General features: G+C 31.3%; 5 protein-coding genes across 7 annotated transcripts; 4 read left to right on the top strand and 1 right to left on the bottom strand.

Moving 5' to 3' along the window:
• Positions 1-1,117: 1,117 nt before the first annotated feature.
• Positions 1,118-4,104, bottom strand: LOC103497478 (probable WRKY transcription factor 51). Its single transcript, XM_008459684.3, has 3 exons — positions 3,702-4,104; positions 3,399-3,545; positions 1,118-1,505 (listed from the first exon to the last, which is right to left on the bottom strand). The coding sequence occupies exons 1-3, from the start codon at positions 4,019-4,021 to the stop codon at positions 1,334-1,336; spliced, it is 639 nt and encodes a 212-aa protein (XP_008457906.2). The 5' UTR covers positions 4,022-4,104; the 3' UTR covers positions 1,118-1,333.
• Positions 4,105-13,470: 9,366 nt separating this feature from the next.
• Positions 13,471-16,101, top strand: LOC103497479 (ras-related protein Rab7-like). Of its 2 annotated transcripts, XM_008459685.3 has the most exons (7): positions 13,471-13,896; positions 13,999-14,025; positions 14,174-14,273; positions 14,351-14,497; positions 15,172-15,252; positions 15,330-15,475; positions 15,813-16,101. In XM_008459685.3, the coding sequence occupies exons 1-7, from the start codon at positions 13,838-13,840 to the stop codon at positions 15,886-15,888; spliced, it is 636 nt and encodes a 211-aa protein (XP_008457907.2). In that variant the 5' UTR covers positions 13,471-13,837; the 3' UTR covers positions 15,889-16,101. The 2 variants fall into 2 exon arrangements, with proteins under 2 accessions (XP_008457907.2, XP_050935304.1); XM_051079347.1 differs by lacking the exon at positions 13,999-14,025 and having other exon boundaries at positions 13,502-13,896.
• Positions 16,102-16,749: 648 nt separating this feature from the next.
• Positions 16,750-19,315, top strand: LOC103497480 (uncharacterized). The gene is made up of 2 exons (XM_017046660.2): positions 16,750-17,171; positions 17,846-19,315. Exons 1-2 carry the CDS (start codon positions 16,875-16,877, stop codon positions 19,136-19,138), a joined length of 1,590 nt encoding a protein of 529 aa, XP_016902149.2. The 5' UTR covers positions 16,750-16,874; the 3' UTR covers positions 19,139-19,315.
• A 4,069-nt stretch (positions 19,316-23,384) lies between these two features.
• On the top strand, positions 23,385-31,631 carry LOC103497482 (S-adenosylmethionine carrier 1, chloroplastic/mitochondrial). 2 transcript variants are annotated; one of them, XM_008459688.2, is made up of 12 exons: positions 23,385-23,478; positions 23,799-23,873; positions 24,484-24,566; positions 25,023-25,099; positions 26,247-26,337; positions 26,575-26,628; positions 26,700-26,795; positions 27,427-27,516; positions 27,842-27,893; positions 28,546-28,607; positions 30,683-30,763; positions 31,310-31,631. In XM_008459688.2, the coding sequence occupies exons 1-12, from the start codon at positions 23,403-23,405 to the stop codon at positions 31,430-31,432; spliced, it is 960 nt and encodes a 319-aa protein (XP_008457910.2). In that variant the 5' UTR covers positions 23,385-23,402; the 3' UTR covers positions 31,433-31,631. The 2 variants fall into 2 exon arrangements, with proteins under 2 accessions (XP_008457910.2, XP_008457911.2); XM_008459689.2 differs by lacking the exon at positions 27,427-27,516.
• A 19,602-nt stretch (positions 31,632-51,233) lies between these two features.
• Positions 51,234-53,820, top strand: LOC103497483 (probable WRKY transcription factor 13). Its single transcript, XM_008459690.3, has 4 exons — positions 51,234-51,763; positions 51,901-52,137; positions 52,905-53,072; positions 53,449-53,820. Exons 1-4 carry the CDS (start codon positions 51,426-51,428, stop codon positions 53,450-53,452), a joined length of 747 nt encoding a protein of 248 aa, XP_008457912.1. The 5' UTR covers positions 51,234-51,425; the 3' UTR covers positions 53,453-53,820.
• The last annotated feature ends 7,128 nt before the right edge of the window (positions 53,821-60,948 follow it).

The raw sequence follows: 60,948 nt of genomic DNA, 5'->3' as shown, positions 1-60,948 counted from the left end.
ATGTCTAAACTCTCTTCTTAATTAGATTGGTTTTATGAAAACTAAGTTTTATTCAACTCTAGACTAGCCATGGAAATAAACTTAACAAAAGCAAATTAATAGTGCCTAAGGGAATGAGAAAAGTTACTTTTAATTTACATATTAAATTGTCTTGATCCATTCAAACCCTACCTGTTGTGTCTTTCTTCTACACTGTCTTTATTCTTGTGATATATGGTTGTAAATAGTTTAAGAGGATTGGGAGCACTACCACAAAAAATATGTCATAAAAAACGAGTCAGCTTTTTCTCAGGTCAACTTAATTTTATTGTCAACAGTAACATAATGTCATCAAAGAATATATGTATTTACTATAATTTTTATATGCGTCGTTGACAGCCTTTTCTTTACAAGGGATACAAGGAACAACATTACCAAACTAGGATTCAACGTCAACTAATAAGTGGTCACGAACAAATTTTGTGATAGTGAGTATTTTGAAATACTTTCAATCCAATAATGGAAATGGTTCTCGCAAGGCTACTCAATTATATATATGGTCGGCTTATCGCATGTGTGCTTACATTTGTGTCAAGTTGTGTATAGTTCAAGCGAAATCCTACCCTTAATTATGTGTTCAGATCCAACCCTTATGACACTTAAACTATGGATTACGTTTAATACCTAAGAAAAAGGTTCATAAGATCCTAAATTTTAAGTACACATATTTAGGACTAATTTATAACAACATTTTTGTGACTCTAAAGTTAATTTCTTGCCCTATTTATTGGTACAACAAGTAAACTATGTTAGCCTAATTGATGTGTCTAAGCTAACAATAATAAAAACTTAAATTAAACTTGAAGAGAATGGTCAAATTAAACCCATAGCAAAAACATTGGGTGTGCCTTTTGATTTTATTTTGAATTAAACAAGGATACAAGGGTTAAGAAAATAAATGACACTTTAATTAGGAGTCATCCTAACCACTTCTCGAAATAGTAACGTATAATTTGATTTAACTCTTAGAATCTCTATTAGTGATAGACTATATCTTTATATCCCTAAAGGAGTCTGTCAACAATAAAGTCTACCGATCAATTGATTTTATTATATTTATATAAAATAATGTTGCTAATTATTTCAAAAAGCTTCCGCATCTATATATTTATCTATGTAGATTTTATACAAAATACAAAATTGATCCTATACATGGAAATAAAAATGGACGTATTATACTTTAGGGTATGCTCGGATCAACCCACTAAATGATTAAAAAAATGATATTTTTAAACACTTAGAAAGTCAATCTAAACCTAATCCAACGACTATAAGTTTCAGAAAATAGGGTTTGCTAGGTGGGTGCAGAGGTTGTAAAGGATGGCAATTGATTGTAATACACAACAAAGGGGCTTTCATGGTTGTGAATTCCCTCATAAGTAGTAATCACATAGTTTGCATCCTCTCTGTCTCTTTCCACCTTCTTCTTCACATTGCATCCTTCACTTGAACATTTATAGTAATTTCTGTACCCAAATTAAAACCATACTTTCATATTAATACATATGTATATATATATATATATATGTTATATACTGAATTTGCATATTATATTTAGACTTTTAAGTAAATTCTCTGCTACGTGTGTTACAAGATTTTACAACTTCTTAAACTCCATAACTTATTAGTAGAATTCGAGACCAAGAGTGAAGTTGTAGACTTCTAGATCATAGGATTTGAAGTTAATAATCTCCCTCTTTCTTGACAATAAAAATTATTATACTCACTTATTACATATGATGTCTATCGATGTCTATCAAAATAGAAAATATTTAAAAAATATAATAAAATTTTAAATTCTATTAATAATAGACACCGAAAGACTTCTATCAATATCTATCAATGCACTAATAGGTTAATAGGTTTTCGTGAATATGTTAGGTTCATTAATTATGCTATATTTGAAAACCTTCTAAATGTTGTATATTATTTTTACAATTAGTTTTTAAAACAAGCATTAAAGTTAAAAATGAAATATTTTATTTAAAATATGCCCATGGGTCCTTTAAAGTAATTTGGGAAAGAATGAGAAATATAAAATAATGAAGCATGCTTGTATACATTACATATACAATATCCTAAAGCGATAAGAACAAAAGTTGCAACCACTAAACTCCAAAAGATAAAAATAAAAAAATAAACACCAAAATGATTACCTATTTATTATTGTTAATAAATAGGATAATTGCTATAAATACTTTAAATCCATTTTTCTTTTATTGATATTGGTTTTATAATATAGTCCTAAAGTTACAATATTCTGTTTTAATTTTAGAATTTATATTAAAAAAATTAATTTAGTTAATGAGGTTATTCTGTTTTTAATTATTTAAATTTCATATTACTTTTTTTTTTTAAATTTTCAAAAATAAAACATTTGGTGTAATATAAATTTTGTCTTTTAATAATTTTGTTCAAAATAATTGTCAATTTTTCTATTTAAAAAAAAATTCAAAAGAGATTTCTATCTATAAATAGTATAGGCTCATTTTTTTAAAAAAAAATCACAAGACTAAAATGTTTTTTTTTTTTCCTATTTCAACTTTATAATAAAGAACTTAGTTGGATATAATATGTCTTTTTTAGTCCTCTACTTTAAAAATTACGCTTTCTTGCTATTTTTTTGTTATATTTTTTTTTTTCACATTTCTAAATACATTTTTTTTCCGAACCAAACCAGATAGTTTGTTTAATTTTTAAATTATTTTTAAAAATTAGAAAAAATAAATACAACAAATGGGTATTTACGAGCTTAATTCTAGCTAGAGACCGAAATTAAGCCAATGAAATTTAAGTTTTGAACAAGTTTATAAATGCTCCTATTGACCAAATTTCGTATAAAGAAAAAAGATCTTTTTTTCTTTAACAATTCTACACTCTCCAAAATCTAATGTGAATCACATACCAAATATATATATATATATTATCTAAAACTCTACTTGAGTACTGGTTTGACTACTGAAGCCGCCTCCAATATGGTCCATGACAGCTGAATAAGACATCTAATTTTACATGTCTAAATCAAGAGGGACCATATAAACTCAACTTTTCTAAATAAATTAAAAATACACTCAAACAAATCAAATTCTAAATTTGATCTAGCTAACACATAAACATACTTCAACGATTAGTCTAATTATATCTTTGATATATATATATATATATATATATATATATATATATATTATAACTTTTACAAGTATATTACATGTAGTTCAATTAGTTATAACATTATATTCCAATTGAAAGGTTAAAAGAGTTTAGTATCCATAGTAAGATAGAAAAGAAAAAGGCTTTCTTGATAGTATCTTTGGGGTTTAATTTGATGTGTATGATATTGAATTAACTTAATTAATTACCTGGGATTAGGACTATTCTTCACAGATTTTTTCCCATACTTCCTCCACTTGTAGCCATCATCCATAATTTCTTGCTCTGATTTGGTTCTAAATGCAACTCTACATCCCATTTCCCCTTTCCTTTTCTTCTCCCCATTTTTGCTTCTTCTGCAAAACACAAAAGACACAGAAGAAAGAAAAAAAAGAAAAACATACCTCTTTTTAATTAACTCTCAACATATATTATATTAAAACAAACAAAATTGAAAAAGTTGAGAGAAAAGGGGGGTTTGGATTTAAAAGCTAATTAGTTAAGACACTTACATAGATGTCGTTGACGCTCCCGATGAAACTACTATGCTAGATCCGGTATCGATTACAGTAGAGCTGCCACTACTATCGACTCCTCCTCCACCAGTGATCTTCTCCGACGAAGTCATACTTGGCGAGGACGATGCAGCTTGGTCGACGATATTATTATTATTGTTGTTGTTGTTATCGTCAAACAAAAGGAAATCGGAGAGCTCAAAATCGAAGAAAGAAGCGGGATCGAGAATCGGAGGAAAAGGAGTATAATAATGATTAGGGTTAGGGTTAAGATTATTAGGGTTAGGGTTTGAATCTTCATAAGGGAAGCTGGCCATTGGGGGAACAATAGACTTGGTGTGAAAAGAAAACAAGCAGCTGGTTGTAAGGAGTGGATGAGTTTTTATATACAATATCTTTTCTTTTAAGAAAAAAGAAAGAAAAAAGAACTATAACAAACAAAAACAAATATATTTGTTTTTATTCTCTCTCTTTCATAGCAGCTTCCTAGTAGGAAGATGGTTTGAAAGTTCTTCATTGGGGCCACGTGGCAACCTATAGTGAGTGAGTGACGTCACCATGCTGACGTGTGTTGGACACTTTATGGTGCAATTATGCATTACTTTCCTTTTTTTTTTTTTTTTTTTGCTTTTTTCTTAATTGAGTAAATATTTATTTATTTATTTATTTATTTATTTATTTATATATTCAATTAAAAATTTTAAAGATGAATCGTCAAAAAATGGAAAATCCGATGAAATATTGATTGATAGATATTGATGTATCGATATACTTATGTTAATCATATTGTATACAATAATAAAAATCTATTAGTGTTTATCATTGATAGAATCTTAAAATTTGTTGTATGTGTCGTAAATATTTTAGTTTATTTTATTATATTTATCTTAATTTTAAAATTTTTTAATTTTGGTTTTTATATTCTTTGAAATCGTCCAATTTTATTAATTAATTTATTTACTTCTGCGTATGAATTTGTATTGTTATATACTTTAATAGTTAAAAGCTTTTCAATCTAACAAAGCTAAGGAGAATTTAGTTTATTTTAGTCTTGTAAGAATCTGACATAGTCACATAGTTAATATATATATATAAAGCAAGAATATTTGTAAAACTTTAAAGAAACAAATTAAACCATTTTGATTTGAAAATAAGATGAGAAAGTTAGAGCTTGTTTAATTTTGAAATGGGTGGATTATCTTAGAGTGCGAGCTAAGCACACATATAACATTATAATTATTATTCTTAAACATTACTACACTCGTTAATATTTTATAAGTTTGTCTATTGTGAAGATATGATCATGACGTTGTGATCGTTTTAAAATTTACTAAAAATATTGTAGATATAGCAGTCTATTGGTAATTGTTAGGACGACAAACCCCATAAGTTATCTCCACAATGATATGATATTGTCCACAGGTATACACCCTCATGGTTTTGCTTTTGGTATCATCTTAAAAAGTCTCATACCAATGAAGATAGTTGTCCTCACTTATATATCCAAGATCATCCCCTTTATCTAACCGATGTGGGACTATGGTCGGATTCACAGTAATAAACATTGATATACATCTAGCAATGTGTATCAACATCTGTCGGTGATTGAGTTGAACAAATTTGATTCTTTCACCGTTTTAGTTAAAGTTGAATAATGTTTGAATTAGATGACTCTATACTCAAATTAACTTTTAAAATATTTAATTTAGCGTTGAATTTTTTACTTCGTCGAAAAAAACCATTCATAGTTGGTAACTGTGACTATTAAGACTTTTCAAATAGGTCATTTATCACCCAATCACGCTTCAAAACAACTCTTTACCGATCTATTTTAAAAAAAACTAGAAATAATAACAGCAAATAATCATATTAATTGATAAAAAAAACGATAACTAATTATGAATAGTCATTTTGTGAAGGATTGGCATGGTTTAATTATTTATGATAAACATAAAAATGTGTTCTATTTGTGATAGACATAACAAGAACCGTGTAACAAATATGTAGAAATATCAAACAGTTTCTTTTAGTACAATAAAGGTGTAAAGATTCGAACCACAATTATATATTAGTTGAGCTATTGCTCACTTTGAAAAAAAAATAATAGTATAGTAATAATAAAAAGTAATCACCTATGAACATATTAATGATTTATCAATAATATACATAAAAAATGATTAACAACGAACATAAAACTAGTTGAAGTGATAAACATCTATTAGTGATAAAATGTAGAAATAATCTATCAATAGTAGATAAAGGTCTGATAGTGATAAGAGTCTACTTATAATAAACTATTATTATTAAATGATTTGTGAGCGAGAGAGATATATGTTAAGTGATAAAATATCAAAAGGGAAATTTCATAAATAAAATAAATTGGTAAAATATTTACGATCTGTGTAACAAAATGAAAAAGTCTACGAAGGTGGTCATTTTATTTTAAATATTTCAGATTTGACCTTCCTTTTTATCGTCTTTCTTCTCTTCTTCCTCTGCAATTTTATTTTCTTTCTTTCATTTTTCTTCTCTTTCTCTTCTTATTTTTTTTGTCAAAGTGTTATTTGGTTCAAGATCATGTATCAATTATAACATATTTATTTTTTATTTTTTCTGAAACTGTTATTTGGTTGTTCAAAATCGTGTACTAAATATAAAAGATCTTGAAAAAAACGTAGTTTAGATCATTTGGGTAGCCAAATCTAAACAATCATGCACACAAAAATAAACAACTGTGTACCAAAAGAATCTTGAAAAAAATCGTTTAGCAAAATCTAAACAATCATGTAAGCCATCTAAACGATCTGTAAGCCAAATTTAAACAATTGTGTAACCAAATAAATGATCGACTATAAAGAGTCTTAAGAAAATCAATTAGATTTGGCTATCCAAATTTAAATGATTGTGTACCAAACAATAGTCACGTAAACGATCGTGTACCAAATACATTATGCGCATTGTTGACGGAACACTTTTGGTATTTTTCATTGTGGACTTGTGAGTTTTTTCCATTTTCGAAATTGTTCTATATAGTGTAAATATTTTGCTAATTTGTTATAATTTTTAAAAGACCCCATATTAAAATGGTATATCAATGATAAAGGTCTATCCTTGATATACTATTAAATTGTATACTAGTAATATACAAGTTCTAAAAAAATATTGATTGTTTTTAAATGGCAAAACTGTTAAAAATATTTATAATTAAAGCAAAATGTCATTGTCCATTAGAGATAGACATTAGTAAACATTTATAAATGTTTATCAGTGATATACAGATCATAGTAGTCTATCGTTAACAGACAATATGCCCCCTAAACTTTATATGCTCCTAATATTATTATGTTATATATCGGTATCTCTTTTATTTCTTTTAGACCCTAAGTTCAAGCTTCATTTTTTTTTCATTCTTGATGAGTCAACACTTAATACCATTTTATTACATTTATAAATATTTTAATTAATTAATCCAAAAATATAACTAACTAATTTTCCATTTAAAAACCAAGTGATTGTGGAAAGAAACCTAAATACAAAATGCCTTTAATTTTGTGATTTAATTAATTCATCGATTTGAATATATTTTAGGTCGCCACAATGAAATAAAACGTGATTGTTAAAAAAAAGAAAGAAAATCAATAAACAAAACATGTGGATAGAAATTAGTGGTTGGATATTTATTTGTTTATATAAATTTGATAGTTGTACTTAATAAAAAGTAACATTAAATGATAACAACCTATTTTGGCACTTAGCAAACACTCACAACTTAGAATGAAAGATATAATTTGGTCTTCTCTTTAATTCATTAATATATATAATTCTTCTCACTTAATTAATTAAAATTGTTCTACATTAAATAAATGTCTCTAACAAAGATCACAACACTTAATTAAAATTTAAGTGACAATTTTATTTTGCTTACTATTTGAGTCACAATTTCACAATTTTGTTTTTGAAAAAAATCAACATCAATTTAGACTCTAATAATAAAAGTCTTAATTAAAGTTATACCAAGATGATTTAAAAGTTTAATTGACTCAAACTATAAATTTTAGAGAAGTTTAAACCGATAAAAATATTAGTCTAGGGTTTTAATTTATACATAGCTTAAAAAATTTTATAGTATAATTTGATATTCAACGAAAGTTTTTAAGTTAAAATTGATATGTCTTAACAAGTTTGAGAAGAAATTTGATTCTTTTTTTTTTTTTTTGTTTCGAACTCGTCGACAACACAAAATGAGAGGGTGCCAAATTTTGGTCAAAGAGTTTCAATTTTAAACTAAGGAAAATCAAAGTTATATAAATGGCAAAAATGGGTCAAAAAAGAGAAATGAAAGGTTGATAGTGTAACACCCATATTGTAAGATGTTGGGGACAAAAAGGCAATAAAATGTTAGGTTTTTCAAATGAAGTTTTTGGTGGATTTTAGAGAGTGATGTGATGTGGGAAAGAGGTTGGAAATATCCAAAAGGGTTAAGTGATAAGATTTTTCTCTTGACTTTCTCTCATCATGCTTTGGCTAGTCAATGTACTTAATAGCCTAAGTTTTATTTTTTGCACATTTTGTTTTATAAATTATTATTTTTATGAATTTGTATAGGAAACTTCCAAGAAGTGAGCCACAAAGTATTTAGGGTTGAGATTTAAATCTAAGACTTGTGGAGCAAAGTTATTGGCATGCATCTTAATCACTTGAGTTGTATGCTTAGCTGTTGATGATAGTTTTTAACTTATAATAATTATATAGATGGTGATCCAACCATCAATATAGGATATGATAATTGATGCCTTATGTAAGGCCTTAAGCTAAGGATTTGAAACCAAATTTAATAATTAGGATCTTGAGACTCTGATATTACAAAATGATATTCGAGCGGAATCTCTTCCGATAAGATGTGGTTTGAAGACAAACCAAGTGAAACTTGGTGGACATGTGACACTTTAAGTTTATGAGGAGGACGTAAAAAATGGCTAAGAAAAACTTTAAGAAGATAGAAAATTACTCAATCATAGTCAGCAATAATTAGGCGTGCTTAATTAGCTTGAAACAATTTTATGTTGGATGACTTTGTAGCGACTCGAGTAATTTCGAAAGGGGACATGAATTTGAACCAAGTCATATCCGAATTAGAGAGATTATAAAGATATGAAAGTATGGTTAACAAAGACTTAAAATAATTCGAAGTTACTATTTTTTACAAAAAAGACGCACTTTCTTTTTCTAGTGCAGTAAAATGCATGTGAACGTGGACAAATTGTGTGCTAAAAAAACCATAAAACTGAAAAGTTTTCTTAAAATGCATGTAAACGAGAACCATGTGGCTCAATCATAAAACTCAAAAGTTAAGCGTGTCGTATGACCTCTTGAAAATTTTCTTAAAATGCACGTGAATGAGGACAAATCGTGCTATAAAAGAAACCATGTTGGTTTGTGGTGACGACTTTCACTCTTAAAAGCATCAAGACAAAGAAGAATGACGTTGTTAGGTCACATGAGAGATGTGGGAAATCCAAATTCGAATATATTATTACCATACAAGTTGATTAACTTTCACTGCATGACGTGTTATATTGCGTTCTTTATATGTAAAATTTAAGGTTATTAGTGTATACTATTTAACAATATATGATTAACGTAAGAGTGGATCATATTTAATAAATTAATTAATCAATACATGGAATATTGTTGGGCGTTCATCCTAGAAACACTAATGATATGACCATATACTTTATAATTTTAACAAATAATTTAAGACTAAACCATTGATATTTTATCTTAATCGAGAAGATAACAATATTTTATAGGATGATCATAAACGCTCAATGATTTTAATCTTGAGTTTGAGCTATTAACTCTTATTTATCAACAATTGCGGGTGCAAGTGACCTTATATTCAATTCAATAAGCTTAAACATTTTGTGAAGACTTGATCAAATGAGGAGTTGTGAACGTAATCGTACAAGATTGAATTTACTCCTCCACACAAGAAGTCAAGTAAATGATCAATTGGTACTCTCTTACTTTGGTAATTTTATTTATTATACAAATTGGAAGAGATCAATTACTATTAAACACTCAAAATTATTTTTTTTAGAAATTGATTTCAAATGCATAAATTTATTTTTTTAAAAAAATTATTTGAGTTGTTGTCAAACACTCATGTTTGTGTCAACGTGATCTTAGTTTAACGAACATCCAAGTGAGTAACGAGTAACCATAATATATCCATAGTTCGAATTTCCCTATTCCCAATCGTTGTACTACAACTTTTTTTTTTTAAATGACATTTTTTTTTCTAAAGACAAACACTTGAAAGTTGAAATCAAATACAATCTTAATCATATATCAATGCTCATTCTAAACAAATTTCAAACTATAATATTGAAATATATATGTTGAACTTTGTCTGAATTAGAAATGTTAGAAATATTGAAAAAGAAATATTTGGTGGCATAGCTTTTACTTAATTATTTATATTTTAAATAATTCGTTCCTATTTTGAAGATATAATTTTAGAAAAGAAAATAATCAAAAACGTTTCTGCCATCTGTCTAATTGATTGAAGATAAGGCGAGCACGTCTCCCTCACGGCTACTTCTCCAATCATTATCAGTCAACCCTTTAATTTTAATTTTCAAATTATATATATAATAAAGAGGTTTTTTTTTAAAAAAAAATATAACAAACCGAAAAATATTTACGGTATATAGAACAATTTTCAAAATAGAAAAAGTCTACAGGCCTACAATGGCAAATACAAAAAATGTCCTAATGAACATGTGATAAATCGACTACACGTGTGCATATAATTCTTCTTCTAAACGATCATGAAACGCGATCGTGTAGGAAATGATATAGGATCATGTAAAAAAATGATGCATGATCATGTAGTTTTCTTTAACAATGGAAAAGAAATGCTTAGTGTAATTCTTATTCTAAACGATTATGGTACACGATTGTGTACTTTTTTTTTTTTTGACGATGGAAACAATGCTTCAAATCTAAACGGTCGCGTTGATTATGCTAAAGAGGAGGCGTAAGAAAGAAAGAAAGATAGAAAAAAGAAAATCTGGAAGAGGAGCCGAAGAAATTTGAATAAAACACAAATAAGAAGAAAGAAAAAAAGTGACAGTTCATCTGTAATAAATATCAAAAACCAATATGAAATTTATGAAAAAATTCTACCAACTTCATGAGTTTTTTTTATTTTGTTACACATATTTATGAAAATTTACCTATAACAAATGACAAAATTAGGGTAACTTAAATCAATCAAATTGAATATTGTATGTTATAAAAATTTGGGCAAATTAAAAGTGGTCGTTATACGTTGATCAATACATATGTCTCTTAAAGTTTAAGCATTGGTTGATATCTTTCAATTTGGACAACAGAGATATAACTTATGTGTTTATATAGTTAATCTTGTGTGTGGTGGCCACACATCTTAAGAATGCATTATGTTATTTCATAGATATGATCGATAGTTTTTAGAATTTAAGTAGTAGTGGTGGTTCACATGATCAAATTAGAAATCACTTGAGAGTATTTCTACGAGATTTAATTTAAATTTAATTTTGTAACTATAAAATTTGAAAGGTAATTAATTAATAATATCATTTAAAAGAAAATTTTTAGTACTTACATCCATGTTAGAATGGACTATCAACTTTGACTATAGCAAACAAACAAATAAAAATGAAATTAAAATAAGTGTTTATGGTCTTAGTTGGAAGATTTGTGGAAGTCCATATGAGACTAATTCATCAAAATTAAAATTTAGATTATTGTGTGATTATAAAACACCAATGTGTGGAAGTCTACTTGACTAATTCATCAAATCAAAAAAATTTGAAGGTGTGATTATAATAAAACTCCAATAGTTTAAGAGCATTGACAAGTTTTCCATTTCTTTTTTTGGATTTTGAGGACTAAGATATGTGGAAGGAGACAACCCCTAGAATTTTGAACCATATTGCATACCAATAATGATTCGACTAAAAGTTTAATCTATTCATCTGATAATTGCATTTCGATAGTCTCTAAATTAGCAAATATGTCTAATCGCTCTGTGAATTAATAAATACGTGAATTTTTGTAGGATGTAAGAACTAAATTTACAATTTTTAAATTTTCGACCGTTGGTGGTAACTTTTTGTCTTTGAAAATTAAGTTCATGGGTATTCTGTCAATCTCTAACTCTCTTGTCTACTTGTTATCAATATTTTAAAAATTCAAACCAAAACTTGAAAACTTAATGATTCGTTAGGCATTTTAGTTTTTGAAAATTAAACATAAATACTCATCACATCTCTAAATTTCTTACATGCTATCGACTTACAAAAAGAAAAGTATTTTTTTAAAGGATAATTGCATTAGACAACACTTTAAGATATATAATATCATTCTAAAAAAATTGCAAATATAACAAAAATCTATATTTGATAAACTTAGACTTCTACTATCATCGTAGACTTACCACTGATGGCTAATAATCACATGTTGTTCTTCATCAACGATATGATTTACCATCGATATGAGAACTGAATCTAAACTTTGTCATATTTGTACATTTTTTTGCCCTGTGCTACATATACAAATATTTTAGAATAAAATATATCTGCAACCATCATTTATTTTTTTCTCTCTCTTGAAATCTAGTTGAGAATTTGTGTTGTAAAAATGAGATACAACGAGAAAACAAATATCAAGAAGATATAATATAATATATTTATAAATAAAATAAGAGAAATAAGATTTCTTTTAATGAATTTTCCTACTTTCTCCAAAAGAAAATTGGGATTTCTCACAAACATGTATAACATCACCACCCATAAAATGCCACTATTTATGGGCAATTTGATGAGTAGAGCTGTAAATAAATGATAATTAAAGATGAGTAATAATCTCATCGACATATTTACTTAGAAAAATGTATATTATAATTTATGATTTTTTTTTAAAAAATAAAGTGTGAAAATATTTAGCTCACAATGTGAAATAACAAAAATACATCCATATTAATTGTTCACACATAAGTGAAGAAGATCTTGTACCAAGTTTAAACAATCTTATACTAAATCTAAACAATCTTGTATAAAGGCTAAACAATTTTGTACTCAGTCTAAACGATCTTGTATGTAGTATAAACGATCTTGTACCAAATCTAAATGATTTATTAGTGATATTGGTCTATCTTTGTCTATATGGAATAGACAATTATTTAGACATTGATGATTGTTTAGATCCTATACAAATATCATTTAGATTCTGTACCAAAAATAAAAAAGAAGATGAGAGATCAAGAAGAAGGAAGAAATTCTAGAAGAGGAAATGAAGAAATTACGAACAAAAAGAAGTGAGAATATGAAAAAAGAGAAATAACGATACGAAGAAATTAATAATATGAAAAAGAAAAGAATATCAAAAAAAAAAAAAAATAATAAAGTGACAAATGGTTCCGCAATATTCAAAACCAACAAAAGGCAAATAAAGTGAGGAATAGTTCCATAATATTCAAAACTAACAAAAGACAAATGTGATATTTATGAAAAAATAACTGTGACTTCACTATAATTTTTCATTACACGAGCCATAAATATGTTTGATTTTGTTACATGTATGTAAATTAATCTAAAATTTATGTCTTCTAATAATATAGATAGATATCGATAAATACGTTTGTTGTAATAACGTCTTTGTAACCACATGTAGATGAATGTGTTAAGAACAAAGAGACCATGGGATTCTAAAATTAAAATAAAAATGAAATAAAAATAAACGCTCCGCTGGCGCCTCCGAGATTTGGTTTGGCGAAGCCTCACATGTCATTGCCTTTGTCAATCAATACAAACACACACCAAATAAATGGAAAAGCAAAGTAGAGAGCACACAAGGCAAAGCAAAAGAACAAAAAAAATAAAAAATCACAACGAAGATTCAAGAACACCCACCTGAAAATTTTTTGAACTTTTTTCCACTCATCACCATCTTCAATTCCCTTTCTTCCCCGCAAACCCCCCTTCTTTTTTTATTTTATTTTCCCTCTTTTCTCAACAAATCCCCCCAAATTTTGCTCTTTCTTTCAGCTCTCTTTATGATTTACGTTTCCATTTTCTGTATCACTCATGGATGTTTCTGCTACCAAAAGAAGGCTCCTCAAAGTCATCTTCCTCGGTGACAGTGGGTGAGCTTCATTTCTTCTGTTTCACCTTTTATTATCATTTTTTTCCTCCATTTTGCTTTATCTGTTTGAATATACATTGCTGTTTTTGTTGAAAATTTTCAGAGTTGGAAAGACTTCTTTGATGAATCGGTATCCTTTTTTCAATATTTGATGATTGGTAATTACATTTTGTTTATTGTTAGTGCTGATTTATATAAACACTTCCAAGTGTTTGATGAAATGACTGAGGGAAAGTTTGTCTGTCTTTTGTGTTGTGGACTGTTAACTATTGATTTAGATATGTGTATAAGAAGTTTAATCTACAGTATAAAGCAACAATTGGTGCTGACTTTATGACAAAGGAGCTACAGATTGATGACCAACTTGTCACATTGCAAGTGGGTAAACGTAAACCATAGTTTGTTATTGTAACATTAAGATGTAGTTTATCAAAATTTTCTGATATTTTAATTAGGTTTGGGACACAGCTGGGCAAGAAAGGTTTCAGAGTCTAGGGGCTGCATTTTACAGAGGAGCAGATTGCTGTGTTTTTGTTTATGACGTGAATGCGGTCAAATCATTTGAGTCACTAACTAGTTGGCATGAGGAGTTTCTCAAGCAGGTTTGACCTTGTTTAACCATTGTATTGTTTGGTGCATTTTTAGTGGTTCTAAATATTATGTCTTGCTGCATCGTCAACAAGTTTCTATAGATTTTGATGTTTTTTTCCTTTGATTAAAAGGATTGTGTTTTAAATTTTTTTAATTGATTGCTGTTTGATATAAATTTGAAAATTTATGGAGCCATTGAGCACAAAACTAAAAGTTTTAGATACTTTTTATAGTTATTAACCTAAATAGATACAATACTAAAAGTTTCAAGGCTAAACTTTTTAATTTAATTGCTTAGAAATTTATTTGGTGAGTACGGAAAGTTAACATGCCATATTTTGTTCTCTAAAAACTTTTGCTAATGTTTGTTTTTATTTACAATAATACATTCTAAGATTTTCCCAATGAAACTTCCACCAATGTATTAGAACTTGTAAGCAGTTTAAAATTTTGTTTAAAACTTGAAAGTAAGGTCAACATGCTATTCCTTTCATACGTCTTTTACTTATACTCTTTGTAGCTACTTTTTTCGATAGGGTCACCGTTATCAAACCAAGACAAGAGGCCTTGACCAAATAACCATCAAATACTTTTAAATAGTTTGAATAGTCAAACATGTTCTTAATATATTTCTCCCTTTATTGATATTTAATCTTCCACATTGCACTTTTATAACGTTGGACAGGCCGGGCCAGCTGATCCGAAAGCATTTCCCTTCCTTTTACTTGGAAACAAGATTGATGTAGACAATGGGCATAACCGAGCCGTAAGGATTTTCAAATCTTTATCCGAAACTAATGATAATGTTAATCCATGAATTATATGAATCCTTCTTGATTGTAGGTATCCGAGAAAAGAGCAAGACAATGGTGTGATTCTAGGGGAAGCATGCCATACTTTGAGACCTCTGCAAAAGAGGATTATAATGTCAATGAAGCATTTCTTTGCATTGCAAAAGCTGCACTAACCAACGAAGAAGAGGAAGAACCGTAAGTTTGAAAATTCTAATTTCTTTTATGATTGTATCTTTGCTTAACATAAATACTACCAAAAGAATAAACTCTATCATAACATGCATCTCAAATAATCTCATTTGGGTGGCCTTAGTTACACCACAAATTGAACTCGTGACTTTTAGTCATTTATGGTGTCTTCATTTTTAGCATTGACCAATCCATGATGGTTGTCGACATATCAAACTAGTTTTTGACCATTTTAAATATGCTTATGAAAAAATCTTAAAACCTCAGTTGCAAAGGTAGTGATTAGGAACATATATATTGGATACCAATATTATTGCTTACTTTACGTGCTCTTCATTTGCAGTTACTTTGAAAGTATTTCCGAGTCGGTTTCAGAGGTGGAGACAAGAGGAGGAGGAGGTGGTGGTTGTGCTTGTTAATAACTGTCTTCTACAAATTCAACAACCTTAACATGAACTTTTTGATTGATTTGAGCTTTATTGGTTAATAAATATGTTTTATCCATATGAGATATTTATTCCATTTTATGTAAATTAGTATTTATCTAAACATTTCTCTTTCTTCTTGTGAATTTCAGAAAACAATTGATTCTAAGTTCATAAAGAACCAATAAAATTCATTGTTTAAACTTCCATTATTAGAGGGAGGTAGACTTCTTCAAGATCCTTTTGGAACCTCAACCATTTGTGATAGATTCTTAGAATTTCTGTTTATAAGAGTGAAATATTTCTATTAGGTAATAGGTTAATAGCAACTATTTTAGCTAGAGCAAAAATCGAGAAATATCTCATTTTATAAAATACATATTGGCAAAAAGCATGGGCTAAACATTGATATGAAATACTACATAGCCGTTAAGTAGGATAAAAGTTGAACACAAATTTTTCAATACGAGTTTGTAGAAGTTTTTTACTTTTGTTTTGTCTAACTTGACTCAATCTCTTATTTGTATGACGGTTGGAATTGTACAAAATGAGAATCCATGAATGAGACATCAAATTTTGTCATTGTTTGGATGGGTTGAATTCGGAACAGTAATATGTTATCAATAACAAATGATCTAATCAATAGAGCATTCTTAATATCATGTAGATAAAAGAAATTTATGATCACCTAGAATTTGATAAAGCTTGCTATTTATGGATGACTTTCTTAGTACAAATTAAATTGGAAATGATTCCAACTACATAGTTAATTTTATCACATTCATTTTTAGATGGGACCCGGTCAGAATATATCACCAATAACAAATTGAAATCTTTATCCTTAGATGATCCTTGTTAAAGTAAAAATCTTATCATTTCTAGAAAGAAAAGGTGAAAAGGAAACCACAAAACAAGTTCTGGCGAAATCAAGGATAGACTGAACACATGAAAAGGGTCATCGTTACTTTCCGAAAACAGAAATGAAAGTTGAGTTGTATTTGAATTCAGGAACTAGTATCGGAAATGGATGGCCTCTCAACCCCAATTTCCATTTCTTCCTTTCACATCGAAAACCCACTCATTCCCCTACTCTGTCGATGCCCAGCCACCGGCCTACTGTTTCTCGTCGGCTGCTCACAGTTCCACCGCCCGTAGTTGCTGAGGCGAACAAGAACGCGGCGATGACGGATACTCCGGTGAGAATAGTGGCGATCGTTGGTGAAGGAAGCATTAGTCCCTTGAAATCCACTCCTTGGGAAGAAGTTATGCTTCACACCGTGAGTGCTCCATTTTTTTATATTTTTAAATGTGGATAAGAGGACTCTGACAATGAACAAATAATAGTAATAATAAATATTATAAAAAGATTAGTAATAATTTTGTTTCTTAATCTTTTGATAGATTTTCTGTTTTTAAAATTGAGTTAAAAATTGATAATTCAACCCATGAATTTGTTGAACTCGAAAAAAAACTGATAATTCAACCCATGAATTTGTTTGTTCTAATTTGAAAACTTAAAATGGATATGGTATTTGTGCTTTATCTATATTTGAAATGTCACATATTTGAAGCATGAAACTGAACTTGCTTATGAGAAAAATCCAACTAATTATCAACGTAGTGTTCATATCTTTTAGGTAGCATGTTAAGGTATCAAATTTTATCATTCTTCATGGTCAAAAGATAAAGACAGGTGCAAGAAATAGTCTTGGAGTAAAATCAGTCTTAAATAATATAGTATGTTTTTGGACCAATTAGTGATTAAAAATAGTATTTGAGTGAGAAGTTATTTCCTCCTAAATTAATATTGATTTCTACTTGATCGGTGATCGATTTTCTTAGCATGATCAAGATAAACAAGAAAGAAACATTCTTTGTATTTTTCGACCTCGAAACTTTGCCTAATCATAATGGTTTTTACCCACTTTTATGATGTTCTTTATATAAACAGGCAAAGCGACTAAAATGGGTTGATGAAGGCTATGAAATGCACGTCTTTGCTGATAATGTTTGTAACGTAACTCGTCAAGATACTGGAACCATTCAAATCATATGTGAAGCGGATATTTTGGTGGTTGTTGCTGTCACAAGTAAGGATTCAGTCTTATGGATACGCATGAACTGCGAAAACATCCAAAACATTATTTGCTTTGAATCTGCAGCTGAGTTGGTTAACAAATTAGGGGGAATATCCTTTCCTAGTGAAACCAAAGGAAATTTACTGGAAAGCTTTTTTGGAAATTCTCAGCTGTTGGAGAAAAGAAAGAAATCTGAGGAAGTAGTGCAGACTGTATTTGAGGCATGGGATCGTCGAAATTCCGACGATATAAGGTTCTGTTTGTTGGTTATAATCAATGCATATATAAAACCTGTTCCGATACTGCAAAATCTAAGATCAAAAGGTTTTTCAACTCTAAATTGCATGGTAAAGAATTGTGGAAGGCAAATATTGAATTGCTTGATGGATGCTAATTGTAGAAAAGCTCTTCAATGCTTGAATCAATGCAGCCCAGTGGATCAAGTATGCAACTACAGATGTATTGCTTCATATGAAAGTCCAAATCTTGAAGCATTTTCATTATGTGTGCTGCAAAAGCACAATTGTCTGGACTTGGATGCTAAAATTCCTGAAAAGCCTTACGTGCCTTCAATCGAGAGATTTCGAGGAAAGGAGCTATGCCACGAAACGGCAGAGGATCTTTTTATTGGTTGGTTAGGGAGTTTGGAGTGGAGTTGGCGTGTTGTAGCTGGGCAAAATCCTGCTTATGATCAGTTTCCATGTCAATACCAATTGTTTTACAGAGGGAAAGCGAGAGGATCGTTCTGGTACGAGCCAGTATTCATGGTCAAAACCTTGGAAGGAAAAATGGTGTGGAGGCGACGACGGTATCGAGTAAAGAGAGGGAAAATTGCAGGAACATTCTTGTTCAGTGTGTTGGATAATGGTGTTGTTTCAAATGAGTTTTGGAGCATTGTAGATGTATGTGATGATCTATCTTGGGGTTTGTTTCATTATAATGGTGCTGCTCGAGCTGCGGGACAGTCGTATACGGGCGCAGTTCTTGTTAGTCGAGATGGTAAATACCCTGAAAATGATCATCAAAAAGAGAGAATTGTTGCTGCTTTGGAGAAATGTGGAATAAAAGATTGGGAACTCTTTGCAGTTGATAACTCCTCTTGTTTAGATCCTCCGCTTGGAATTCCAGATGGTTCAACTTTGCATTATGTGATTGAGGTTAAATAAAATCAACAAGAATGTGAGTTAGGAATTCAACCTCACATCAAATTTTAAATTTTAAGTTTACAGTACAAATATTATGCCTATTTAATTATGATTATTTTTTTGTAAGTTAGTTGTTAGGATCTTAAATATTTCATGGAGATGAGTGAATTAAATGATATTTGTGGGTATTGCTCTGCACTAAAATATCTTCAAATAAATATTCATTTTTAAAGATAAGGTTGTCTTGGTTCACTAGGCATATAAACATATTAAGAGCGTTTGAAAAACTAAATTGATGGAAATCGATACATGGGCAGCAGCAGAATAAGAATCAAATTTTACCTTTATTGCAACTAAACTATCTTTAGTGATTAACATGCCCTAATTAAAATGAAATTAGGCTTTCGATTTTTCAATATCTTTTCACGAACTCGAATCGGGGACCACCACTAGTGTTAACCCGCAAATCTCCGGACTTAGAACTAGGTTGTTGGACCCGTTCAATGAAGGAAATAAAGAGAGAGATGGAAATTAGAGAAATGTAATGGGAAAAACTTTCGTGATTTTAATTTAGATAAAGTGAAAAACAAAGTGGCAAAAGTTTTTCAGAAGGTTAAAAAGCTATCCTTTTATAAACAAACTGAATCACCAAAGTCCAACACTTCGCAATCCACTAAGCATGAGTGAATTTATTCACCATTCCATTTTCTCTTAGTGCATTTATTCACTACGAGCTTCTACTTAGCTCATTAAGAGTTAGTGGGATTATTCGGATTATTCAACGAAATGTTAGATTTTCCCACCAACTTTGGTAAATGAGCAAAATGGTCATTTGATCATTCTAGTCAAGGTGAAACTTTGACTTTTCAAGACAAAAGTCAACATTTTGACTTTTTACCATTTTGTATGTCTCGACTAATTCCGACCTCTTGAACATGAATCCGCATTCATTTCTCTGAAGTTCAAATCACATTTGAATATAAAGTCGGTCAAAGTTTGACTTTTAATTTTGACTTTTTACAACTTTGACAATTTCCATCAATTCCGAGCTTCCGAATATGAATCCGTATTCATATTTTTAATATTAAAATCACATTTAAACATAAAGCTCTATCTAAAATTGATATACGATGACTATATCATATATATTTGTCGGTTTCTCTTTCTTTACCTAATTCGAACAATTCGAATTATTCCAATATGTTGTTCTAAGTTAATTCCAGATGAACTAGGAGGGAAACCTAATGGACTTATAGATCATGGGCTCCAACTATCCGAGATTAACTGGCTAAACCCTTTTAAACCGAGCTAATCAACATTCGTTAACTAACGAGTCATTCGACTGAAGTTCCATAGTTGCACTTCCCTCACTATAGATATATTTTTGTCCATTTAATATAACCATGATCAGTAAGTTAATCCTTCACAGGTTGTTCTTAACCTCGGCTGGGTCAAAATACCGTTTTACCCCCGAGATTAAATCTTGTTCCTTAAGTCCCACTGATCCACTATTGAACAATTGGTTTAAATTCCAACTTATAAATTGGATCCCTCTCAGACTAATGAGAGGGTGGGGCCCCTTGTTCAAAACTTGAATTCAGCCAAGGAACAACCTATCTACTAATCCTAGAGTGGGTAGGAGTGAATTCTGTCTTGCACCTTATATACCTAGCCATCCACCTGGTCTTACCCCTAAAATGGGAGGCTTAATGGCCCAACGTCATTGAGCTGCCCTCACCTATAGAAATCTAAGAATAATCCAGTGTGAACAAAAGTTCATAGTTAGCTAGTTACCTAAGTCATAAAAAACGAAATAGTCAGTTTTATATAGTTAACGGTGTTATAACTTTAAAGAGTTTACATAAGATGCTCCCACTTCCTTGTCTCTACATGAACGATTCAAGATCATATAATTTGTACTAACTACAAAGTAGGCGCATCCATAGTGTTGCCGGAACAAGGCACCCAATCTTATTCATACACTATAGACTGTTTGGGATATAACTCGAACTTGATCCACCTTTATGTCTCTACATATAGTTCAAGTTTACACTAGATAGCATTGGGACCTTAGTTTATTGGATTCAAGATTATAGTATTCTTTTTTCATTAATAAGTCCTCAATAACTATTTTATTGAATTGAATATAATTTAAACTACAAACTACGAATTTTAGAACATAAATTCCAACATAAATGACATAACAAACCATTAACTTAGTCTTTCATTTGTTTTAAATGTTGTTTTCCACTTGTATCTCGATCACACCCACTTTATAGATCAAACTTAAAGGAAGCATTGAGCTCTTTCTAGTTGACTGAAAAGATTTTTCAAATGAGGTATATAAAAGGGATAATTAGCGTTAATCTTGTTATTGCTCTACTACTCCAAGATCCCATCTTCTTTTTTTTTTTTTGGAACAAATAATTGTGGAACAACACAAGGACATAAAGCCTAGTTAAATGTGTTATGCTTCGAGTAAAAGATTACATTTCATATGGTAGATTAGGGAACACAACTATTAAGATTAGACATGCGGTCCATACTATTGCTGAATATAACCCTACCCGAGGGTGGTAATTTTTTTGGCACTTTCAAGATAGGAGAGAATTCTTATAGGAGTTTTGTAACGAAGCTATCTATTAACAAAATTTGAGCAACATGCTGGACACATGTTAAGACAATGACAATAACATTAGGACTGCCAGCAACAACTTCATCAAAAGATTCTTTCCACATATAATTGTATGTGATCTGTAAAGTTTGTGGATCTTGATTCTTCAGCCATATATGCCTTCCTTTATTCTCTTGCAATTAATAATGTACTACCCCTAAATTATATTCCAAAACAAGCAATATTTATATGGAGCTCTTATTCAATTTTAGGGTTAGTCGCCTCATTAGAAAAGTGTGTGCTTGAACGTTTTGAGTTAGGGTTTGCCTAATTTCAACCTTTATGTATTGACATTGAAAATCCTTGTACTTATCGTTGAGACTTTTGATTCGGTAGCCATTATAGAACTCAAAAGGAGTTCAATATTTATATAGTATTTAGGGGAGCCTAAATATACTGAATGTGAGGATTTCGATCTTTAGGGGAGCCTAAGCATATTGTATTAAGAAGATTTCATACAAAGCTTCAACCAAAGCTATAACGTTGAAGACCATTATATTGTATTAAGCATATTGTATGAAGGAACATTTATGTGGAATTGAGGGAAGCTCAAACTTAGGAGGAGACTAAGTTATAACGTTGAAAAGCAAGTTATACGAGAGTAATTGAAGAGAGTCTGTCAGATAAGTACTTTCGTTATAATTACTAAATTCTTTATATAGTGAAGTTTTGTTCCATCGGGCACACTGCTCCCAAACGTGGGTGATTCTGCACCGAGGTTATATTTGTGTCACTACTTTTTCTACTTGCACCCTCTTATCAGATACATTGTTGTGACATTGTGCTTGGCATTGTGTGATCGGTTAGATCCATCTACTGTTCATTCAAAATTTGTAGATTATGTGCTATCTTTGAAAACCATAACCCAAGTTTCATTGAATTTTGTAGAAAGAAAAAAATGAGATAATTGATTAAAAACCCACATTCGAAATCGATAACAATTTTGTACCATTTTTCAAAACTTAAAAATTTTGACCTCCTACTTATATCATTATCATCGATCAATTTTGCAAGACTACCCTAGTTTCCTTTTTCTCTCTTTCTTCTAATTTCTTTATTCTCCTTTTCTCACTCTTTTCATCAAGTTCACCTTTTCTTTGGTGAAAACACACAACTTCTGTGTTATGAACAAGATGAATCGTAAGAGAGTGAGATCGAACACCAATAGTGGTGAGCATGATAAACTAAAAAATAGAGTTGACCGACCTAAGTTGACAGAAACAAAGGTGGTCGATTGGGGATAAGGAAGAATTCAATCGATGTTGGTTTGAAAAAAAATTAGACCGATAATATTTAGAAAAAATTTAAAAGGCTTCGATCTAAACCAACGAATCCACACACCAAACAACAAACCGTAATGTTTACTTATCTAAAAATAAATAAAATGTTGATTTACTAAGTTAAATTTTTTTTTTTGACTTTTTTTGTTTTATATTTTTTTCCAAAAAAATCCCTCAAAATCGACATTTTATCTCTATGTTTCATAAAAAATTCCATAAAATTAAAACCCACATATAGTAATGGTAAAAGTTGAAAAGAAAAGTTAATAGTAACAAATACATTACATATATATATGTATACGGATGGGGTTGTATTGCATTCCGCCATTACATGTTGACTGTCACCGGACATAGCAGCCTATTCAGAGTACCAATGGACGCCAAAACCTCCTCCTTAACTTCTTCAGGTTATCTCTTTTTGCTTCTACAACCTATAAATTTGTGGTTCTGCATTTTAAAATGGTGTCTGATGAACTTCCTTTACTTTTACATTTCCACATTTTTCTTCACTTCTTCTCAATTTCATCATTCTCCTTTCCTTCCGCAACTTCTGGGCTGCAAATTTGCTTCTCGGTTATGTTAACATTTTGCATTTCTCTTGTTTTCTTCCCAAGAATTGGTTCCAATTTTCTTCTCCGGTTATGTCTTCAACTCACTTTTACAACGCACCAGTGATTATTATTAACATATGTTGTTATTTTGAATGGTATACTGAAATTTCCTCCAGTTGATTCAAGAAAAGCCTTTGCATGTGTCAGCATGAAGGAAGAAAAGCCATTTGATTTTTTGCGGACTGTATTTGGTAAGCTGAATCATCTATTTCCGAAGGAAATTTTAGTGATTTGATTGTAGGTTTAGCATTGTCTTACTTATCAAGTTGAAAAATTCATATTCTTATCTTGAAGTATGTTGTGTTACAAGATATAAAGTAGGAAACAAAATTAAGAAGTAATGTTGTTTCCTTGGAGTTAGATGAAAGTAATGATTGAGATACTTGTAAAATCCCATTTGCTTGCTCAATTGTGCTATTTTTTGCTCGTGGATTTTGAACATCGATTAATCTATACTTATGGGTAGTTATTATTTTGTCTTTGTTGGTAATTGGTATTTGACTAAACTCTGTTAAAGAAGTCTTATTTTGAGCAATGGGCCATGAAACAGAGACGATTGTGTCTAGCTGAAATTATTTCTCTTCAGTTTTATTAAAAGGGAGTTTTCTGAAACCAAATATATGCATGGAAGAAAATACGGCCGATTGGATTTTGAATGCAAGTCATACGAGATCTATAGCTAATTCAGAGCAAATTACAGCTGATGTCTTGTTTTCTTGCTTCTTGATCCTTGATCTATCTTTTGTCTATTATTTTTCAGTTTCATGCATGAAGTTTCAATTATATTCCCAAATTTTGCAGAGGGTGTCATAGCAGGAGGTACAGCGGGTGTGGTTGTTGAGACAGCTTTATACCCCATTGATACAATTAAGACACGGCTACAGGCATGCAATCTTCCAGACTATATATGTGCAGTATTTAGGGGGGTGTATACTAGGGATTATAAAATCATATTGTAGGACTACAAGCTACTTGCTACAAGGATTTCTGCGGAAAGAAATAGAATAATAAACCAAATAACAAATCCTGACTCTTAAGATAATTGCTGGTGCTGTACCAATTCCTTATGGCCCAATAAATTTGAACCTCTTCCAAAACTATCTAACTGTTTTCCTTTCATTGTTTGTTTGTTTGTTTTGGCTATGTATTCTTCTTCTGTTGTTATTATTTAGTTATTCATTTTGAGATGGTGAAGGGCCGGCATGGCTAATATTGGTTGCCTGGGGATTTAGATTTAGGTCTAATGGAAAGTTTCCTTGGTCAGAGATTATTTCATTAAATGTATCATAGTTTATCTTTTAGAATAGCTGCTGAACTTTTCCACTGGAAGTTCATTACAGGCTGTGCGCGGAGGTGGACAGATCGTATTGAAGGGACTTTATGCTGGTTTGGGAGGAAACATTGCTGGTGTGCTGCCGTAAGTACCTTCTAAGGGGTATTAATTCCAATTAACTTTTGAGATTTTCAGCGCATTATTGTAACTTCCAGTTTATGCTAGCGATTCTACAAGCCTGATGATTATTCTTTATCTGGCAAACACTTTCCATCACCACGTGTCATTTCTCATGATCCACTAAGTTCATTGTGTACTGAACATATCAGAACTTGATGAGTCATACTATGATGATTTTTCAAAATCCCTAACCAGCTATTGTGCTATGTCATCGGGCTTCAAAAATTTTGTCTCAAGTCTTTTTATTTGATAATATGGGAGTTTAATGTTGAAACCAATTGACAATAAGAGGATTAGCTCATCTATCTTATAAAGGTCGTGTGGTCTTTTGATTTTCCAACGTCGAATCTTCAATATGCTTCGTCAAGATTGTGCCCCTTTGGGTTCACCATTCTTGGATTAGCCCCAACTTTTGTTTTTGGACCGCATGCCTCTTTTGGCTTCATGGGTTATGATACCATATTAGATAAACGAGGTTCCACCTCAAACCCAATTGACAATAAGGAGTAGCTCGTCTATCTTATAAGCATTGTGAGGTTCTTTGGTTTTCTCAATGTGAGATCCTCAACATGCCCTCTCATGCCTCTTTTGGGTTCACAATTCTCGGATTGGATCCCTATTTTTGTTTGTATGGACCGAATGCTCATTTGGGCTTCATGGGTTTGATACCTTATTTAGATAGCATGAGTTTATGTCTTAAAAGAAATTGGCAACAGGAGTAATCCATTTACGTTATGAAGAGTGAGAACCCTTGATTTTTTCGATGTGGGATTCTCAACGCTTCTTAACTCTAAATCTAACTTAACTTCTTTTTCTTGATTAAGAATGAAAATAGCATGGGCCAAGAATGAGAAAATGAAGTTGCTTTAGCTTTCTTGTTTAGTGAAGAGATCCATAAAAAGCATTCATGATCCATACCTCCATTGTTGGTCACTTAAGTTGTTTAGATGCTCAAATTATATATATATATATATACGTGTACACTTTTTCCTGGATACAAACAAATGAATTTACTATTTACCAATTTTTGTCTCGTCTTACAAAATATTTTAGTATTTTAATTTCATGGTGCTTGGATCATGACTATTCCATAATTCTTCCGTATGTGCAGGGCTTCTGCTTTATTTGTTGGCGTGTATGAACCCACCAAGCAGAAATTGCTAAGGACTTTTCCTGAAAGCCTTAGTGCACTAGCCCATTTTGTAAGTGCTTTAGGTTAACGATGTTCATTAATTATCTAGCCGAGTTTTTACGTAGCATAGTGTGCTGGAATTTCAACTACTCTTTTGATAAAATGATTTCTTATGCTCATCCTACGGAAATTGCCTTACATCGCCATTGAAACGAGGATGATATATATTTCCGTACTCTATTTGATTACTTAATTAGAAGGCCTATCATGGCAAAAATGGTTAAGTTTTGGTTGCTGCATATTGCAGACGGCTGGTGCAATAGGTGGTATTGCTGCTTCTCTCATTCGTGTTCCAACAGAGGTAAATAAATGTGTGTGCATACACATATGTTTTCCAATGATTTTAGCTAATGGCCAATTGATGCAACTTAGGTTGTTAAACAACGGATGCAAACTGGACAATTTGCATCAGCTCCAGATGCTGTACGCCTGATTGCCACAAAAGAAGGTTTTAAAGGACTCTATGCAGTGTGTAACCCTTCTTTCTCTATACAGCTTTAAATATTTCTTCTGTAGTGATATTTATTTGTTTATTTAATTGGAAATCTAGACTTTATAAATGAAAAATATGTACAAAAGAATAGTGGGGGAACATATATATACCAAAAAAGGGAAACGATATTAGAAGAAAGCTAGTTTAGACACTCACGGATATATATATAGAAAAGAAAATAGCGGAAGAAACAAATTTGAACAAATCTCTTCCAGAAGAAAATTCTGTTAATAGGCTTTTGCATTGGATCTAAACTAGGGAATAAGTAAATATATAATTATGTCCTATTAAATTGCATTCTTCTGTCTAAGCATTGTATGGAGGTTTTGTTCCATTCTATTTTGGAGACCGTAAGCGAGTTGTCTTACTTTATAAAGGTGTGATACTCTTGATTCTCGTTCAACCAGAAGTATAATGTCTAAGATTTCCATGTTGAGAAGTGAGTTTTTGAATAGGTTCATAATGCTGTTGCCCCATGACATTTTGAAAACCTTCCTTTTGATTTATGTATGTGTTGTGTCGAGTTTATTAATGATCCTTTTTGGTTCTGTGAAGTTCTTAAAAATGGCAATGAAGTTTCCCTTGGTTATCACATTGTACTTGTAGGGATATGGATCTTTTCTATTGAGAGATTTACCTTTTGATGCAATTCAATTTTGCATTTATGAGCAGCTACGAATTGGTTATAAATTGGCGGTAAGTTTTTTTTTGTTATGTTGAAATTCCTGCTATAAATTCATTATACAACATTCATTCAAGTTGTTCCCTTAGAGTAATGATGTTGCATGAGTTGGAAAGTTTTACCATTTCACTTACTGTAAATGTTCCATTTCTCTCGGTAGGTTTATTCTTATGCCGTCTCTTTTCCTTTCTCTTTTTTAATAATTTGAAATTTAAGCAAATTAATGCCCAAGATGTTATGGGTGCAGTTTAATTTTATTACTTTGGAAAAGCTAAATTGAAAATGTCCAAACTCTTACTCGGTGGGAGTTTCTAATTGTTTGAACCTATTTTCCATCAGGCAAAGCGGGAATTGAATGATCCTGAAAATGCTATTATTGGAGCTTTTGCAGGTAATTGCTGTCAGGATTCTATAATTCTGCATTTATTCAGATATTAATACTTTAACAAAATTATAGTACTAATATTATTTATTTTAGATTTTTTTTGGACTACTCTTTTATTTAACATTCAAGACAAAAGGATTTGTTTATTAACTAGGACGCTTGGTATTTTCTGAATGCGAATAGGCGCTGTACACTTGCCACTATAATTAAAATGATAAATTAAGGCGGGAGTGTTTCCTCTAGTAGCTTATTTTCTTTTTTGGAACATTGTGAAGCAGGGACTTGTCAATGGAGTGACAATTACATAGAACGGTTAATAAATTATAATTATACCTAGGGCTTCTGCATTTAGGATTAGTGAAGTTTCTTTATTTATTATTAAATATATTTTTCAATCAATGAAGAAGCCTGGCGTGATGCTACACCTGTGCCTAGTGTCTTGTTGTGTGCCTGAAGGTGCCGCCTTTTAAAACACTACATAGGTAACTTGTTCTGGGTGATTTCATTCCTATTACTGGTGCACATGACTGATTGGCATTTTTTTACTTGAGATCTACATTTCATGAATTGCTCCTAGGTAGCAGTTTCCAAGTTTTGAATGATTTATTGCCTGTACAAATTACAAACATTCATATGATTACTTTTGATTATTTCATAGGTGCATTAACTGGAGCTATAACCACTCCCCTTGACGTCATTAAGACAAGATTGATGGTTCAGGTAAGATAACCTTTGAAATTTTAGTATACTAATGGGAGTGAGGAAAATTTTCTATACACTATTTACAGTGTGCCTGGTCGATCAAAAGTTGTTCAGGCTTTCGATCAAACCAAATAATTTTTCTGTTCTCGCACCAATTTCATAGTATTAGCGTAGTAACTGGTCGAACTGTCGAACCACAGGGAGCCAATCGATTTTTCTAAAAGAACCACTTGTTGCAAGGTAACCAATTGGGGTTGAATGGGAACTAACTGAAATTAAATCAAAGGAAAATGCAAGAACACAAATCTAAAGATGATGGTGATGAAAGTTATCAATTAAACAAACTCCTAGCCGGAATTTATTATGATTCATTTTTAATTAACATTCGGTCATCGATTTGTCATCCATATTATATCTTTAGAAAACTATAAACAATTTCTTAGCCATCCACACCTGGTGAAGCTAGAGTTGTGTCCTATGGTTCATATCAATTTTTGTGTCTAGATTAAACATCATAAACAGGCAAATTGATAAGCATTAAGGTTTGGGCAGAACTAAGTCGATCAAACAAGTAGTAATTGTCTATTGGATGTTCGATGCGAATTCAATCCTAAGCTAATCAGACAAATGTCATTAGGTTGGAAAAACCTAATCAATGAACAATTCTAATTTTAGCTTTCATTATCATGCGATCTTTACCTAACAATTACAGATTAGGATTTGACCTATAACAATGGATTAAACATGAATGACTAATTGTCGGTATTCTCAAATACATTCAATCACAAAAATAAAGAAAGGAATGAATTCTATTGTTCAAAGGGTTCCCAAAATCAAAATCTCAAGGATGCCAATCAAAAGATAAGTCTAAAAATCCCGAGCTAGATATAAACTTGGAAGCACAGATACTGACACGTGACATAGCGACATGCCATATTTCAAAAAAGTAGGACACAAGACGTCAGGGACATGCCAATTTTTTTAGTAAAAGAAATTAAATTTTGTCATGCCTATAAACATATTGACAAATATTCCAATTCAAAACATCAAAATACAAGTTTAGAGCCATAAGACATAACAAGTTAGGCTAGAGAGTGTTGGCAGCGAGAATTTGGAGAAATCGGCAGAAAGAGGAGAAGCTTATGAAAAAAGATTTGAAAAGATAAAATAAAATAAAAATTTAATAATTGTTGGGCCGGGCTAATGGGCTTTTCTAACCTTTTGTGTTATTTTTCCAGCCATGCTAGGCCGTGTCCGAAATTAAAAAAAATAATCGACACGCCAACTGGCGTGTTGGTGTCGGAAACGTTTTCAACACTGACACTTGGCCATCCTAGAAGTGTTGGTGCTTCTTAGATACAAGTACCTTAACCTCGTTACATCTTAAAAAACATGAAAATAATTCAATGAAGTCTTCAAAGCAAAAGGATCAGAGGAGTGCTAAAAAATCTCTCCAGAATGTCAAAATTAAGTGTTGGAATGAATGTTCCTGAGGGCTGGCAGCTAGGGCAGTTAAACGTTAAAACATAACGGTGCTGCGGCGCCCACGGCTTTGTGCGTGTACATGGGTCTATCAATGTTCGGAGCGTTGCAGTGCTGGCCTTGTGCTCGAAATTCTGCCTTTTTGGCTCTGAGCCTCAATCTCGCCGAACCTTGATTTCTTGCTCCGTTGATGCTCTAAACCTCCAATTAAGCCCAATCAGTCCCGAATGAATGTTAAGCCAAGAGTGACCTGAATTAAGCTCAATACCTACAAATTTGCGGAATAGAGATGTAAATTACTAGAACGATCTTGATTTAAGCAGAATAAGAGAGCGAGTATTCAATGCTATTAGTGCCACATCGACATACTTTTAGAAATAGAATGGGATCCACCAACTTAAATGTAGGGTCCATTAATATTTTTTTAAGACAAATTTATAGTGTGAACAAAGAAAGTATGGTTTTGATTTTTTTCGTTGTACTTGCCTTTTTACAGATTCTTCCCTGATATATGAATTATACCTTATTTTTTCCTTCTTATATCAGATTCAATCTAAAAGTGGTGTAGTTTGTTTATCTCTATTTTTATTTTCTTTCTGGTTCGACTGAAGGGTTCTGCAAATCAGTATAAGGGAATTGTTGACTGTGTCCAAACGATTGTCAGGGAGGAAGGAGCTCCTGCTCTTTTGAAGGTATGGCTTCTAGAGTGATTTCATAATGAGTACTTCCTCTAAAGGTAGTTTGAAGTAGTTGTAAATTTTTCAAAATCAGTTTTAGTTACAAACATTATGCAAAAACGTTGAGAATGAAATGATAAACAATGGCAAATGGCCAAAAAATGGATTTATTTCCATTGATGAAGTGATAAGCACAATGATATTCAGGATACATTGTGTAAAAAGGATAAATAAACTATTCTCAATCTGTTATGATGAAAAACTAACTATTCAGTTGAAACAAACTGTTAAATAAACAGTAATCTTCCAGCTTGAAATGATTGGTTTAAACGAGCTCTCTTGGTAGAGAAGTGTTTTTAATTGGCAAGAAACACTTTTCAATATTCCAAAAAATCAACCTTACCTTGGAAAGGATGTTTAGGGATCGGATCCAAGTGAAATCAAATGTAATTTCTTTGCAATCTGATCTACCATCTCTCAGCATGTTATTTAGGTGGCTTAAAGATGGAGGCAAGAGGCTTCGACATGAAAAGTTGTGTTCATATATTAAGTTTCATGCAGGGTATTGGACCTCGAGTTCTATGGATAGGAATTGGTGGTTCCATTTTCTTCGGCGTCCTTGAAAGCACAAAGCGTTTACTAGCAGAGAGGCGTCCCAACCGCAAAGACCCAAAACAAGAGTAAAGCGTTCTTACAATCCATCTAAAATCTATAATTAGTAGTCATTGCTAGTGGTGCTTCATTTGATTTATGAGGTTATGAGGATATAACAATGGGATGGACTATGAAATGAGAAAGAGTTGTAGACTACTTGATTCTTTGTAGAACAGTGACTGAACACTGAAAATAATGAATCAGTTGCTTCAAAATGGGCTGTTTTTTCTGGTTTTGTGCCCATATGTTTCTTCAGCCTATTTTTTCTAAAGCTTACGGGTCGGAGATGAAGGAGTAGAGTTGTTAACTGTTCTCTTCATTTGGTTCAAAAAGTTTGTGAATTCCACTTAAAAGCATAAGGAGTTGTTAATTATACTCTTTGTGTCAACAAAGAGTTTATGGATTCCACTTAAAAAAAACATCAATTTCATGCTTTATTAATTCTTTACATTACGGATTCCCGACTAAACCTCTCATTTAACTTACCTATTGGTTTATAGTGTCTAATCACTATTTGAGAGATGAGTTTATGTTCCTATTCTTTTAGATTTTGTTTATGTTTTTGTTTTTTAAGAGCATTTTCAAATATAATATATGGACCAAATTATTTACAAAATATTGAAAATTTTTATCCTTAAATTTTGATTTTAAAGTGCATAATAGTTTGGGAGCAATATAGTTCAACAAAAATACAAAATGTACTAATTTTAAGATTAGATCTGATGAGAAACTCGTATATTAATTAAAATTCTCACCCATTAACTACCTTCTAAAAGACACATACAATGAAAATAAGTTGATTTGTATTGAGGAATAAATTTGGAAGTCGGTGCTTTGTGGGGTATCTTCCAAAAGTAGTAGGTTGATTCATCTGTCTTTAAATACAAAAAAAAAAATCTAGAACTAAATGATTCTAATCCCATATACAATCTTTGTTTTTATTAATTCCTTAAAAAGAGAGTATCCAATGATACAATGGGATTATAAAAAAAAAAAAAGAAGACTTTTTTAGGTGACTTTTTCTTCACAGAATCATATGCTCTTCACTAGATTTTGTGTTAAAAATATATTATTAACTTGTTAGAAAATTAAATGTTTACCAATGTGGTAGCTTGTAATGGCAAACAAGAGTAATAATGACATAGACTTTTTTCATTTAAGGGCCTTTTTAAAATGGGTCCCCTAATGAATAATTAAACTCTAATTGTTAGGTTGCTATTTTGACATATGAACAAATTGGAAAATGATAGGTTAAGGATAAAAAGGGTTAATTAGCAAGTCGATGTAATAATGGTAATGGCACATGGTCTCAAAACTAAGGACTTAAATGGAATGCACATAAACCATAATGCTATAATCATTATAAGTTAAAAAGAGTAACAATCTCTTGATTCGAAACAATTGTAAATTTGTAATTTTCGAAAGGAATTGAACCTTGCATAATAAAAGAAAAACTTGCACTAGAATAGTGCTTAGAGTTATCAACATTCTGATAATTGATTTAGTAATCGTGTTGACATAACTAGAAAGTAGAGAATTTAAGATATATTTCAATATACTTCAAATGTTATGGACCTTTTAGATTATATAAAAATAGTTTTGCAACGGTAATCCGTTAATTAACTTCTCGATCACTAATAGAAAATTCTAAAAATGAAAAAAGTACTTACAAGACGCACGAGGACACATGGAAAAGAAATATCAAATGATGGAGGGACACTGTATTAGGATAGAAAATTAGGCTTTTCAGCCTTAAACTCTTAACACACCTAAACATTATCTTCCTCAACACATTAGGCACAATTAGAATATAGAATATTAGACCTCACAAACCTGTTCTTGGGTTGACTCTTAGCTAGCTCCTCTAGCTTATGCTAACCATTAGAGTATAGAATGTAAGCACCTCCCAAACCTCAGTGTGACATGCATGGGAAAATATTTTCCTCATTCAAGACTCTAAAGTGCATCACCTATATATCATACTAAGTTGATCATTAATGCAGTTTAGGGTCGGTCCAACCTCATTCTCTACCACTTGAGCTTCTTCTATCCTATTGAACCTCTCTCTCTAACTCATCTCTACAGAAACCCGTCACCTTAGACTCATATAAATTCTTTAATTAAGCTGATCTAAAAGGGAAGATTCCTCCTATATGTATATTGGGATTGGATTAACATAATAACTCATAGAATCATAAAAAGGGTAACCCACACATATATAGTAAGGGATAAGAGGTGGTTGGGTCATAAGGGCACATATATAATAAAAATCCATGCCATGCAATCACAACTAGGGGTGAACATAAGCTGGGTTGAGCCAGGTTGGAAGAAAATTATGGACCAATCCAAAGTATCCGGGTTGGCAAAAAATGAAACCTATCGGTTCAATTCGTAAGGGTCAACCCAACCCAACCCAACCCAAAAAATTCGGGTCTGGCCGGGTTAGGTTGACGGGTTGTTTTTTTTTTCTTTTCATCTCTCCATAATTTATTTAGACAAATTTTCATATTATTTTTCAATATGCAAGGTGAACAAATTGTTATTCAAGGTACAAGGTGACAAATATATATATATGTGTTATATATTCAACTTTCAAGTATAGAATGTTCATTCAAAATGAGGTTTACTTTTAGTTTTAGGTGTATATATATGTGTATCTATATATGTATATATAATCGGGTTAGGCCGGGTCAACCCTACCCCTAACTTGCACAACCCCGACAACCTGACTCCAACCTTTTTTTTCTCTAATTTTCTAACCCAACCCAACTCTTACGGTTTGGGTTGGGTAATCGGGTTGGTCGGGTTACTGGTTTTTTTGAACACCCCTAATCACAACAATTAATCATCCAGAAAAAAATTCAAAAAAAAAGAAAAGAAAAAAGAAAACTAATGTATATACCCTATAAGGGTGTAAACAAGTTGGGTTGGTTGGAAACAACACATACTTTCGGGTTGGTTGGGTTGATAACCTGATCAATAATCCAAATAGTATTCTCAACGCCACCTGGTTGGGTTGACAGGTTAAGAAGGAGATGATAAATGTTGGAGATCGGGTGAACGCCGAAGATGAGAGGTATTGAGACGAGAGGGAACCCTTATAGTATGGTTTGAGACAAGAGGGAACCCACTTCCGAGACCCAACCCAATCCAAATTTTAAACTAATCCAACCGAACCCTTATAGTATGGGTTGAGTAATCCGGGTTATTTGGATTGTCGAGTTTTACTCTTACACTCCTACCCTAAATCAAGATCAATTAGATCAAAAAACACAATTATTCCTGACAATGATACCAAAAGTTTGACGTCGCGCAAGCGCACATGTCAAATGATAAGTAGATGCATGGTATAATGGTTCACTCTCTCCTCCCGTAAAAGATAAATATATGTATATATTAAGTGTTGACCCTAGGTCTTGAATAACATTTTTTAATTTTTTTGTGAAAAAAATTCACAAGGCAAAAGAGATTAGAGAAGAATTCACGAGGCATATAATGCAAGTAACGCTAAGTAAGTTTTGACAAAATCTTCCCTTTTCCAAGAACTCTATCGCTAGTTGAAAATTGTCCATGGAAATACAATCATGATTATCAATATCCTAAAAGTGATCATGAAAAAGTTCCTAGGTTTAAGCAAAAATGTCTTAAAGCTCTGGTATCAAGATTCTAATATTGTAATCGGTCTTACTCACCATCAAGAGTTCCATATTGACGTTTATATATATATTTGTATGTATTTTCTAATATTTCTCTCAAATAATAAAATTGTTCTCCCCTCTACAAAAATAAACAACATAAATCTACATATCATTATTTAAATTTTATTTGCTAGTCAAATTATTTTTTCAATCCTAACATATATCAATACTTTTACAGGTATTTTCATAACATTTACAACCACCAGACATTAACATCAATATAGACAAATAAGAACAACTTAGAGTGAAATTTTGATGGGTTTGCTTTTAGAGAGAGTGAATACTATTTGATGTATGGTTAAAAAAATGTAAGGAAGTAAAAAATGAGTGGCATTGGAGACGATAACAATAGAATTTGAGAACACCAATGGCAATGGCAATGGCAATGGAAAAAGAAAAGGACAGTGTGGTCAGAAATGGGAAGCACGCATGAAGTCAGTTCCTAAACACACACACACTCTGCTCTTTCCATTGAACAGTCTCTTTCAAACCCATCAATACTAAATAAATATTCTCCATCTTCTTCTCTCTCTCTTTCCTTTTGCCCTCAATACCACACACACTTGATGCTTATTGTACATATACATAAAGTTGTTCGAGAGTTGAAATATAACCAAGATTATTGAAAGACTGGTAAGTGTTGGAATGAGAGAGGAGTTGTTGAGGGTGAAACGGAAATGAGTTGTGAATTGTGAAAACTGTGGAGAAAAGGATTCAGTTGAAACCTATTTGAACAAAATGAGTTTGATATTATAAATTGGGTCCAAACACGATCTAAATATTAGTTTTGGATTACATTACGTAATTGCAACTCATATTGTTAATTAGACGCTCCCAAATAGCCTCAGAGTGGTGTAAGTGTAACCTTTTGAAAGTGGAAAATGAACTTCACTTTCCATTGAAGTCCTATTGACAATGTGTGTAATATATACATAAGTATGTATGTATGTCGAGCGATCAAGATTTCCTAAATAGGGTTTCGAGGTTGAATCGAGTTAAATTTCAAACAACTCAAGTTAGGGCATGTATAGGACATGTCCCATTCAGCATTATGCTCAAGTGTTCATTTGATTTAATAGGGGTTAGGTAAATTTGGTCATCTTAGTCGAATCCTTGATTGATTACGATTATGATTAGTTTTTTTTTTTTTACTTAATTAGAATTGTGATCAATTAATTTACTTTCCAATTTTCTATAAAGGGGCAATCGTATTCTATATTTCTATATTGAATAACTTTTAATTAACAATACAGATTTTGATTTTATCATTCGAAGATTTCTCTTCTTTTATCCTTTAGTCTTCATCAATTTGGCATGTGGTCGAACCCAATGCCAAAATGTCTCAATCCATTATTTGACCAAGATAGATAATTTACCATAATCCCACTACATCATCATCATGGTTGAGTACATAGATTTTGGCTTCCAACCTAAATTGCTCATTCCCTTCGCCAAAGGTGCTATTTTTTTTTACCTCAAATCTTATTCTTTTTACGTATCAATGATATGTTTTTTAATCTTTTTTTTTAAATACAATAATTGTTGGGTGAGAATTTGAATCTCCGACTTTCTAAAACTATAAATCATACCATTACCATCCAATATGAATCAAGCTTACTTTGATGTCTTTTGGTTTATTTTTATTCATGAGTGCCATTATAACGATTGTACTTAGAAACGGTCCAAATTTAAATCTTTGACTTTATCAACAATCTTTACTCTTTCGTAAACATAAGAATGTTATGTTTTTCTACTCTTTCAACTCCCTCTACAAAAACAACTATTGCAAATACTAATTTTAGCATATAACGAACCTCAAATTACAAAGAAAAAGAAGTAATTTTTTTTTAAATTTATACAAACCCGTGGGATTTTGTGTCAGAAAATTGAAGAGATGGGTATAATTACAAAATAGTATTATTATTATTATTATTATTATTTTAGATATATAAACTAATTAAATTAAATAAGTCAAATCAATATTACAAAAAGAATTGAAAAAAAAAAAAGAAAAAGAAAAGAAGAAGAAGTCAAATCATATGTTGTATGACAGAATATTTAATAATGAAATGGGGAAGAAGGGTTGGCAATGGCATGGGATGTTTCTGCCAATGCCTTGATATTGCTCTCTGTCTTACAATCATTTTATTCATTTCCCACAATTCAATTCCCACCTCAATTTCATATACTTTCTTCCATTTTCCCTTTTCTTTTTCTTTCTTTTCTCCTAATTTAAATTAATGTAAAGATTTTGAAAGATTTGTCGTCCATGTTTTATAGAAATTTCGATTAAAATATATCGATTTCGAGAGATTATTCGTGGAACAATTTTAAAAAATAAATAAATCATTTGTAATTTTTAAACGAGTTAACATGTTTTAATATGTGTATTATATCTATGTTCAGGATATTTTGATGTTTATTCTTTATGTTTCTATCTATTTTTCTATGATATAGTAAAAATATTGGTTTCACTTATCTGTTGATGTCAAATATATGAAAATGTAGCAATATCAATGTAAATGTAAATATCGACGTATTGATAAAGTTCTTTTACTGTCAAGTTAAAAACCTTCATTAGATAGAGTTTCCTCCGGACTTATTTGTTTCATAGATTTTAGATTAATTTTTATAAATATAATAAACTATTAAAATACTTACGTCCCGTGTAACAAAACATATTAACCATTTTTTAAATATTCCAGGTTTATTCTTTCGTTTTTCTTCTCTTCTTCGCTGCGATTTTTTTCCTATCGTCTTTTTTTTTTTCCTTTTTTTTTTACCTCGTTTAGATTTGGTTACCAAAATCTGATTTCTTTCCTTTTCTTTTCTTTTTTTTTGTTGAGATTTCTTTCCATCGCCTTTCTTTTTTTTTTTCCTATTATTTTGTTTACGTTTTCTTTCTATTGTTTTTCTTTTTTTCTCATTTTTTTTCGCTATGCGATTTCTTTTCATCGTATTTCTTCTTTTTTCTCCTTTTTTTTACGGTCATTTAGATCAGGGTAACTACATCTAAAAGATCGTGTATAGAAAAATCTTGAAAAAAATCGTTTAGATTGAAGTAGCAAAATCTAAATGATCGTGTAAAAAATATAAACAATCGTGTACTAAAAAAATTAAAAAAAAAATCGTTTAGCCAAATCTAAACGATCGTAAAAAAATCGTTTAGATTTGAGATTTGTCTAAACGATCGTGTAACCAAATTAAATATTAGTGTAAACAAATTAAACAATTTAGCTATTTAAATCTAAACGATCGTATACCAAATAATAGTCAAATCAAAACGATCGTGTACAAAATATATTACGCGCGTTGTTGACGAGTGATTTTGATATTTTCCATTGTGAGCCTGTGGATTTTTTTAGTTTTCGAAATTGTTCTATACAGCTGTAAATATTTTTCCGTTTTGTTATATTTTCAAAAAGATCCTTAGATTTTACCATAAGATTTAATTCAAACATATAATATCGGTGTGTTTCACAAATTTAACTTTTTAAAACCCTAAGATATTATTAGTTAGTAAACTTTAAAATCAATATATAACATGAACTTTTAATACCTTTGTATTTATGGGATTTAATTAAACTCGAGAAATAAGTAAAGTTTGATTATTAATAGATTAATATTACTACTCAATTTAATCGATTATTAAATATAAATATATTATTTAAACTTAATAAATTTCAACCAATACATTTATCATGATATTTCATGTTATCTTAACTACTTATGATAATTTTTCTATACAATACTATTATTAATTACTAGTTAATTAATTACTTTTACTAATAAAATAATGTTTTAATTTTTTTTATACTTCAAGTGGTTAATTAATTAACCATTTAACAATGCATTAAACAATTAAATTTAACTAGTTCTCTTACATTTGATTAAATAATTATTTAGTTTAAGTTTCTACGTAAAAAAATGGTTAATAAAGTACATCAGCTTAATTTTTAGACGTTAATTATTCTACTAAGTCACACATAAATATTAATTAATTTAATATCATTAGATTAAACATACAATTTACATTATAATCTCATTAGAATTTTATAAAAATAAATAAAAGATGCTTTTCTTTTTTTCTTTAATTACTCACTTACACACACAATTCTAACCTAGGTTTGACTAATCGAAATTCAAACTTTTCTTTTTTCTTCGTTAACTTCCAAATCATCCAATATCTTAAATGCATCCGACTTGAACCTATTTTTATGCATCTGATTAAATTGTTCATTCATAATTTTATCACGTGCAAAATTCGTCACTTTACTTCTAACTTTTTAAAATATGTTAATGTCTCTTGTGTGCCTCACATAAAAGTAAAAGGTAATGCTCTCAAGTATTAATTGCTCCTTAAATAAATTCAAGCAAAGCAATTATCGCTTTAAATTAACTAACATCTTAACTTTAAAAATCTAAATTTAAAGAGAAATAGAATCTTATCGAGACAAGGATCAATTTAAATTTGTCTAAAACTTGGGATATTACTTTAAAAGTTCCCACAATAATATTTTATAACTATCATGTATAAAAATTCAAGAACACATATACATTATCAACTCGAACATAGCTATGTAGTTAAGTAAAAGTATTGTTATATATTCTAATAAAATAAAAGGTTAATATTCAAATCTCTAATTCTTCGTAATTACTATATAAATTAAATCAATTAGTACTATACAAAGGTCTCATACTTATATGTCTCTTGATCTCTAGTAAGTCTACATCTATAGAGACTTCATAATATTATTCTTGGTACTATAGTTGAAATAGTAACTTTCAAAAGTATTGGTTAGAAATTCATTTTATTTGGTCCCATTCTTGGAGTTTTCTTCTTGGTTGTTTTGTTTTGTTGGTTTGCTCTTTGAATTTTTACCATTCTCAGCTATGTTTTGTTGGACATTGAAGAAACTCTCTTAGTTTTTTTTTCTTATATCATTACACTGTCTAGTCTTTTTCTTTTATCCAAATTCTCAAACGTGTTTCCCAATATTTTTATCTCTTTTTTGTTTATTCTTTTGATAGTTTTGAAGTTTGTTTTTTTTCCCAAGCATGTGAATATATAATGACAACTTCTTTGAAAGATCAAGATGAAGTTTGTGCAAAATTCACCTCAAATTCTTTCACTTGACTTTACTTATATATCAACTTTGCACTTTGTACAATGCTGTATATGTGTTTGTCAAAGTAAAATCCGAGGCTCTTTTTTCTCTTAATTTGATGTTCAAAAAAGTGAACTAATATTAAGGTTTTGAATTAAATGATATATTAGGTGACCTAATAAATTTCTCTAACAAAAATGTGTGTTAATTAAAACAAAACATGTTAAAATGACACATGCACGTTGATTTGTGAAAATAGTCCTCACTCTCAAGAGTAGTTTACAACAAACAATGATGATGTTGGCAGGTTATACTAGATGCAAAAAAATATCGAAACCGTTAGGTGCTAAATTTGGATTATGAATTCTAGGCTTGGAGTTTTACATATACATGGTATTATAGCGGAACCCTCTTCCAGTAAGATGCATATTTTGGGACGAACCAAGGCAAAGGTTGTTGGGTGTGTAGTGACACCTAAATTGAGGCGAGTTACATTGTAATGCCTCAAGTTTAGGAAGGTGTTCTATTGTAACGAATTGAGTTTAGGAGGACTTATACTGTAACGTTTCGAATTTAGAAACGGGACATGAATGAACCAAAATCAAATATATATGAATGAGAGGGATCCAAAGAACATGAAAGTATAGTTAATTAAGAAATGCTTAAAAAAATTAAGTTAATTACTATTTATACCAGCAACGTGCACATTCATTTTTCAGTAACTCGATCACAATAACTTCAAAATTAAGTGTGCTTAACTTGAAACAATCCCGTGTTGGGTGATCTACTAAGAATTTCTCTGGGGATTCTAAGGATAATGAAAGTATGGTATAAAAAGTACTTTTTTATTTTTGTTACAAATCCATACGATCAAGGTGAATCTTGCCTATTTGGTAGCACCAATCATAAAAACTCCAAAATTGAATATATTTAGGTTGAAATGATTCAATTTTTGGGTGATCTTATGAAAAATTTTCTAGGAAACATGAAGATATGATCTTAGACCTTACATTTTAAACATCCAATTTTCTATTATAATTTAAAATTTAAGATTCTTAAAAATAAGCCTTCAATTATCTTTTAAATAATTAGTGCTGAATATATTCTTATTTTATGTGAATAATCATTGATCAAATCAATAATTAACATAAATGTTGAGACAAACTCTAATCATAATAATTATTGACTAAACTTGATATCGGTTAACTATCATCATTCTTTTACATGGTTTTGATCATTTTTAATATATGATATATTTGTAATTACCTTTCTGCTTACTATTTTTATAACATATTATGATAAGTTCACAATTCTAGCTACCCCAATTCAAAATAGTTTAAAAAATACAACATTTCCTCGCTAGATGATTATTAGATATAAAAATCAACGTTAGTGACTAAGTAATCATCTTATCTCTTTTTATAATAATAACAAAACAACTATATCAATTTGGATAATTTGAGAGAGTTGAATCAGGTGAATTAAAAAGAAAAACTCACTAAACGCTTGGTTCATCAATAACTAAACAATTCATTACTTCGTTATTCACATCAACTCACATTTCTCACAAGAAAAAAGAGTCACATTTATCACTTAACTATTTGTGACAAACTCTCTAATTAACTTTTCTATAATTATTACCAACCCAACTCAACTTTGTACTTTTATCCTATAATTATTACCAATAAAGAATAATCCAAGTGATGGAATATGAAAAGAAAATAATGAATGATGATTTGAAGGATTAAATTATGATTGGCTACCTAATTGAGAAATTTCACAAAATAGAAAAGAAAAGAAAAGAAGGTGATGAAAATTATAAGATAATGGGTATCTATGAGGGGAAAGGACAAAAAGGGAATGATATCTATTTTAAGGACTTTGGTATTAGGGATTATTATTACAAATGGCCTTTTATTGTACGTAAATAATGTGACATCATTGCCTCGTGAGCTAAGCGCAAGCATTTCATTCCCTTCCCTCTCATCAAACCCTAATTTCTCCAAACCCTAATTACTAATTATGTTATATTTATTTTCCTCATTTTAAGGTTAGATATATGTATACTTGTATGAAATGTTTCACTTTTTTTTTCTCCCCATTTGTTTGGTTTTTGAGCTTGTTTTCATACGATCTTTCTATTGTTTACCTTCATTTTTAGGTAATGAGATGGAGAATTATGATCATAGGTAGAGAATCTGTTAGGAAATATTTACTATAAATATAGCAAAATTCAATATTTTTATAATGATAGATATTAATAGATTTCGAGAAGTCTATCAATATCATATATTGACATTGATAGAAGACTATTAATGTCTATCAACGATAGATCCAAAATTTTGTTATATTTTGTAAACAGTTTGGTTTATTTGCTATATTTGAAAATGCTTGTAATGTGGTGTTTTATTTGTTTTTTTTAAGGATCTTTTCACATTTTGGTATTCTTAGTATTATTCAATTTTAGTCATCGTATTTTCAATTTTCAATTTTAGTCGATAATAAATATTAAATTAGTCACTCGTAGTTAGTTTTTTTAATTGAAATTCACTAAATAATAACAATAGTTTCCATGCCAAGAGATATAATATGTGAATATGTTTCAAAATATAAAGTAAGAATGCTAATAACAGTAAAAGTATTTTAGTATAAATACTAAATTTAAGATTTTTTTTTTTTAAGTATAGAGACTAAAACGAGGCATTTGAAAGTAACATGGAATTAAAATGGTGTTTTAGTACTTTTTGTCAATATATTATTTAAAGTTTTTTCATTAAAGTGAGTATAACTCAATGATAATTAATAAATATCTTTTAAAAGTTAAAAAATTAATTTGGATCTCTCTTAAAACGAATATTATTTTAACGTACACCCATTTGAGTTTCATGGACTCTAATGCCATATTAGATTAACAAATACTTTCTTATAATATTAAGAAGTAAATTCATGTGTCTTGTTATAAAGATTAATATAGTTATTCAAATGATATATCCATCTCAAGCCTACTAGATGACAATAGATCAACTAAGAAAAGATGAAAAAGGGTGAAATGACAAAGTTAACTTTCAACCTAAGATATGATATTATCATGTCTAACAAAAACAATTAGTGTGATGTATGAAATTATGCTAATATATTTATTATTTATCATAAACAATGTTTTAAATATAAATGCAATTTAATTACTTTAAAAGTGTGGGTGACGGAATTTAAACTTTTAATCCCTACAAGAAATGGTAGGAATTCAAATTTTAATTTTTTTTTAGCAAAAATTGAAGGACAACCAACAATAAATTTAGTAATCTTTATCAAAATATTTATAGATATAACACAATGCAAATTAAAGAATATATAAATATATATAATAAATTTTAGATTCAACTCTTAGAGTCCTATTATTGAAGAGACCATATTATACTAATAAGAGTCTAGCTATCAACGATATAGTCTATTACCGATATACATATATATATATATATATACTCAATCAATCATTATGTTTAATTTAAAGTATAGCTTTTATTACATGCTAATTGGATTGATAATAGGCTTGAAAAGATCATTTGCTTAAAAGATGGCAATTTCTCCTCTTTTTTGGGTTGAAATTATTACTAATGATTTTCAAGCATAATGTGTTTTGGGATACCCCTTTACAACTATATATATTAGAGCTTTTTGTTCTATCAATGGGAATAATCATTTTCATAATTATGTGTGAATTATGTGGAAATTATTTAAATATTATACTAAGGCAATTATATACTTTTAGGAATAATAATATTATTGAAAATGAACATATGAAAAGTAGTAATGCACCAAAACAGATAATAATGTTATATGGGTTTGGTTTGAAAATTGAGAAATGGTGGGTGGATGTGGGGGTGCCTTTGAGGAAGTAAAAAAGAGGAGAAGAAGAAAAAAAAAAGTGAAATAAAAAGAAAAAGAAAAGAAAAGAAAAGAAAAGAATTTAGGGTAGGCAAAAGGTAAAGAACTTTTTATCTTTTATACCAAAAAAAAGAAAAGAAAAAAAAACATAAAAGTCAAATAGGGATTGGGACAATCTTTTTTTTTTTTTTTTTATATATCAATCATAATGATATATAACTTCACTGGTGAAGCAGAGGGAGATGAGATTTGCACCCAAGATTCATCATCATTGCCTATCTCTCACTCTTTATATATATATTTCACATTTAATTTCTTTCTTTCTATTGCCTTATAAATTAAAGAAACCCTAGAAAAAGAAAAAGGGGACAAAATTAAACTATATATAGTTATTGTAATTAAATATATTAAATATTTCAATATTTCTTTCACGTTTAAAATGTCAATATTGATGAAAATACCGAAGTCTTAATTTTATGAATATTTTGATAAAAATATCGATAATTTTGGTGCACATTTTTTAAAAGGTTATATGAAAACGATTTTTTTTTTTTAAATTAGTAAATAGTCTATTTATGATTTTCAAATAAGTTAACATATATTAGTAGTATTTTGATGCAATATATCGTTTTTTTTACAATATAATGAAAATTAAGAAGCATTAAAAACACGAGTGAAAATATCGATATATCAATATATATGATTATTCTTATGGAACCAAACATATTAGATAGATTATTTTTCAAAACGAATTTATTAGGGTTGTACTATGGAAAAGTAATCTACAAAATTGACTAGTATTTATTTATTTTAGAAAAAAATAAAAATCAATATATTAACAAGTACATCCAAATATTTCAACTAGATTGACACAATTTTCAACATTATTATCTAAGTACATAGAAAACAAGTAGAGAAAAGTTTTTGGTAAAAATCATAAACAAAAGAGAAAGACTAGAGAAAAGTCTTTCCATTACTTTATACAAAATTGTAATTTCTATTTAATATATATATATAGATCAGTTGTTAGACTTTTGCCTTCTATGTAAGTTTTGTCTTAAGCTCATAAGCTTGTTTATATAAAAGAATATATATTTTCTTAAATATATATATAGTGATTTCCTAGCATAGAAGATATAATTATGACTTTTGTAAAATACTCAATTGCAATCTTGAGAGAAAAATATATTTCTTTTGATAATAGTACATTACAAATGAGAAAGAAATGATTTTTCAAAGCACTAATACAGCAACTTTAGAACTACCTTCACATTGATCAATCACATGAAAGTTATTTTTTCAAAAGTGAAAAAAATTGATAATATATATATTTTCTCGAGCATCATCGGTCGATCGACCTAGCTATGATCTGTTTAGTAAATATTTAAATCGATTTCAATTGTCGATGTGTAAAAATTAGCATGTCGGTTTAATTCTATATAATCCCTCTCTTTCTTTGACCGATTTACTTTATATTTTTCTTTTTTTTCATATAAATTATTATTATTTTTAACCAATAATTAATTTCGATAAGGATTAAATTCAGGCTAAATTAGAACCGAATAGCACTTTTTAGGAAAGGAATATTTTAACCAATTAATTAATTATATGTGTTATATTAGTATATTAGCAATAAAAACATTGTCAATAATTTAGTGATACACTATATATTGCTAATATACTTTATATTAGGTATATTATGCTGCAAAATATACTTTATAACCTTCAATAGTATGTTATAGTTAATATATAAGGGAAACAAAAGCAATTTTATAGAATTATATATTTCTATGCAACACAACCAATAGGATTGTGGCACATAATATACTTTTCTCTATATATAAACCTCTCTCATATATATATATATATATATATATATATAAACTATATGAATTCATACAAACACATATATATATATACATATTTGTTGTTTAAAGAATTTGAGAAGAGATGGTAGGACCTTGAGGGGGTGCCCATAAACTGCTTCCTCTCATTATCTGTTGGGCAATTGAATCCCCCACAGAGTTTACTTGGGAGACAGAGAAAAAAAGATAAAGAAACTACAATTATTTTGGGGCACACAAATTTGATGCACTATGAAACATATATATATATATATATATATATAGAGAGAGAGAGAGAGTTTTTTTATATAATTATTATTAATATTTTTAAATACATTAAAATGAACTAATTTATTTATATCTATGATAATTACGATAGATTCAAATAGATGTATGTCGTTGTAGTGAGATAGATACTTCTAATAAATAGTCTATAACGATTTTGAAAGTACGATTTTAATTTATTATATTTGTAACTATTTTCAACCGTTTTTTCTATTTAAAACAATGTTTCTTAATCAATATATTTTACCTTTAGTGATCATTTCATGCATGTCTTTTAGTTTTTTTTTTCAATTAATGTCGATATATACAAATTTTACTTTCTTTGTTTTCTATTTTCTAATTTGTTTTTATGAGAATTCAAACAAAAAATCAAAAATTAAAAAAGATATTATTAAAAAAGATAAAATATAGTAAAAAAAATTTAGATGAGTTATAAAGAATTTGATAGATTTTGTTATATCTTGTAAATAGTTTTTTTTTTTTTTTTTAATGTTGTAAAACTTTATGCGAGAAAATAAGTTCCAACTTTTAAATTAAAAATTAAAAACTTAAATCGGTAGTTGAGGCGAGCTTAAATTAGAAACAAGGTTTGACATGTCGATGTCAACAAAAATATCAAGAAGATAATTATATCCACAACTATATACTCGTGACCACTTCCTTTCTTAACCCTACACGGAACTTCATTTACATTCCTAATATATATGTGAAAGATGAATCTATAAACTTCTTTATATATGCGAACTCTTATATATATTATGTTATATCTACGAATACTTCCGATTGGATTGTTTTAAAATCATTTAATAAATCATAATTAATTAAACATATGTTTGAGAGAATTTGATTTTTAGATGAGAAATTCAAAATTCATAGAAGAGATGAGTGTGTGGGTTTTTGAGTGGAGTTTGTGTCGTGTATAGTTGACTTTGAAATTGAATAGTGAAATTTCCACTAAGGCAAAAAGAGACAGAGTTTTTATGCTTTTGAGGTTTTGGAAAAACAGTGTGACAATAAGCCTCCAAGTAATATCCGAAGCATCAACTTCAGTTTTTTTCTTTTATTATAATTGTTTTTTCAATCCTAATTTTCTTTCCACAAAAAGAAACAGAGAGAACTACTTCACATTCTGTTTCTCTCTCACTTTCATTACTTCAATTCTTTTTGTCTCCTAATTTCTTACTCCTTTTTATTTGTTTCTTTCTTCTTGTTAAATAGTGAAATGGAGGAATGTTTTCTTTTTACTTTTCTCCATCTTGCTTTTGTGTGTGTGTGTGTATATATATATATATATATATATATCTTCTTCATGTGTCCAAATTGTTGCCAATGTTTTGAAGTTTATATCTAAAACAAAAAAGATATAAATAAGATCACGACGTAGTTTAGGAAAGCTTTTGAGAAGAACGATAATGTAATTATATTGAAATTATTATATGCGAATTGTTAATTCTTATACTTTTTTTAGTTCGATAAAATGTGGAGGTGAAGATGGAGAATAACTAAAAAAACAAGAACCCGATTATAAAAAAAAAATGTGTGAATTTGTAGTAAATTATATGATTAAAGCCTATCATTGGGCATTTTCTCTTTGCATTGACTATCAATAAACAATGTATACTAGCTAGGGTTTTTTATTATTATTTTCAAAAGAAATGTACTAGGGTTACGTTAATTACATATTAAAATTTTTTCATGATCAATCATATAAACTAGAATAGTATATCTTTTGTTTTTTTATGTTAATTATAGATATGTTACAGAAAAAAAGAAAGAGAAGATTTGAAGCGACTGAACTGAAAGACTATAACACATATACTGCATCAAGAGTTGTGGCTTACTCTGGGTGTAGTATATTGTTTGTTGGGACATACCGTCTCTCTTGACTTCTTATTTTTAGACAATCATTTTAATCGTTGGAAGATTATTTTTTTTCTTGTAGTGCCAATAACGTAAAGCTTCAATCATACAAGCTTAATTAGTACTAGAGAATCGTTGAATTTTTTTTAATCAAGAAACAAAACAAAAATTCTAGGTGGTATTCCTAAAATCTGGTTATGATTTATTAATATAGAGGTTTGTTACAAGGCATGGAGGCTAGCAGGGAAGCTAAAGCAGCATAATCTAACAATGCTTTATAATTTAAGAGAAATTAAGCAAGGGTCACATTGTTTACGAGAGGAGTGTCTGTTAGACCAAACTCCAATTAGATTCCCAATATCTTTCCATAGGTTTACAATAGACCTTTTCTTTTCCTTGAAGATTCTATTGTTTCTTTCCATCCAAATTGTCCATAGGATCAGAGATGCTATGTAACGACCCAACTCCTTATACTGAACCGAAGTCATTACTAAATGTAAAACACATAATTTAAGCCTACTCAGGCCCTATCTACTTTTAAAGAAATGAAATAGTAATTAAGAAAGAAAATAAAACTCAAGTACTAAATGTCTAAAATGGGGTGTAAGCGGAAGCAGAAATCCCTATGGCTCGCCACGGTGACTTATGGTCGCTCGCTAGCTTGCCTTTGCCCCTACCTCGGCCTCTACCTGAAAAACATGACATGGAGAGAGTGAGTATAAAATACTCAGTAAGGGACCCACTACTAGTCCCACTAGGTGCCTGTTAGCTTCCTATTAGAGTCCTGTAAATGGTATCCAATCTCTGGCACGTTCCCAAACACGTACAATCTGCGCTCCCGTAGGAACGAAAATCTGGTCTTCGGTGTCCCGGGAGAGCATCTAGGACATACTGGTCTGTAGTGAACCCGGGGATGACACTAAGACAATCGGGATGCGAGGACCCCGTCGAGCCACTCAAATCATATCTATATCCATGCTAGATTGACGTCCCGTCGGACCACACAGTCCTAAATAGGTGGTGATCCCGAAGGACACCTATGCAGGTACGACTCTAATAGGTTAAGCTAACAGAACCCTAACCATAACATACATGCACATAGCATCATCATGTAATCAAACCAGTCTAATCGCCATTTCACAAACCATCACAATATCCAGCATACAGTTACAACAAGTCACATCATCACAATATCATACCATCATGTAACCACATCATCAATCACATCATGCTCTCATTAATTACATGTGTTATACAGTCTAGTCCTTAACATGCATAACTGGAGGTGTAAGCGGTCTCATGGTTCTAATCACAGAGCTAGTAGTAGAAATCTCTTACCTGGAGATTTGCTCAACGAGCCCTAACGGCCAAAAAACGTGCTTTCAAAGCAGCGAGATCCTAAATGTTTAAAACACCAAAACTCGTAATTGAATCACCAAATGACCCAAGACCAAACAAACGTGGTTGGGACAACTTACCCTAGGTCGAGGTTGCAACGCTTGCCCTTGTTGAAGAAGTCCAACGCTCCAAGTCAATTGGTCCACGATGTTCCTTAAAAGGAATAATTTAATTTAGTCCAAATTAAATTATTTAGGTTGAAGTTCAAGTCTCGTCTGGGTATGCAAGGAAACCCATTTGACTTACCAAAAACTTACCACTGACACTTGGGGAAAAGACCAAAAATTTAGGTGGCTCAAAAGGCTTGGCAGCTCGACTCGGTGCAAAAGCTGCGTGCGTGCGGCTCGGCTTGCGGCAGAAGAGAGGCGCGGCTCGGCTCGGCTACGCGGAGCAGCTGCACGGGTCGGGTTTCGGGTCGAAGGCGCGCGTCTCTTGTTCGGGTCGGGAACGTGGGACGACTGCAGCAGGCGGCGCGGCTCGGGTCGCAAAGGGTGATGCGACGGTGTGCCGATGGAGGAGACGCGGCGCTTGGCAGGAGTCCGTTGAGCACGGGCGGAGCTGCGACGGATCGAGCGACGGGATGCAGCGCACGACTTTCGGACTCGGGCGACTGGCGGCGCGGGTCAGCAGATTTGTTGGGCCGACTAGCAGGGACGTCCGACGCGGTGACTGGCTGAAGGCGACGCTCGGCGACGGCTTGTAGATGGGGTTTCAGCTTGAGATTGCGGCTGGGCCTTCGGCGGCGATGGCGGCGGCGTGGCGAGTTGGGGTCGGCGGCGGGTTTCAGAATTCCTTCCAAAGATTTCTCTAGGTTCCTCTCTCCTTTTTCTTTTCCAAAAAGAAAATTTACTTTTGGTACACGGGTCGCAATGCTTATTTAAACCCATCTACTCTACCTTCTCTCTATTTCCCCAAATCTCACAAAAATTCCCTTTTCTTCTCCCCTTTTTTTTTTTTTGAAAATTTCTTTCCTTCTTTTCCTCAATTAAGTCCTCACATCTCTCCCTTAACCCACCACCCTTTATTTTAACAATAACGTCACCAATTTATTTCCAAATAAAATACTTAATTTCTAAACAAAATAAATAGCTCTAAACCTTAATCAATCACAAATCAAAATGATAGAGTTCCTCAAATAAATTCGGATTTTTCCGTAACCACACTTATATAATAATAAATGGAAATCAAATTTGTCGGGACGTTACATGCTATCACGTTGAATTTGATAACATTCTTCCTATTTGTTTGCTTGAATCTACATAAGAATATGCATAGAGTGTTGATGTTGTATTTGATGATATATGCTTCCTCCAATGTTAATCAATAGTTTATCCCAGAGTATATTGGTTACTTTACAATCCAAGAGGAGATGATTGAAGCCTTCATTGTTGGAGTAGCAAGAACACATATGTTCAGACTCAAACACGAGTTGGGGAATTTCCTTTGAATGATATGGATGTGCGAATACAGTCTCACATAGAATCAATGTGATGATCACATTTTAAGGTGAAATCAAAACAAAATTCATAAGAACACGTATCATAAAAATATATGTTATGCAGCCTAAATTGCAACTAATTATTTTCTATTACTTTGTCGTAATTAACTTTTCATTCTACCTCGAAATTCTAACTAACTGATCAATAAAGGTAAAGTGAAAAAAAAAATGGGAAAAAGAAAAAGGGAAAGTTGTTTGGGTATTGGCATACGTAAAGGGAAGGATCTAGGCTATTCTCGTATATATAAAATAGCCAAACCCCAAATTCCTTTTGTCACTCTATTCTCTTCGACTTCAACTCAAAATCACAAAAAAGTTGAAAAGAAATCACTTTCCTTCTCTTTCTTCTCATCCTTCAAAATCCACCCTCTTGAAGAAAAGGCATAGCCATTGCCAAAGCTCCTCTTTTTTTTTTTTTTTTTCCTTGACAAAAAGAGAAGAAGAAAAATGGGTTCAAAATCCCAAGTTCTATTGAACCCACAAGCTTTGTTGGAAGATCATCAAGAAGTGACACCAAATTCTCAAATGGGTTTCTTCAATTTCCCTTCAAATTTAACCTTTTTTCAACTTCCTTCAATCCCTCAAACCCATTCTCCTTCACCTTCATTTGATCCTCCAAATTTCTCCACTTCCAATAACAATACCAATAATAATAATAATAACAATTCCAATAATCTTTCTGAAACCCTACTTTCTTCTTCTATTTTGCCTCTCAAATCCTCCATTTCCTATGAAATTGCACCCCAACATCTTCTTTCCTTGCAAACATCCACTCCAAATCTATGGTGAGTATAGTATATAATTTTCAATTTTCAACCTCGATATCTCAATGCAACCCCTAATCCTTTCTTTCTCTCTATGAATTGTGTTCAAAAAGTTTTTCTTTTTCCTGAAATTAATGAAATGATTTTGTGTGTTGAAGGCCATGGGGAGAAATTGGAGAAAGACTATTGATGAATGGGAAGAGATCAAATAATAATGAGAATAATAATAATCAATTGGGAGTATCAAAAATGAAGATGAAGAAAATGAAAGGAAGAAGAAAAGTGAGAGAGCCAAGATTCTCATTCAAGACCATGAGCGATGTTGATGTTCTTGATGATGGTTACAAATGGAGAAAATATGGACAGAAAGTGGTAAAAAACACACAACATCCTAGGTAAATATGTGTTTCTTTCTTTCTCTGTTGTTTTTTTTTTTTTACAATTTATTGTTTTTTTTCTTTCAATCAATCTTTGGATTTGGATTTGGATTGGATTTCAGTACAAAAATTTCTCACTCTCTCTCTCTCTCTCTCTCACGCGTAAATATATATTTGAGATTTGATTCTTTTTTCTCTTTCTATAAGATTCAAATTTTTGATGTTTTGGTCATCATTATTTCTGAGATGGGGGGCAGAAAGAAGTAATTATAGGCTTTCAAATACATCAAAAAGAGAAAGGAGATCATATATCAAAACTAAACAAGTAATCATGAACCTCATTCATCTTTAATTTTCTTTTCGTTAACATATATATACATATATATGAATATTGTTGTGAAATCTACATATGAAAAAGAGAGAGAAAATGTCGATACATACAGTATAAAAGATGGACAGTGATTTATAATACATTGAATTTATTAGATGTTTTATATAACGCACCCTCTAAATCCTAGAACTAAATTCTCTCTACTTTTTTAGTTCAATAATTGAGAGGAGATTCCGTCATTCCGTCAAACTCACTTCAACAATTCCAAAGCCAAAAATTCATAACAATCATAAATGTGTATGCAACCTAGTTGTAATAGATTGAAAGCGCACTCAGATAATGGATTCACGTACGACATTCCAAGTTATAATAAGAATAATGCATACATGCAATTGATTATAATAACAACGCTAGATTATTTATTTATTTATCTGTATTTTCTTCATGAATGCAGAAGCTATTATCGTTGTACACAAGATCATTGTAGGGTTAAGAAAAGAGTAGAGAGATTAGCTGAGGATCCAAGAATGGTGATTACAACTTATGAAGGCAGACATGTTCATTCTCCTTCCCATGATTCTGAAGATTCTGAAGCTCAAACCCATCTCAATAATTTCTTTTGGTACACTCTCTTTTCTCTCTCTCTCTCTCTCTCATTCTAAAAAAATTTGCTTTAAAAATCATTACTCATAAAATATGACATGCATTATATTATTTAATACATATGTTTTTAAATTCTCTTCCTGTATTGGAAATTAGATATGCATGCTTAACAATGGAGTAAAGGGGGAAGTTGAAAAAGTTTTGGGTTTAATTTGAGTTTGATCTTGGCTCTATATGAAACTATTTTGAATTTTGTGTTTTGTGGAAATAATAAGAAGAATATTGCAATAAATATAATGTGTGGATGAAAATTTGGAATTGTTTTTTGGGGGGTAGGGGGGGGGGGTCATTTTTCATGTTTTAGATTGAATCAATGGTTGCTTTTATTATTGCAGGTAATAATGAAGCAAAAGAGAGGGGGAAAAAGGAAGCAAATAGGGTTATTGATGGGCCTATATGAATATTTGTTTGTATTATTTTGTTTGTGTTTTTAGTTAGTGTATTTTAGCTTTTGGGTATGTTAGGGTAACTTTGTTGTAATGACTTTGGTTCTTTTGTCCATCTCTTCTATTCCCTTCTTGTGTTTGGTAATGTAGGGAAAAGAGATGGAAATGAACCTTAGTCATGTGTGTGTGCTCTTTTTCTTTCTTTCTTTATTTTCATTTTAACTGCATTATGTTTCTTTACCTATCAAATGATCAGAGGGATAAAAGAAAAAAAGAAAAACAAAAAGAAACTAAATCGAGTACTTTCGAGTTTCCATCAAACGACATGGATTCCTATTGTTATATCTTTATTATACGTAAATAACTTTGTAGTTTTTCTTGATTATACTATCTAGGGCGTTGGGAATCTAAGATCTTTGATATATATATATATAAAACTTCGTCTGCATCGGAAGAAAAAGAAAAGAAAAAGAAATGACACCATATCTTAGTACTTTAGAAGTAAATTTTTACAGATCTTTTAAAAGTTCTCTAATATTCTCTGTTAATCCATGTATATATATACTTTGAATTAAAAGAACTATAACGTGTATTTCTTCCAAGAAAAATATGAAACTCAGTGGATGATTAGCGGGCTTAATTGGAGAAACATTATCGGAAACTGTTATTTTCTAGAGTAAAAATAAATATTGCAATGGAAAATTGAAGACAAATTCATTTCAATTGCATTCAAAGAAAAATACAGTATTTAAAGTCTTAAAAATAACTACCCACTAACATCATGACCCTAAACTTTCTCCACTAACATCATGACCCTAAACTTTCTCCACTAATCAACATGACCCTAGACTTTCTCCATGATTACAAATCATGAATGACTAATTCCTAAGAAATAGGAACAAACTTGGACTAAATTAACTTAACAAAGATAAACACACATGAGCATGTTTCAATCCTAAAGCACTTTCTTAACACTCCTCCTTGCTTTAGGAGTTGCAAACACCAAGTTTTGACCTTAGAAACTCGAACTTGCAAGTAGGCAACGGTTTAGTTAATATGTCTGCAACTTGATCTTCTGTTTTGCAGTAGACAAGAATCACCTCTCCACTTTTCTGCACTTCCCTTAAAAAAAATAACTTGATGTTAAAATGTTTAGTCTTCTTATAAAACACAGGATTATGAGAAATAGCAATAGCCGCTTTGTTATCAACAAGAATCTCCGTGCTTTTCTTCTGCTCCAGATCAAGGTCAAGTAAAATTTTCCTCAGCCATAAAGCTTGATTGGCAGTAGCTGTTGCAGCAATAAATTCTGCTTCAGCAGTGGATTGGGCTACAATCTCTTGCTTTTTCGAGCTCCAAGAGAAAACACCAGAGCTAAGAGTAAAACAGTAACCTAAAGTGCTTCTCATATCATCAATGGAACCTCCCCAATCACTATCAGAAAAACCAATCAGTTTGAACTCCTTGCCCCTAGTGAACTTAACACCAAAATCACTTGTGCCTTTGACATATCGTATCACTCTTTTTGCTGCCTTAAGATGTAATTCACTTGCACAATGCATGAAACGAGACAAAATACTCACAGCATTCAAAATATCAGGTCTTGTTGCTGTGAGATACATCAAGCAACCAATTAAACTCCTAAAATATCCTTCATCAACTTTGTCAGCACCATCTTCTTTGCACAACTTCTCTTTTTGATTCATTGGAGTGCTTACAGCCTTACACTCATCCATCTTAAACTTCTTTAGTATTTCCTTTGCATATTTTTTCTGGCAAATGAAAACTTCACCTTGCCCTTGCTTGATCTCTATGCCAAGGAAGTAGGACATGAGCCCGAGATCTGTCATTTCAAACATCTTCATCATCTCCCATTTGAAATTTTGAATATGATCTGCATTGTTTCCTGTAACCAGTAGGTCATCAACATACAGTGAAACAATAAGAATGTTAGTACCATTGTGCTTAACATATAAGGTTGATTCTGATAGACTTTTCAAAAATCCCAAGCTCAGTAAATGTTCATCAATTTTGCTATACCAAGCTCTTGGAGCTTGTTTTAAACCATAAAGAGCCTTCTTGAGAAGATAGACTTTATTTCTTTCACCTTGCTTCTCACATCCTTCGGGCTGCTCAACATAAATTTCTTCTTGTAAGACACCATTCAAAAAAGCTGATTTGACATCCAACTGATACAATTTCCACCCCTTTTGTGCAGCTATTGCAAATAGTAACCTGATTGTGTCCATTCTAGCAACAGGAGCAAAAGTATCAGAGTAATCAACACCAAAGATTTGAGCATACCCTTTAACCACAAGCCTGGCTTTGTGCTTGTTAATCGAGCCATCAGCATTAAGCTTGGTTCTAAACACCCATTTAACTCCAATTACCTTCCTATCTTGAGGTCTGTCAACAAGGATCCAAGTTTTGTTCTTCTCTATCATTGACAACTCCTCCTCCATTGCAGCTATCCACCTTTGATCTTTCTTTGCTTCTGCATAATTTGCAGGTTCACACACAGCAACATTGCACCTTTCATAAATATCAGAAAGCAACCTTGTTCCTCTCACGGAAGCATCATCTACTATTTCATTCTGCCTGTCATCTTCCTCTTCAATGCTTGAATCAAAAAACTTGAATTTCATCTTTTCCAAGGTCTGACCTTTCTTCTCTGCATCATCAAAGTTCCACTCTTCATCTTCCTCGAAGTGAACATCCCTGCTCACGACAATCTTTCCAGTTTGTGGTTGGAAAATTTTATAGGCTTTGCTGATAGAACTATAGCCTATAAAGACACCCGGTGAAGCTCTCCTATCAAGTTTGTCACGCTTGCTCTGTGGAACATGAGTGAAACACAAACAACCAAATACTTTGAGAAATTTCAATGATGGTTTGTACCCATACCATGCCTCAAATGGTGTCTTTTCCTTCAATGCTTTTGTGGGAAGCCTATTTTGAAGAAATACAGCTGTATTTGCTGCCTCTGCCCAAAACTTCTTTGGCAAACTCTTTTCATGCAGCATGCATCTTGTCATCTCCATGATGTATCTATTTCTCCTCTCACTAACTCCATTTTGTTGAGGAGTGTAAGGAGCTGTAAGTTGATGTTTTATGCCTGAATCTTCACAAAACTTGTCAAATTCTGCCGAAACATACTCCTTCCCATTGTCAGACCTTACCATTTGAATTTTGCAACCACTTTCATTTTCAACTCTTGCCTTGAACTTCCAAAAGACATGAGCAACCTCTGATTTAAACTTCAAGAAAAAAATCCAGCACATTCTGGTGAAGTCATCAATAAAAGCAATATAATAGAGACTACCTTTTAAAGAAGGTGTTCTCTGAGGACCTGCAACATCTGTGTGAATGAGCTGCAATTTTTGAGTGGCTCTCCAAGATGACTTGGGAAATGACTTCCTATTTTGCTTTCCAAAATGGCACGCTTTGCAGCTTGAGATTTCTTCACTAAGCTTGGGAAAATCAAGTGCCAACTCCGTTAGTTGTAGCAGCCCTTGATGATGATAGTGACCGACTCTTTTGTGCCAAAGCTGTGTTTCATCTTCTTTGAGAGCAAAAACAGATTGCTTCTCCTCTAAAGGATTAAGTGAAAAACTTTTTCCTTTCATTTTTACTTTGAAAATATCTTGATTTGCTGCATCCTTAATCAAGCAATATTCATTTTCAAAAGTAACTTTAAAACCTTTTTCAATAAGTTGACCCACACTCAACAAATTTTGGTTAATGTCAGGTACAAAAAGAACATCTTGTATATGCTTTGTACCTTTACAACTGGCAATCGCAATAGTCCCCTTTCCTTTGACTGAGATGTAGTCTCCATTGCCAATTCTGACTTTGGTGATATTTGTTGGCTTCAGATCTTTAAACAACTCCTTGTCATGAGTCATATGGTTGGTACATCCACTGTCAATCAGCCAGCTTTCATTTGACTCACCACCCACGAAGCATGTTGCCACAAACAATTGATCTTCCTCCTCCTCCTCCTGATAAGCAATTTTGGCCTCTACACCTTGTTGTTGATTATTGTTCCTGCAAATTACAGCTTCATGCCCCATTTGGTTACATTTGGTGCACTTGGCGTTTGGTCTCCTCCAGCATTTAAAAGGAGGATGACCCTGTTTATTGCAATGTGAACAGGGAGGATAGGATCCCTTCTTGACTCCTGCTTTGTTGTAAGTTGAAGATTCTCTAGTAGAAATTTGATTCTTCTTGAAAAACTTCTTCTTCTTATTGTTCCTAACGTTCTCATGATGCTTCGCTGGCAAGGCTCCTTCAACAGCACCTTCTTGCCTCATGGCTCTTCTTTGTTCCTGCGCTTGCAAAGCATTGAGTATCTCTGCAAGAGTGATTTGAGTCAAATCTTTGGTATTTTCTAAGGCAGAAATAGATGCCTCAAATTTTTCAGGCACTGATACAAGAATTTTTTCTACAATTCTTGAGTCCTTGAACACAGAACCAAGTAATCTGATTTGGTTTGCAATGTCCAATAACCTAACAGAATACTCTTTAATTGATTCTGTTTCCTTCATCTTCTGCAACTCGAATTCTCGAATCAAGTTTAGCACACGCATTCCTTTGATTCTTTCATCTCCCTCATATTCTGACTTGAGATAATTCCATATCTCATATGCTGATCTCAGAGTCATAATTCTAGTGAAGATAGTAGATGAGACTGCAGCAAACAGACATGCCTTTGCCTTGGATTTCTTTGTCTTCTTCTCCTTTTGCGCTTTGATTTGTGCCATGGTAGGATTGTCTGGAAGAGCAGGAATTTCATAATCCTCTTCCACTGCTTCCCAAATATCCAAAGCTTCCATATAAGCTTCCATACGAACTGCCCAAACTTGGTAGTTGTCTCCATCAAATATCAATGGAGAAATTGAAGTGAAACTAGAACTTGTTATGGCGTCCATGACACAACAACTCACACTCACAGATCCCTTAAGAAGAGAGCTCTGATACCAATTGTTATTTTCTAGAGTAAAAATAAATATTGCAATGGAAAATTGAAGACAAATTCATTTCAATTGCATTCAAAGAAAAATACAGTATTTAAAGTCTTAAAAATAACTACCCACTAACATCATGACCCTAAACTTTCTCCACTAACATCATGACCCTAAACTTTCTCCACTAATCAACATGACCCTAGACTTTCTCCATGATTACAAATCATGAATGACTAATTCCTAAGAAATAGGAACAAACTTGGACTAAATTAACTTAACAAAGATAAACACACATGAGCATGTTTCAATCCTAAAGCACTTTCTTAACAGAAACCTTCTTGTTGATTCCCTCACCATTCCTTTCATGGAATATGAAGTTTTGGATTGTATCAAGGCCATGGACAATAATAAAACCCCAGGCCCGGATGATTGGATTCACCATGGAGTTTTTTAGAAAGTTTTGGAACATTTTCTGCCATGACATCATGAACATGGTTCTTCCAGGGTGATGAATGCTACCTTCATAGATTAGATCCCAAAAAGAATTGACGGTCAAAAGGTGACAGATTATAGGCCTAGCTATGAGTCACACCACCTAACACATGAACAAAATTTTAGCAAAGCGATTAAAAAGAAGGTACTCCTCCCAGATACAATTTCCCCTTATCAATCTGCATTTGTTCATGGAAGACATATCACAGATTCGGTACTTATCGCAAATGAATGAAATTGTTGATTATTGGAGGTGCAACAAAGCCAAAGGTTTAATCATAATTAGCTTGATATCAAAAAGAATTTTGATAAAATCAATTGAAGTTTTTCTTCTGTCCATGTTCAATGAAAAATGGATTAAATGGATCAATGGTAAACCAAGATGTCTCGGTCCGAGTGACGAACGGACGGATTTGGTGCCCCAAATCCGTATAAAATATTTAACCGAATAACACACCAAACATTAGTATTAATGGTAAGTCGTTTGGGTCGAACTAGGGGAGGGAGCACGATAGTTTCTCAAACCAAATAATTTTCAAACCAAGGTAATTTGGGTGTTGATGATTGTTTTCAATAATCGTAAGGAAACTAAGTTGCATAAAAAAAGTAAATTGCCAAATTCAATGGCTTAAAAAACCTAGGCTTGGGTCTAAACGAGACTCTATTTTGATTTATTCGATCATGACATTTTCATTACCAAATCTTAATGTCAAATCTCAACCAATTTAATTAGAAACGCTAAACAAATTGTCCTGAACTACAAATTAATGAAACTCTACAAGATGAAAGCATACATGTTTGAATTACATTAGTCGCATTAAGATTTAGGGCACGTCGGGTGGACAATTAGCTAGCTTCCAAGTGCCTAGCTAGCTAATTATTCTATTGATTTAATCCCAAGTCAATCAGTTAGATCAATACTCATCTAAGTGATTTGTAAGCTAACTTAACCCTTTGATTCTAAAAAATCTATACAAACAAGTGTGATCACAATATTATATACGAATGCAAGCGGTAAACATATATACATCCTCAAGCGTTCGATAATATGTCTCAAGTTAATATTAAATAGATTCAAATCATTGTTACATCAAGATATCATAGTTCATAAAAGCTTGCGAACAATGAAATAGAGAGTTTTTCTAACGATCCAAACTAGAAAAGTGTACCTTTAATTAGTCTCTCATCCACATGCTGAATGATGAGGGTATGTTCGAGAACTAAAACAGATTGAAAAAAAGGAACTAAAACAGACTAAAAAAACTTAGAAAACAGGGAGAAAACTTGGTTAGAAGGGGTGGAATCAGATACACCTATGACTTGGCAGCGAAAAACATCTTTTATAAAATTGTTGCAGCGTCGCGATGCTAAAGGAGGCGCGCACAATATATATGTTCCCCCTGTAGTGGCGCTACATGCTTTTCACAGCTCACGACCCTCTCTACCTTATAGCGTCACGCATGGCACCATAGGTTAATATATAGAGCTGCCAATACACATATTGATTTTCACTAAGATGAAATCTAAGGTTAACATATGGAGCTGCCAATACACATATCGATGCATCTGAGCATGTTCCTTGGTAGAAAATTAATGGTTATGGGATCCCATCCTTGAGAAGGTTAAGAAAAAACTTGACTCTTAGCAGCATACACACATATCAAAAGGGGGTAGACTCACTTTATTCGAATAAGTGCTTACAAATCTCCCTACATACTGTCAGTTTACAAAGCTCCAAGCTCAATCTGTAAGCCTATTGAGAAACTTATGAGAAATTTTCTTTGGGAAGGAGCTATGAAGAATGGGGGCTCTCACCTTGTAAGATGTGATTACGTGACTCTTCCTAAAGACAAAAGGATTTTCATCACTATCTACGAAGCTTGGGATGCGAATTCAAATGATTGGCGCTTTCCGTTCAGAAGACCTTTAATGGACCATGAATTGGATTTATGGTAACAAATTTCAGCCAATTTCGCATCACCCTGGGCCT

The sequence above is a fragment of the Cucumis melo genome, chromosome 11, assembly GCF_025177605.1.
Source record: "Cucumis melo cultivar AY chromosome 11, USDA_Cmelo_AY_1.0, whole genome shotgun sequence".
In the NCBI taxonomy this organism is placed as follows: domain Eukaryota; kingdom Viridiplantae; phylum Streptophyta; class Magnoliopsida; order Cucurbitales; family Cucurbitaceae; genus Cucumis; species Cucumis melo.
The sequence above is the reverse complement of the archived record's forward strand: the minus strand, read 5'-3'. Positions and strand labels throughout refer to the sequence as shown.

Excerpts from the sequence above, each read along its gene's own strand:
- LOC103497478 (XM_008459684.3), bottom strand. The coding sequence starts at position 4,021 with ATGGCCAGCTTCCCTTATGAAGATTCAAACCCTAACCCTAATAATCTT. Across the intron at positions 3,546-3,701 it reads GGAGCGTCAACGACATCTAT|AAGAAGCAAAAATGGGGAGA; the intron begins GTAAGTGTCTTA and ends TGTGTTTTGCAG. Across the intron at positions 1,506-3,398 it reads AAGAATAGTCCTAATCCCAG|AAATTACTATAAATGTTCAA; the intron begins GTAATTAATTAA and ends ATTTGGGTACAG.
- LOC103497479 (XM_008459685.3), top strand. The coding sequence starts at position 13,838 with ATGGATGTTTCTGCTACCAAAAGAAGGCTCCTCAAAGTCATCTTCCTC. Across the intron at positions 14,498-15,171 it reads ATGAGGAGTTTCTCAAGCAG|GCCGGGCCAGCTGATCCGAA; the intron begins GTTTGACCTTGT and ends AACGTTGGACAG. Across the intron at positions 15,476-15,812 it reads AACGAAGAAGAGGAAGAACC|TTACTTTGAAAGTATTTCCG; the intron begins GTAAGTTTGAAA and ends CTTCATTTGCAG.
- LOC103497480 (XM_017046660.2), top strand. The coding sequence starts at position 16,875 with ATGAAAGTTGAGTTGTATTTGAATTCAGGAACTAGTATCGGAAATGGA. Across the intron at positions 17,172-17,845 it reads AAGAAGTTATGCTTCACACC|GCAAAGCGACTAAAATGGGT; the intron begins GTGAGTGCTCCA and ends TTATATAAACAG.
- LOC103497482 (XM_008459688.2), top strand. The coding sequence starts at position 23,403 with ATGTTGACTGTCACCGGACATAGCAGCCTATTCAGAGTACCAATGGAC. Across the intron at positions 26,796-27,426 it reads GTTTTAAAGGACTCTATGCA|GGATATGGATCTTTTCTATT; the intron begins GTGTGTAACCCT and ends TTGTACTTGTAG. Across the intron at positions 28,608-30,682 it reads AGACAAGATTGATGGTTCAG|GGTTCTGCAAATCAGTATAA; the intron begins GTAAGATAACCT and ends GTTCGACTGAAG.
- LOC103497483 (XM_008459690.3), top strand. The coding sequence starts at position 51,426 with ATGGGTTCAAAATCCCAAGTTCTATTGAACCCACAAGCTTTGTTGGAA. Across the intron at positions 51,764-51,900 it reads ACATCCACTCCAAATCTATG|GCCATGGGGAGAAATTGGAG; the intron begins GTGAGTATAGTA and ends TGTGTGTTGAAG. Across the intron at positions 52,138-52,904 it reads AAAAACACACAACATCCTAG|AAGCTATTATCGTTGTACAC; the intron begins GTAAATATGTGT and ends TCATGAATGCAG.